The 53,037-nt window shown below is 47.0% G+C and overlaps 2 protein-coding genes and 1 non-coding gene across 5 annotated transcripts in view; 2 read left to right on the top strand and 1 right to left on the bottom strand.

Moving 5' to 3' along the window:
- Nucleotides 1–3,170: 3,170 nt before the first annotated feature.
- LOC127056485 (ras-related GTP-binding protein A) lies at nucleotides 3,171–24,225 on the bottom strand. Of its 3 annotated transcripts, XR_007775823.1 has the most exons (11): nucleotides 24,038–24,130; nucleotides 22,759–22,792; nucleotides 20,142–20,241; nucleotides 19,134–19,200; nucleotides 18,069–18,291; nucleotides 10,629–10,724; nucleotides 8,790–8,912; nucleotides 6,958–7,049; nucleotides 5,647–5,762; nucleotides 4,103–4,272; nucleotides 3,171–3,479 (listed from the first exon to the last, which is right to left on the bottom strand). XR_007775823.1 is itself a non-coding variant. In XM_050964379.1 (10 exons), the coding sequence occupies exons 2-10, from the start codon at nucleotides 22,783–22,785 to the stop codon at nucleotides 3,466–3,468; spliced, it is 858 nt and encodes a 285-aa protein (XP_050820336.1). In that variant the 5' UTR covers nucleotides 22,786–22,792; nucleotides 24,038–24,130; the 3' UTR covers nucleotides 3,171–3,465. The 3 variants fall into 3 exon arrangements, 2 of the variants coding, with proteins under 2 accessions (XP_050820336.1, XP_050820338.1); XM_050964379.1 differs by lacking the exon at nucleotides 4,103–4,272; XM_050964381.1 differs by lacking the exon at nucleotides 3,171–3,479 and having other exon boundaries at nucleotides 3,733–4,272; nucleotides 24,038–24,225.
- A 1,950-nt stretch (nucleotides 24,226–26,175) lies between these two features.
- Nucleotides 26,176–26,247, top strand: TRNAE-UUC (transfer RNA glutamic acid (anticodon UUC)). The gene has a single exon. It is a non-coding gene; the product is annotated as a tRNA-Glu (tRNA).
- Nucleotides 26,248–49,994: 23,747 nt separating this feature from the next.
- The window catches only part of LOC127056497 (regulator of cell cycle RGCC-like), a 13,716-nt gene continuing 10,673 nt past the window's right edge, over nucleotides 49,995–53,037 (top strand). Inside the window, exon 1 of the mRNA XM_050964404.1 lies at nucleotides 49,995–50,078. Within this exon, the coding sequence (XP_050820361.1) occupies nucleotides 50,057–50,078 (22 nt within the window). The 5' untranslated portion in view covers nucleotides 49,995–50,056. The remainder of the gene's footprint in view (nucleotides 50,079–53,037) is intronic.

Raw genomic sequence — 53,037 nt, 5'->3', positions numbered from 1 at the left:
CGATGCCAGTTCTAATGGCACAGTGAGAGGCCAACCCATACAGGACTTGCTAATCTTCAAGTACACAGTGGGGAAGAGGAGGAGATACCAACTGTTCAATAAGACCATGGTAACAGTGGCTTATATCAGGAAACAAGGCACTATCACCCAACCAGAGATGCTGCTTTCAGTATTTTGTACTTCTGATCATCACAGGAGGTAGGGAACAAGAACCAAGCTAGAATTTTAAGCACCCTACCTACTAATGAGAAAAAAATTGCAAACTATGTTTGCTGCATTTCAAGGACAATGACCAGCCTCTGACATCCATTAAATGCCCACAGCCCCATGCTATACAGGGACAAGGGACTGCAGGAGCAGTTTTATAAAATAAAAGGGGTTTTCTGAGAACCACCATACACACCTTTGTGATCATCAGATCAGTTGATCTTGCAAAATTCTTATAGAAAGTGAAGACTCATTTTTATAAAGCCACATTTAAAGAAGGGTAAGAGTTCTACTTTGGATAATAAGTCTTTTCCTCAATGCTGTAGCCTAATTCAGAGTGCAGGGGGAAGCAAGTGTTTACAGAACACAAAAAGTGATAGCTCTAAGACTTGTACCAAAAGACTATTATAACCTGTATTTTTAATTTAGAAGGCAACAGTGAGCCTACGATACCTGCCCCAGCCTCAGCCCTGGCAAAACTGTCTAGATTAAAGACAGGTTGCACAGGAGCATAGAGCTGAGATAATGTGGGAAGAAAGGGTCAGAAGGAGCAGCTGAGAAGGTAAAAGTTATTAGCTACCCAGGTACATTGGGTTTTACAGCGAGGATTAAGAGTGTTTTTATATAGCCAGTATCTGAGTGGTTAATCCAATGCAGCATGGTATCTATCTTTAACCTGTTCCCTTAGCATGCAGGCATCACAGAGTAATGTTAAATCCTGCATATACCTGAGACACAAAGGCAGCAGAGAGTAGGGTGACCAGATAGCAAGGCTGAAAAATCAGGACAGGGAGTGGGGGAATAGTAGGCACCTATATAAGACAAAGCCCCAAATATCGGGACTGACCCTATAAAATCGAGACATCTGGTCACCCTAGCAGAGAGCCCTGTAAAATTTAGTTCCTGCAACATGAGTTGCATTTACATCTTTCACCAAGACTTCTGTTCCATCCATGAGGTGGAGCCAGACTAGCCACAGAGGTACTGAAATGGTGATTTAAATGCTGTTAGAACAGCTGTGTGTGAGGAGCTGATCTGGGTCTGCGAAACACTGCTTCTGTAACAGCTGCTGTTTTGGAATTTCAGACATCATGTGGCAGGGCCTCACGGATGCCAAAGCTAAACACTGCCCCCTGCCAGCAGCACTCTAGCTCTGACTAAGAGTGCCAACAGATTGTAAACTAATGGCTGCTATTGGACTAAATGCAGAAATAAATACCATCCAACGTACTGACAGAGTAATCCAGTAGCAATTCAGCCTTTGGAGCCGCTGGGGGCTCCAAGAAAAGTAAGGAAAAACCAACACAGTTTAGTCCACTTTCATCACAATTCAGTGTGCAATTCGCACCTGTTAAACTGACATAAAAACCCTTCCAGCTGAAGGATCCATGTCCAGATGCTGCTGCTTTGGCATACTAGCATGAAAAGTGCGTGTGTCAGTAGCCTGGCAGCCACAGAATAGCAGCCTGTTTGAAAGGCCCCTTACTAAGCACAAGTGCACCTCACATGACTTACAGTGCCCAGTTAACATTATGGTGAGTTTCTATCGTAACACCTGCCCTGAGGAGTTTACAGTGTGCAAAGCTGAGCACTGGACTTCATTTCAGGCTCACACTGATCTGTACAGTAAACACAGGTATGTGGAATGAGGAACAGAACTTATATCACAGGACCACTTTCAGGGCAGATAACATTTTCAGTATTGTTCTGCTTTCACATGCTAGCCACAGCCTCATTAAGCTTTCCTGCCTGGGAACCAGAGATACATAGTTTTCAAACTCAGAACTACTTTTCCATTTTTTAGCATTCATTTTAGTAATCATGGAAAAGTAACTGTGGAACTTTCGACTCCCGCCACCATCTCATAATATTTCATCCTTAGAAGTCCAGCATTCAAACATTTTCCCCAACACACAGCTCCAACCTGCTCTAACCAGAAGAAAGTAATGTTTAGCTGCATCAGAGGATGGTGAGATTAAATCTAAGTCAGAATGACAGCTGCCTCAGCCTTCAGAGGAGAATGTTCAGAATTTGTAGCTACAGGCCATTTTCTGCTTCCTCAGCAATGTTTGAAGTTTGCAGAAGGAAGGCTCTCAAGTACAGGGTCAGAATCCTTCTTGCTAATTGTTTGGAGGTTTCACTAGTTGAAGTTCCCTGAACTGAGCCAGCATGTTAGCATAGCAAATAAGCACTGAGTCCATCTGCTTTATCAGAAGAGCACTGAGGATAGTTCTTGGGTGGAAAAAAAAAAAAAATCAGGAAGAACTCCACTGATTGAATTTATAACAGAGATAGTAGTCAATAAAGTGGAGGGAGGCATGGCAATTTCACTGCTTGCTGCTAGAAGTAGGGGCCAGATTGAGTTTGTAGTGGCTAGTATATGCCACACCAACACTTCACATTCCTCGTCCTGCCACTGTCCTCCATATCCTTCTTCCCAGAAGCATTACAGACAACTAAGAACCTTATTGTACTTTCATGTCCAGTCATAAGTCTCCCAGGTACTCAACTGCCTGACTCTTCAACATACACATGGGTAATACACAATTCCACTCTTGCTGGGATGCAGGCTTGACAGCTCTTTGGATTGAAGATAGCGCTAGTCACACAGGATCTTTATATAAACATGCCTGTTGAGTAGGCTGTTTGGGGCGCTAGTATAAAATAATGCAAAGATTTAGAGATGATAAAAATTTTGTGGCATCCTATTAGCTTGTCTTAAGCAAAGATACGCACTTCACATTTTAGTGCTCACATAAAAAACTTACCATCTACTAGCTTGACTTTGAGGCAACATGATAGAGTGAGGGATTCTACAAAACAAGTGCCACACCTCTTTTAGACTCAATACGTCCTCTTTTTCCTAGAGTAACATCACTGTGCATGCAAAAATAATTGCTCAAAGGAACATCAGCCCATTCAACAACTCTTAGAGGTTACAGATTTTCCCAGATGACAGTGCTTGTTTTCCTATGTTTAATGGAGAATCAAGCACAAGTCCAGTAAAACAAATTAGACCATAATGTAGAGTAACAATGGTGTCTAATATTGTCAGACTGCCTTTGAGATCACGGATGACTGAGTGCAACATTTTCAGCAGGGCAATGAGATCCGTTATCTCATCTGACTTCTATACACTTGTCCCTTGCCCTTCTCAGCATCTCCCTGCTCAGGAGGAGGAAGATCTGAATGCAAGGACTATGATCTTGTTAAGTGGGAGTATTACTTTCAGCTACTTCCATATAACAAGGATGATCTTCATTCTCGCAAGCCTAAAATCATAGAGAAAAAAGAAAAAAAAAGATTAAGATGACTAATGAACAGTCATTCTCACTATGACTCTTCTGGATTAAATGAATTTGTACACAGCAGAAACTCTCTCTCAAATGAGTATCTGGTTAAAAAAGGACCAGGTAATAAGAAAGGAGAAATGCAGCTATGTACCTGTTTGCCTGTCCAATGGCAAAGCTTCACAACACTTTAAAAGGAAAAAATAACCACTTCCAGAGCTCTGGGAATCAAAAGTCCCTGGTAGCAAAAATTTATTTTCATGACTGAAGACAAGGAGAAATTTATAAATGTATCCTAGCAACTTGCTGATAAAATAGTAATATTCCATCCGTGTGATTTATATTGATCATCTGGAATACAGGAAAACATCCACAAAGGCTTCAGTGTGCGTGACTATGGCAACTAGGCTTATCAGACCAAGTGCAAATCACCTGCCCTTGCATCTTCCCCAACCCCTAGTGTGCCAGGAAGTCTCTCTTAAAGGTCCACTGTGTATCCAGACATCATCCCAGTGACTAGTGTCCAATGTTAAAAGGAGAAAAAAAATAAAGAAGATTGCGGTGGTAAGCAGCACACTCATTTTAAAGCCCACAAAGACACCCACATTGTTAGATTCTCCTAAAAAAACTGCAGTTCCAACTTTTCTCCCCCAAAGACCATGTGGTTTGGCCAGTGTTCAACGCATGAGCAGACTGTGCTTTGGTCCATCCACTCTCTCCAGCTTCTCAAAGTGTTTCCTAGCGTTGCGGATGTTGATCAATGTAGCTGCAGAAGCTAGTGGGAAGAAGGGGCAAGAGAGGAAAAAACAAAGGATGTGAGTAATTAGATCACCAGGCGTTAAAAGCTGTCTGGAAAGGTTAGCTAGGAAGGTTCCCTGTAGTGTAAAACGCAGGAGTTTTGGTTTACAGCAACAGGACTGAAGCCACAAAGCTCTCTGTGGTTTTGGTTCGCGTTTCCCCTAAAGCTCCACAGCTATAGGTTTCACCAGGAGTGAAACAAACAAGGCAAGTTGTCACCTTGTTTAGCACTGACAAGGGAATATTTTACATTGACCAATGTCAGATTTCACTGATCAAATTCTAGAGAGGAAAACATATGAAAACAGGACCTTTCTTCCTAAAGGGCCTAGTGCTTATGAAAAAGTACCACTACTCTAAACAGTGAGCTTTACCAGATCTGTTCTGCTACTCCCAGGCCACTGAGGATGTAATGTAAGGGGTACAGCAGGCAAGATTGGGTTGCTGTGCTGGATGATCCCAGAGTGGTGCTGTCTGAGACCCAAAGGGAGGTATACTGTACCGATGCAAGGTTTGTTAATAGGAATTGTGATTATGGAAGGAAGTTGCTTTAGCTTTTTCTTAGCTTCCCATCTGTGGGCTTCCAAAAGGATGTCATAGCTGGTAGCAAGCCCCTAGTCTGGTAGGATTGAACGCATGAGGCTAACCAAATACAGAAAAGTAGTTTTTAAAAGGTATTTTCTGCTCAGGGAAACCATGTGCCATATGGCTGTCTCACTTAAAATCCTCAAATAGTGTAATACAAAAAGCAGTTTCATAGAGAGCAATAGGAAAACATGTTACCAAAGAAGGTACAAGGGCCTGCACTCTTCGGCTGTAAGCAATGTAATTTTACCCATAAATTGCTTCTTGAGTTAAAAAGGAAAATGCAGCCATAATTGGAGAACTAACAAAGCATAACAATTCACCTAGAAAATGCTCAAATTCAAAATTTAGGCCCAAAACTCATAGCCCAGCTGCCAGATTAGATCTGGCAAAGAATATTTACTGTGTTCAGCTCCACTAGAATAGACATGTTAACTGACATTGCCTGAAAAAACTCCCATCCGTACTAATTACCATGTTGAGAAACAGCAGAGAAGAACTTGATTTGCAAAGTCTGGTGCTGTTTGCACTACATGATCAAACCATCTTTTAACCCATGTTCCCAAACCATGGTGCAGCACAGTTAACACGTGTTAGTCCTATCCACAATTCCAGAATTAAACTGTTTCAATTGTCCTGGGGGCTTAGCTGATTATACAGTGTAGATGGGTGCTCATTTATGGTATCAAGAACCAAATGCAAGTTTAACTAGCTCTTGGTCCCTGTCAAAGCAACACAATAGATGCCTATGCTCTATTAAACTTACGTATGGAAGGATCAGACATGACCACCATCACATATGTATTTGATGTGAAGATGTCAATGAAAGCAGCAAAGTTAGAGTTCCTGACTTCCATGCTCTGGAAAGAAGCAGCCAGCTTACTGTAAGGAGGAAAGAAAAGTGAATTAACTCCTGTTATGTGACCATTTCAAAAGCAAGTGCTTTATTTACAAAGAACCTCATATCTAGAGATCACTTTAGTCACATCATGTATACATAACTGCACAGCTTTGTTTGTAAAATAAGAACTAAGCCAGTATGTGACACTAGGTTGTTTGTTTTTGACAGATACAAAAATCTGTGGCTTTATTTTTGATTTACTTCATGGTTACAAAACAAATACACTTTAAGCAAGGCCCTCTGTTCAGTACTGACTAGCCATGGTAGGGTTAGTGTTCTCTTTTTACATTTAACTCAATTAAAAAAAAAAAAAAAAAGCTTTTGCACCTCACAATAGCGACTGCCACCTGTTTGTTTGAGTTTGCTACACTCTAACAGTCAGTGTCTCCTGACCAGTGCACACTAGAACCATTCAGCACAGACAGAAAGTCAATAATAGCAGAATGACTCTGGGGACCAGCAACAGAAGAGAGTAGTAAACTGAAGACTCTGGAAACAGCCTACTAAAGCATGCATCTAGCTGTTCAGCTGCTCCTACCCTACAAGTGTTCTAAATCTTTTAAAGTATTAGGGATGGAAGGGCAACAGCGGAGCAGTTGGGGGGTGGGGGGAACTATTTCAAAGTTTAACTTTGTCTTAAGTCTTCTGCCTTCCTTTTGTGACTGTTGCTAAATTTGTTTGAGCAAGTGCTTCCTCTCTCAAACCAGCATTTTGGTTCTCGCGCCCAAAACTAAGTGTTTATCTTAGATTTGCAGTGCCACAAAGTGTTGTCATTAACTGCCAGTAGGTCACTATAACTTCTCTGCAGAACTCAAAAGAAAATGGATGGGAGGAAAAATGTTTCAGAACAAACCTCTTCCAATGAACACCAGGAAAAAAAAAAAAAAGATGAAGAAAGGCATGAAATACCGAGTCATGATTAAACAGGATACATTCTAATACCTCTTTGAATAAGAGAACTTCTCTGGTGGCCTATTGTCCATAAAACCATTACTCACTTCAAGGCCAGGATGCACTACAGAGAATTTACAAGGCATGTCTGGTTGACAGAGTTATCATTTATGCCTAGCCAGCGTAGATGGACATCAACACAGACAAGTCGGGCTGATGGCACTCATCCACAGTCTAAAGATTTCCATTTCTTAGTAACGTGACTACACAGATAATCCATCTCACCTGCAGCTCAGCTTGAACTGTTTGATAATATTGCTGATTTTCTCAAATCTGTGGATATCACGCTGTTCTTTGCACTGATAATGGGAAATAACCTGCAAGGAAAATCACTATAACTCAGCAATCAAAGCAGAAGTTCCCACCTACCACCACATCTCGTAATGAGTCCCGAGGATCTCCTCTTCCTCGCGTTGCAATTGCCCATGCTTCAACATGCCCCCACAAGAATAGACAGAATGTTTTTAGAAAGTTGTCAAGAACGCAATTTAAATAGTTTAAATTATTAAATTAAAAAAAAATCTGATTGCATATTCAAACAAACATGCATGTATCTGGACTCAGCAAACCCTCACACTGTATGCATGTGCAGTATGATTGCATAATGATGTTTTTGAACAGTTTCTTCAAATATTTCAAAAGAATTTCTCCTCGAGGAGGACTAAGTCCACGGGGATGTTATAAAGATATGAGTGCAGAAAAGAGAATCTAAAAATCCAGAAATTTATATTTTTTTTTGTAAAAATGTCACTTTTAAGTTGTGAGCATGAGAAGCTTCTGTCCCAAAAATAGCAGTTTTCAAGAGTTATGTGAAAATAGGGGCGTATTACAATGCTGTCAATCACGTCGATCATTAATGCCACACATTTACAAAACCCCTCAGAAACTAGTAGAGCATGTTGGAAGATGGGAAGTATTTACTAAGAAAATTTTTGAGACATATGTGGTTCCTTAAATTTTCCATTACAAAACCCCCCCCAAAAACCCCACAACAAAAAAACCACCCTCTCCCCCACCAACAACAACTTTGTCGAAAAGTTTCAAACAAAAACTTTTGTAGACATTTTCCTTTAAAAGTAAGACATTGTGTTAAGAAGAAAGTTTTGAGGAAAGTTTTCACCCAGCTCTCAGGATTAGGTTTACATTGGATCAGGTACTCAGCAAGACAGGGACCCTGAATGGTTAAAGTACCACCTGGGAGGAAGTGAAAATCTGCAGATTTTTCAAACCAGAATAAGGTTTTACCCTTGCATGGTACAGAAGGAAATTTTCTGAAAATTCCAAGAACAGACCAGGCATTGGGGATGTGAAACTTCCTTACAGACTGGAGGTGGTAAAGGTGAATCATGCATTTAACAATGCTCACAGCCTAATTGCTCTTAGAGGGTGTTTCAGGAATGTCACAGGAGTACCTGGTTCATGTCAAAAGCAACAGAATTAGGCCCCGTCTACACAGGGAATTTGCCCTGAATAGCTATTGCACCGTAACTCTCCATGGGGACACGGGTTTCACAGGTTTCAGAGTGGTAGCCATGCTAGTTTGTATCATCAAAAACATAGTCCTTGTGGCACCTTAGAGACTGACAAATGTATTTGGGCATAATCTTTTGTGGCTAAAATATACTTCACCCATGGGTTATAGCCCACAAAAGCTTTGGCCCAAATAAATTTGTTAGTCTCTAAGGTGTCACAAGGACGCCTCATTTTTTCACGTGGACACATTTATTCCACACTGAGTGCACCTTTGTTTGGTTTAGCTTAATCCACATAAATAGCTATTGTGCTTTAAATTCATATCCTACTTTATTTCAGAATAGCTTCCCTGTGTAAGCAAGCCCTTACTCCCTTTGTCATAAAGGCACTGAATGAAAAGTTCTGCAACCTGGAACTTCCACCTAGCATGCGTTATGGTCATCAACCCCACCTGAATGCTTTGCACTCTACAGTGCTTTTCACACAAGGAACCCTAAGCAATTTAGAATCATGAATCTGCCCCCTTAAGGGACAGGGCAGAGGAGCAAATGGACCCATAAAAGAGCAGGGATGGCAGTTCTCACCAGGAAAGTGGCTCTCTCAAACAGAAGAACTTCATCTGCTTCTATAATCTGAGCAAAGTTCCTCAGGTTCATTTCTAGTTGCTGGACATTAGGAATCAGCTGATAGACTATACTGGACCAAGCCTGTCAGAAAACAAAATGCACAGTGAGTGCTATGAAGATTGCATAAGGGCGTCCCCATCCTCCCTCTCTTGTTATGCAAAGTGCTTGTAAGAGTCAGCGAATTCAGGCTACAGTCAATGACAGCAGAGACATGAGTTATGCAAGCTTCTCCCATCTCTCTGTGCCCACACACTTCAATTATGGTTATGGCCCTCACTTGTGTTCCAGTCACACACTTTTTCTTGAACACTCTACCAGCCATATAAAATTATGACACGGGCAAAAATCTTGCAGAGACTAGTCTGATACCATCTAATTGCCAGGTGATCTCTCGGCTAAATTTGGACCCATGCTCCCAGCTAAAGACTCACAGTTTTCCATGTTCTTGCTTGTAAATAAGCAGATCTCTTCTGTGTACCCATAGAAGTAACAGCAGAAGACTCTGAACCACTGCCTTAACTCAGGGACTGATCCCAAGAGGTGCCAAGCACTCAATTACAGCTGGCTCCAGTGAAGTTCAGCACATCTCAGGATCAGGCCCTCAGTCTGTAGGGGCTTCACCTCACTGCCTATGCCAAGCACAGTATACAGATAGTGATTTGCTTGTGTATTAGAATTCCAACATACAAGCAAACTGGGCAAAACCAAAGCTTTTATACATTTAATAGGCATTTCTCTGGTGCTCAAGGGAACAGTTGAGGTTTCACTTTGTCTGAAGGCAGAAGGGCCAAAATATTCATTGTCAATACAAGCTCTTATGGGACTATATCTAGAATGATGCAGTCCTGCCTCTGGGCATGTCAATATGAAGCATAAACAAGAGTATCCACAATGACTGACTGGCTGCAGGGATCCATTTAAGAAGAAAGGTTAGCCAATCTGTACCTAGTTGGCTCTCAAATGGGAAATGTGCTAACTGCCTACAGCATGGGACCAGTGTACACACTAAAGACACAGAAAAATTATTTTCAGGAGGGTGTAGCCTGGACCAGCTTCATTCAGGCTGAAGCCACATACTGTATCCTGGGATATTCTCTGTACTCATGAATAGATTTTAAAAGGTGCCCAGCTTCACCTTCCATTGAAGTCAAAGGGATTGCCAGAAAATCAATGCCTATGAATGTCAGTCTAACAAGAAGGCTAATGGGCTCTTGCCACCTTTGCCCATTGAGATGGTTGTGGCACATTTGTGACACTTAGAACCGCAATTTGCTCTCAGTTTGACCCATTTAACATCCATCACCCCAATATCTGGAGAGAGATCTTAATAGGTAACTGGGTGCCATGAAGGTAAGGAAAGTTTAGGCTAGATATCAAGACAAACTTCCAGAGTATGAAGTAGTCTCCCAGGCAGATGTGGAAGCCCAATCACTTGAGTCACTGAATACTTGACAATGTCCTAGAAAATATAACATGGAAACAATTCTGCACTTGGCTGAACACATTACTGTGGTAAGTGAGGTGGAGGTTCCTTCTAAATGAATTGGGCAGAGAGTGTGGGCAATGTTAACAGGAAGATATAGGACTATGAACCATAATACTGATGGCAGAAGCCAGCAATTTAACTGCCATCAGCACCAGCCCTTGAACAGCCAGAATGGAACCACCTGTTTCAGAAAATATTTTGAAGTTAAAGCTATGGAACTCTGTAGCGACTGACAATGCAGTTTACACAACAGTAGAGCAGGAGGAAGACAAATGGAAATGTCATACATGAAGAAAAGCAACCATTCAAACCTTATAAAGTGTTTCATCCCAGATGGATGTTCTAAAGCACGCACACTCCAGGGGACGGGACAGTCGCCTCAGGTCTTCCTCCCTCTCTTTAAAAATCTGGAAGACAGAAGTTTGATATTTTTAGATCAACGATACTCAGACCTCAGTGGTTCAGGAGCCAAATCAGTGATTAACATTACCCGAAAGAGCAACAGTAGCGTGAATTCATTGTTTCATTTACTATTTTTATGTATATAATTTTTTTCTTGGTTATTCTGACCAAGTATTATTTTATCAACAATTGGTTAACAACACAGTGAAAGCATCCTGGCTAGTTAATAGCTTAGATTGGTTAATCATTAAAATCACTCAGTGTTTTAATATCATGCGCTGCAAAGAGCCACAAGAGAGACATTGAAGAGCCACTTGCAGCTCCCAAATCTCAGTCTGAGTACCACTGTTCTAGATGAACACACGTTTCTGTTTTTGGTGAATGCTTCTGCTGTGGTTATTTTACCGCATTTATAGTAAGAATTTTGCATTTCAAAACAGAACAAGGGTGCACAATGTTTTCCAATACCAAAGCAGCTGAGGATGCTGCAGGCCAGGATGAAAGTGCACTAGCAGAGCTGCCTGAGGGACCCACTGCAAGAACAAGGGGCTGCAGATCAAGACAGAGTTACATCAGCAGACCTGGGTGAGATCTCAGGACTGAAATTGTGGGTGCTACAGGTTAGGAACCAGGTGAATTGGCAGATCTGTGCAGAAGTGTGCACAATTGCTGCTTGTACATGACTAATGATCATTGCCAGAGCCAGGCATGTTATATTTCATGAGTTCTAAATTCACTCTTAGGCCTGGTCTACACTACGAGTTTCTCAAATTTAGCAGCATTAAACCAAATTAACCCTGTACCCGTCCACACAACGAAGCCCTCTATTTCAATATAAAGGGCTCTTAATATTGATATCTGTACTCCTCCTCGACAAGGGGAGTAGCGCTCAAATCGGTACTGCCATTTCAAATTAGGGTTAGTGTGGCCGCAATTCAACGGTATTGGCCTCCAGAAGCTATCCCACAGTGCACCATTGTGACCGCTCTGGACAGCAATCTGAACTCGGATGCACTGGCCAGGTAGGCAGGAAAAGCCCTGCAAACTTTTGAATTTCATTTCCTGTTTGCCCAGCGTGGAGAGCTGATCAGCATGGGTGATCATGCAGTCCCAGATTCAAAAAAAAAGCTCCAGCATGGACCGTATGGGAGTTACTGAATCTGTTCTATCAGAACTCCGTTCCAATAGACGAAATACCAAAACATTTGAAAAAATCTCCAAGGCCATGATGGACAGAAGCCACAACAGGGACTCAACACAGTGCTGCATGAAACTAAGGAGCTGAGACAAGCATACCAGAAAGCAAAGAATCAAATGGAGGGAGGGATGACTGACGACTGTAGCTATCCCACAGTTCTCGCACTCTCTGTAAACCATTTGAATTCTTGGCTGAGCTCCCAAAGCCTGAAGGGTCAAAAACATTGTCGCAGGTGGTTCAGGGTGTGTGTCATTGCCCCTCCCCCACCCCCCATGAAAGCAAAGGGGAAAAAATCCCCTCTCGCCTTTTTTCAACATCACCGTATGTCTACTGGATGCTGCTGGCAGAAGCAGTGCTGCAGCGCTACACAGCAGCATCCCCTTATCTTCCTTTGCCCTGCAGACGCAGATGGCACAGTAGGACTGATATCTGTCATCGCCGTCCTGTGAGCGCTCCTGGCTGGCCTCGGTAAGGTCAGCCGGGGGTGCCTGGGCAAAAATGGGAATGACTCCAGGTCTTTCTCTTCTATAAGTTTTGTCTAATGGAGATTCACTCCTGCCCGGAATATCATGGCAGCTGGAGGCTGCCCTCCCCTCCCCTCCCCTCCCCTCTTTGATCTCTGCTTGCAGAAGCAATAAAGTCAGTGTTGTTTCTTATTCATGCATTCTTTATTACTTCATCACACCAATGGGGGGGAAACTGCCACGGTAGCCCAGGAGGGGTGGGGGAGGACGGAAGCAACGGGTGGCGTTGTTGCAGGGACACCCCCTAGAATGGCATGCAGCTCATCATTCCTGTGGGATGTCTGGGGCTCTGACTCAGAACGGTCCTTTGCCTCTCTGGTTCTTTAGTAGCCTTACCTGATATTCTAGGCAGGACTGACTCTCCATTAGACAAAACTTAAAGAAGAGAATGACCTGGGGAGTCATTCCCATTTTTGTCCATGCGCCCTCGGCCGACCTCACCGAGGCCGGCCAGAAGCACCCATGCCAGCAGCAGATGGTACAGCATGACTGGTAACCGTCATTGTCAACTTGCAAAGCAGCAGATGGTACAGTATGGCTGGTAACCATCTTTGCTAACTTGCAAAAGGAAAGGGGACGCTGCTGTGTAGCGCTGCAGTACCGCGTCTGTTAGCAACATCCAGCAGACATACGGTGATAGTGAAAAAAGGCTGAACAGGCTCCATGATTGCTGTCCTATGGCATCTGCCCGGGTAATCCAGGGAAAAAGGCGCAAAATGACTGTCTGCCATTGCTCTCACGGAGGGAGGATTGACTGATGACATTTACCCATAGCCACCCATGTCATAAACAGATAGTTAAGGGTTAATGTCTCTCTTACCTGTAAAGGATTAACAGAGACCCCAAACACCTGACCAAAGGACCAATCAGAAGACAAGATACTTTCAAATCTCATGGGAGGGAAGCCTTTGTTTGTGGGTTTTGGGTTTGGCTTTGTTCTCTCTGGGTCCTGGACGGGACTAGAGGTGCAACCAGGTTTCTGCCAATCTCCCTGCTACAGTCTCTTATCTATTCAGAATTGTGAGTAAGAAAAGGCGGTCATAGTCTTTTAAGTTTCTTTTTTTTTTTATTTACATATGTGTACTTGCTGGAAGTAGCTTAAATTGTGTTTCTGCTGGAGAAAGTTTCTTTCTATTGTTTATAAGTTGAAAGACCCTGTAACTGTTTACTGTCTAAAGTGCAGAGATAAACCTTTTACTTTTTCTTTCTTATTAAAAGCTTTGCTTTTAAGACTGTTTAATTTTTTTTCTCCTAGTTAAGGTTCAAGGGAATTGGTGGGGAGAAGGGAAGGATAAATTTTCTCTTTGTGTTATATTCACGCAGCTTGTACTGCCTCTGGGTGACGGGGAAGGTAACACTCCTCTCGGTGTGGTGATTCAAAAAGTTGAATCAGGCGATCTCCTAGTGTTCCCAGGGTGGGAAGGAGCTGGGAGTGGGGAGGGAATGGCTTATTTCCCTTTGTTGTGAGACTCAAGGAATCTGGGTCTTGGGGTCCCCTGGGAAGGTTTTGGGGGGACCAGAGGGCATCAGGCCCTAAAAATTCCTGATTGGTGGCAGCCTATCAGATCTAAGCTGGTAATTAAGCTTAGAGGAATTCATGCTAGTACCCATATTTTGGACGCTAAGGTCCAGAATTGGGAATTATACTTGACAACCCGATACAAATTTTTGACCCCATCAGGCATTGGGATCTCAACCCAGAATTCCAATGGGCAGGGGAGACTGCGGGAACTATGGGATAGCTACCCACAGTGCAACGCTCCAGAAGTCAACGCTAGCCTTGGTACATGGACGCACACCGCTGAATTAATGTGCTTAGTGCGGCTGCATGCACTCGACTTTATACAATCTGTTTCCAAAAATCGGTTTCTGTGAAATCGGAATAATCCTGTAGTGTAGACATACCCATAGATAGGGCCCTACCCTAAGGTGAAAAAACACATCACGGACCATGAAATCTATGGTCCCCTGTGAAATCTGTTTTTTGTACACTTTTACCCTATACTATATAGATTTCACAGGGGAGACCAGCATTTCTCAAACTGAGGGTCCTGACCCAAAAAGGAGTCTCAAGCCTATCGTAGGAAGATCACATAATTGCCACCCTTACTTCTTCACTGCTTTCAGAGCTGGGTGGCTGCAGGCTGGGCACCCAGCTCTGAAAGCAGATCCACTTTTTCCCTGCGGCTGGCAGCAGTGCTGCCTTCAGAGCTGGGCACCCAGCCTGTAGCCACCACTCTACAGCCACCTAGCTCTGAAGGCAACACAGAAGTAAGGGTGGCAATGCTGCGACCTCCCCACAAAAGCCATGCGACTCTTCCCCCCACAACCGCTTTTTGGATCAGGCCCCCCAGTTTAAGAAATGCTGACTTAAGGACTTTACATATTTTTTTTTTGCTGTTTTTAAATACATATTCATGCTTTGTTCCAATACTGAAATTTAAGATTTAAATATCTGAAACCGTGAAATTCAAGGTTTTTAAAATGCTGTGATGGTGAAATTTGTGAAAATGGACCGTGAATTTGGAAGGGCCCTGCTCATAGACTTATCAATGTGAACAAGGACTTAATAGGCGTTCAGGTTAAAAGAGGATGAGAAAAAACCCTACAATCAGAGGCGGATTAATGATTTTGCCGCCCCAGGCCCTGAAATAATTGCCGCCCCGCCTGCCCCTAGCCCCTCCCTGACTCCACCCTTTCCCCACCCCCATTCCAACCCCTTCCCAAAGTCCCCGCCCCAACTCCGCCCCTTCCCTGCCCCTATTGGATCCCTTTCCCAAATTCCCGCCCTGGCCCCGCCTCTTCCCTCAGCGCATCGTGTTCCCCCTCCTCCCCGCCCCGTGAAACAGCAAGTGTTGGGAGGGAGGGGAGAGAAACAGGACGCAGCGGCGTGCTCGCGGAGGAGGCAGGAGCAAGCTGGAGTGGGGAGCCGGGGCGGGGAGGGGAGCTTCTCCATGGGTGCTCAAATCTGCTGTCCCTTCAAATTTGCTGCCCTAGGCCTAGGCCTTGGCCTTGTTGGCCTAGGCGACAATACGCCGCTGCCTACAATGAAGTGTGCTGCATTAACTAAGATGCTATGGATTAAGCAGTCACTGCATAACTGCACAGTCCCACTCCTTACTCTGCTCTTATAGGTATTGGTTTAAAAATAGCCGAGACGGGTCAAAATAAGACTTCCCAAAACATCAGAACTTAAGAAATCATTACAAAAGCAAGGTAAACAGCTAGCAGTGAGCCCTTGGTGTGGAAAAAGTAAATTATTCATAGTAAATTCACTAGCAAAATCCAGACTGTCTGTTCCACCCACATCTATGAGGCAGGAAGTCTCAGAAGCGGACATTAGGAATGAACAGGGATAGGGAAAAATAATTTCTGTCCCAGGCCACTGTGATAACATGCTGAAGATTAACAGCATTATGATTTCTTTGAGGTTTTTCCTCTCTTTCTCTGATATTCCAATCCATAAGAGACCCCAACCTTAAGAAGACATCTGAGATTCGTATGCTTAAAAAGGGCCCCATCATGAAAGCTGATCCATGTCACAGAGTTTATCTTCCCGATTTCCACAAGCTATTTTTAGTCTGTTTTCAGGAGCATGAAAGCAGGGAACATCCAGAAACCTCCTGACTGACTACGTAACCCAATACACACAAAAGATGCCAAGGTCCACAGTTTGGCACTACTTTCAAGTCAGGTCAACAGTTGGGCCAAGCAAGCAGACAGAACCCCTGACTCAAAGGAGATTAGCAGATACTTCAAAGCAGTTCCTGCTAGAGGGGGTTGCAATGCTTTCAAGTTGTGTCACTGCATGATTCCACTCCCCCATGCCCTTCCTCATTTCAGGGAATGCTTAGAATTTACACCCACCAACTGCATATGGATACTGATGTTAATAGTTACTGGACAGCAAACTGAAATACCAAGCATCACAGCCCTATGGAACTAGCTTTCATTTAACTTCTTCAGAGACCAGGACATTCCTGACCCCTTCCTGGGGAGGATGGAAGGTAATATTCAAACAAGTTCCAGAAGGAAAATGCTTTAAGTTACAGCCAGATCGAGCCAGAGTGACAAAATGAGGCTCAGAACACTAGCCAGTATCTGCTGAGTTATGAGCCCATTTGTTTCACTGAAGTTTGTCTACCCAGGAAAGACCAGCCTGTGGCTTCACCCACGTGACCTTCCTGCTCTTTTCTGAGTCCTTCGGTGCACATCTGGATACGGATATATCAAGCTGGAAGTGACAAGAAAGAGTTCAGTGTATTGAGTAGACTAGACCAGCGTTTCTCAAACTGGGGTCCATGGGCCCTGCTGATCAACTCCTCCTCCTCCCCTCCTAGTGTCTCCTGCATGCTGGGGAACAACTGTTCCCGATGTGCAGGCGGCACTGGGAGGGAGGGGGAGGAATCATGGCCGGGGCCACCGACCCCACTGATCAACTCTTCCCCCCTCTCTCCCAGTGTGCAGGAGGTGCTGGGAGGGAGGGTGGCACTTGGAGGGGGCAGAAAGAGGCAGGGAAGAGGAGGGGCAAGGGTGGAATGGGAGCAGGAAGAGGTGGGGTGGGGCTTTGGGGGATGGGGTCTGGGACTGAGCAGCAGGCTTGGGAGTCTGTGGCAAAAATTTTAAATCAAAATGGGGGTACTCGTGTTACTAAAGTTTGAGAACCACTGCACTAGACCAAAGAAGTAATCTCCAGGTCTGAACCAGGTTGATGATCAACCGCAGAGCTACGGGTGTGCATGTGTCATAAAGGAAAGTATCTAACCCACAAAGTTAATTTCTCATCTAACACCAGGAGCTGGGTATAGCTTTATAGCTGAAAGATTACCATGGCCGAGACTGAAGAGCGAGCTCAGCAGCCAGCAGCTCCCACTAAGGATATTGGGGAATCTCACTCATCCTAGGAACAACAGGAGCTGCTGAGCACTCTGAAACTCGAACCTTAAGTGTCGCTGCAGGTTTTGCACTGAGCATTGGAAATACTTGGCTGTACTTAAGCCAGCCCATAAAGAGACTCCATCTGAGCAAGAAAGTAGGTCAGACTTCACAGTCCATGGCCCCTTTGCTTACAACTGTCAGTCTCTGTGTTGGCTAGTGCCAACTGTGATGTGGACATCTGTGCACTAGGATTGGAATTGAGATTTCTCCAATTTAAAACACAGGCTAAACAGCTGACACATGGTAACTATTTTTATTCAATTCAGCTGAGCTGGATTTGAACCAGCAGCATAGTAGTGACAGAGTCTATCACCTAATCCTTTGAAGTACAACAGGGAGGTTAAACCTTTTGGGTTTTTCTTTGTCCCTCGTATCCCAAAAATTGATAACGATGCTAAAACTGACACCATAAAGGAGAAGATTACAGGTAATCTGGCATAGTGAGTCTCTCTTCTATGAAGGTCATTAGACAGGCATTATACAAAATGGGCCAGGAGTAGCATGGGGACTATAGGTTTGGAGGTTGGGAACAACTCAACTTTTCAGAGATTTTCCCCATATACAAACCTGAAAAAAGCTTTCTGGAGAACGAGCTGGTGTAGCTATGTTTAAAGTGAAAGATGGCAACATCATTATGCATGCTCTCTGTTACAGAATCCACACTGATAAGGCAATGCTCAGCTCCTTACCAGATCACGCTGGTCCTCCTGCACTAGATCCATCTTGTGCACTAGGCAGAAGATCTTGGCATCAGGAGAGTTCTGCAGGATAGCCTCCAGACAAGACTGGTAGTAGTGCATGTCCTTCTCCAACTCGCGACTCTCCACGTCGAAGACGTAGATCAGGACTTCCACATTGCGGAAGATGTTGTCCCGCTGGCTGGTGAAGTAGTTCTCCATGAAGGTGTCTTGTCTGAAAAGGGGCATAGCAGCAAGGCAAAGGGACTCCAGTTAGATCAATCAGACCAGCATGGTTTACCCATATGTCTGCATTGCTAAGAAAGTCTATTAGGCATGAGGACTGAGCTATTAATACAGCAACTGTAGAGACTGAAGTCCTCTCCTCAGCCACAGAACACGTACAGCATAGATGGTGTAAGCTTACTCTTCCAAATGAGCCTGATCTCTGCTCCACTTGAGTATATCAACTTTTTATATGAAAGTAAGTCCATTCATCAAAAGGCTGTTCCGCCTTTATGCCTTTCCTATCTCTGCTGAGTGTCAACGAGACGGCTTCTTCTACAGACAACTACCCACCAGAAATGATAGTACCACCCCCAACTCACTTAACAAAAACTAAATGGTCCAACACCACCACTTTGGTCCAATCTGAAGCAATGACCCCAAAACAAAAAGTTCTGTAATCCATTTCCAATAATAATTTCTGCAGCCCTAGAGGTAGCTCATCCATGCTGCAAGGCTCAGAGACATTGTCTTGACAGGAGAAAGCGGCAGTGAGGGAAAGTAGAGGCAGTCTACTCCCCCTGTCCCATGGAGAGGTAACTTTGGGCGCTATGATTATCAAGTCAGCCCCCTTCACCCCACCCCCATGTCTGAGTTTATGATGTGGGGTTTATTAATTATATGGTACCATCTACAGTTCTATAAGCCCTCATCAACAGTTCACTTGATGCACAGAAAGCATTCCTACCCCACTGTAGCTAAAAGGACAGCCTCCTAACGTATCACACCACCATCATAGTTGCCACAGCCACCTCCATGGGTTTCACAAGCAAAAGAACAGACAACACCTACCCTCCACAGTCCCACAGGTTCAGCACCAGGTTTCCCAAAAATCGAACATGGGAGTGCTCCACATCAACTGGAAAGAGACAAGAGAAGTCTAGTAACTGTACCACGTGTACATGAAACACAGAACAACTGATAAGGGAGACTACTGGGAAGTTACCATCCAACACGGCTGAAAACATGATTTGTGGTGACTCTTTAAAGCCCAGAGCTGTAAGTGTGGAATTCCAGCTACTCAGCTTTACTAGGTATATTCTGCCATGGATGAATATAGAATCATAGAAACGTAGGGCTGGAAGGGACCTCATGATGTCATTAAGTCCAGCCCCCTGTGCTGTAGCAGGACTAAGTAAACGTAGACCATCTCTGACAGGTGTTTGTCCAACATGCTTTTAAAAACTTCCACTTATGGAGTCTCCTTTGGAAACCTATTCCAGAGCTTAAATAGCCTTATATTTAGAAAACGTTTCCTAATATCTAACCTAAATCTCCCTTGCTGCAGATTAAGACTCCATGTCCTACCTTCAATGGATATGGAGTATTGCATATTGCAGAATTATCAATGCAGAGGTCTTTCTGCTAAGACCACTGAGCCCCACTCTCTAGCAAGCAGTTTATTACTGCCCCAAGTCATCTTGTTGGCATAGAGAAGTCAGGTCTTCTCTGGAGGGTTCATCAGCCATTCTGAACACCTTGTGAGCAGGCAGGGTCAGTGGAAAAGCATTAGCTTGCAAACTCTATTTGCATCAACATTTAGTCACCTTCTGGCCCACAGCTTAAAGGGAGAGGATCATTCCACCTCACCCACATCTGAGGTACTTTGGCACAGATTTTCAGCCAGACTCCTCATGGAGGGGCCTAGCAGACATAGGAGACACCCTATTACTCCATCCACAGAGGAAAGGTGAGAGTCTCAGTGGGTAACTGCCTTGCATCTCTGTGCAGATCGTCTTAAATGTTAACCCGAGTTCCAGAGCAGATGCTTTAGGAGTCAATAAGAGACCAAGCTCTTACTTGTGGCACCAAGGCGCCGTGTGTCTCTGGCGATGTAGTTTGCAAAGATAATGGATCTCATGCTGGTCTTTCCAGACCCACTTTTACCCATCAACAGCACCTGGTAAGGAAAGGCATGAGAAAAGAGTTAAACCACAATGAATACTGGCTTCTCCATGGCTCTTTAATGGCTAAATACTAATGGTGTAAAGACAAAAGGCTTCAGTAGCCCCATGCACAGAGGACATGTGCATATTGTGATCTAGCCCCCTCAGAAAAGGCTATCAAACAAAAGCCTGAATGACTGGAAGACATGTGTTCTTAATTCCTTGATATTCATGGTCAATGAACCAGCATTACACACTATAAAACTCTGTCACTTTACATGCTTTCCACACAAATGGATCACTCCTCTTTTCCTTGGCTTTTGCTTTTTTCCTTTCCCCCAGTCAGATCACACCATGGGAACTGCATACCCTGTCCCTAGTATTGACTGTGTAGTTGCCTAAAAATCCAGAAGAAAAGTAACTGTGCCTCTTGAAGCTTATTCATTCTCATCTTGACCCCCATGCCAATAAAAACCAATCACAACACATGAATGTGATACAGAGGAAGTCAACCCGAGCTCATTTCTGCTAGATACATTGAGAAGGCACTCTGCAGAGTTCACAGCTGGATTTCAGACATCCAGTGAAGAGCTATATTTATTTTTGAAGTAAGTTTTAATCTTTCACTTCCCCAGCCTCCACATATGTTCTCCAAACACACTAGCACTTCAAGATGAAAGCCTGCTCTTCCTGATTCATCAGAAGTACAAAGATTTGATGAGCCAAAAACATTTAAATCATAAACATTAAAAAACCACAAATACAAAAAAACCCACTTCACCAGACCATTCAATGTCCCCTGTCCTCCCCTCACCACTCATCTTAGGTTTTGTACTGTCCACCTCACAATACAAGAATAAGATTCTCCTCCCTGACTGTGAAATAAAATCCAAGTCTGGCTTTTACAGGTGAACATGCTGGAAGGCAGAAAAGTTTAAAAGCAGCCAGGCCAGTATAATTTGACTACCCAATACTGCTACGCAGGAGGCACAGATGCAATCCCAATCTCTTGCTTCCCAGGTCAGCAGGCCATGAAAGAGCAGGAGACACTGTGATTAGGTTTTTGTTTTTTGGGGGGCAGGGTGGGGAAATCATTTGAATGGCTCAATAGCAACCGTAAATGATTTGATAGCAGCAGGGATTGGCTCACACTATCAAAAGAATCGTTAGCCAAGTTCCATCCTAAGACAAAGTTCTGCCTTTGGCAACATCTCTAAATCCTATTATAGACAACAGAGTTTAAAAACAAAAACAAACAAACAGATGCAACTCTAGACTGAAGCTGTCCTACAGAATTTTTGACTGGCAATGGAGTATAAGTCAGCAAGACACCCGCTTGACTCTCAGATCCCAGAGTTTACAGATCTCAGAGCATGCTTTACAACCAGAAAACAAATCTCAGACAACCAATTGACATGGAATCCCACTTTGCCACTTTTAGTAGGCTAAAAAGCTCCCTTCCAAAAGCAGCTTACCACATGGTTAAGGCACAAACTAGTTGAAATGCTCCCACAGCATAACCCAGTCCAGGATAACAGGCTTTGGTGGACTTTGCAGTAGAAGAATGGCAACATACTCTTCTTCAAACAAAGAAGCAGACAGGCCCTGTAATGTGTCTCAGACTCTTTGAAGCTAAACTCTAAGTATAGTGTTTTCTGGTGACTCCATATAAGAGGCCAAAAGGAGAGATACCTGATCTCGTTTCACAACAAAATTGGTGAAGAAATGTCTGTATAAGCCGTCAGCCTGTTGTAATAATTGAAAATAGACTCTAAATTCAAAGGTGTGAGATTCCACCACCAATCCCCCTGGTGGCTTTTCAAAGGGACTAGACCCCAATATGTTCGGGAAGAAGACAAATCTGATCCAAGTAAAACATACAAGAGTAGTCAAGTTCTTTAGTTAACAACCTTAGGCATTTCTAATACAGTTATCACTGTAATATCTACACTCCTAATTCTGAGTAGAGGAGCTATATTTCCACCATTGGCTCCCAATCACTATCCAAGACAACCAAACTTCCCTCTCCAGGTAAGATACCACTTGAACCCCTCAATGCAAATATAACTTCCCAAAGCACATTTCTCTGATAGAGATCAGGAGTGTTTCATTACATACATATGAACTAGAGTATAACACATTTTTTCCCCTTAACACTAAATTTTTACCTGAGTATTTGCCATGAGTTAGGTGTTTCAATTAGTGATTACTGTGGAGGGTTCCACTTTGCCCAAGCCCAGCTGCACGGATTATCAAAATATTTGAGAAATACTCATTTTCAAGTTCTATCATGTTAACTGAAGGACACAGCAACCATCACTACCACAGGATGCAAAAGGGTCTTTGAATATTAATAGTCACTTGACAATCATGAAGATCATATCATGAGAATAGCGCAAGCACTCACACCAGAAGGTATCTGATGAGTACTTTGGGATCTCAAAGGTATTTTTATAGTTCAAAGGGGAACTTGATCAGCATTTGTCAACGTAGGCAGCAAAGAAGTAGAGGGTGTGTAATCCAATTCTTACCTTTTTCTTCATGGCTGTGCTTGGCATCACCCACCTACAGATTTAAGACAAAGACAAGCATCCCTGTTACACTGATGTACTTTCCTCTGTCCAGTTAACAACTTCATCCCAACGCAGATAACAGGGCCAGCTACAGAAGGCACTTTACAACTTTTGTCCCAGGCAAAAGAGCTGAAGGGATCTTTAGGAAAAAACATCCTATCGTAAAGAGATCTTTAAAACGTCCATGCTTACAAGTCTCTTAGTTAAGTATTAAAATTAAAGTGAAAATAGACATAAGCAAGATAAATTCAGTGTGTGGTGGAAAGTAGCCCCACAACACTGCCGGACACCCTCCACAAGCACATCAGACTCCTAATACACACACACACTGTCCTTCCATTCCCCTGCAGCACTGTCAATTAGCAACACTTCTATTCCCACATATAAATTAACCCCCACATTACTGTTCCATATATTACCCATTCTCGAAACCCCAATAGTTAGTAGCTCCAGCCAAACACACAAACCACCATGACCCTTCTCATTCACCATTAGCCACTCATGTACATACAACCCCCAAGAGAAACTGGTTACATGCTCCCACATACTCTAATATCCCCCATTATCCTCTAACCCACAAACTCTGACGTTACATCCTAAGCAAATTAATCTTTAGCCCTATACCACCCCCCGTTACACCCTAAACAATGTTCCCCCCACCCCAAGCTGTTACACAGCCACACACTGAACCCTGCTAACTCCCCCTTAATGTCAGTGATCCTGCTCTATCTCATGTTTTTTAAACTGTTACTCATACCCCCAGTGAGATCACATAACCCCAGCCACACTGACCCCCCCTCCTAGTCACTGCATCCCCACAGCAATCCCATACTCTACTCCCTTGCTCCCACTCCTCCTACGTCTGCATCCTCATACCTTACTCTCCCCCACGCCTTGTTCCCCCTCCACCCTGCTGCCCCTACACCTTGCCCCTCCTCCTCCTAGACCCTGCTGCCCCCCACGCCTTGCTCCCCCTCTCCCTCAACCCTGCTGCCCCCCATGCCTTGCCCCCCTCGACCTCACTGCCCCCACACCTCGCTCTTCCCCCAGGCCTTGCCCCCCTCAACCCCACTGCCCCCACGCGTGTCCCCCCATACCTCGCTCTCCCCCCACGCCTTGCCCCCTCGACCCCACTGTCCCCACCTTGCTCCTCCATACCTCGCTCCTCCATACCTCGCTCTCCCCCCACACCTTGCTCCCTCTCCCCCACTGCCCCCCGGCCCCTCGCCCCCGTTACCTCTGGCTCTGAGCGCGGCGCCTCCCGGGCCGACCCCGCGGTGGAGCGGGGGGTCCCTGCTCTGCGCCCCAGGCCGCGTTCCTGCCCGAGCGGGGGCTGTGCGAGCGCAGCGGGCCACGGGGGGGTCTCTCCCAGCCCGCGCCCAGCGGGGGGTCCTGGGGGCAGAGCTCGGCGCGCAGACAGAGCCAATCCCCCCGCTAGTGGCCTAGGCCTCGGCCTTGCCTGAGCCAGCCGCCTGGCGGGGTCTCCCCTCCTTCGGATGCGGCCCCCGGGACACCCCCTGCGCCCCTGACTCACGAGACTCGGGACTAGGCTGCCTCAGCCAGTCATGTGAACAACCACCCAGCCCTCTCCGCCCCCGCCCGTCAGGTGACTGAAGGCGGAAGGGCGAGAACTGCCGCAGGGCTGCCAAGGGTGGGGGAAGCCATAGCGGCCATCTTGCGTGGGGGCGAATTGCCCATAAGTGAGGCATTGCTTCAGTACTAGCCATGGTCGCTGGGGGGCAGCACCGAGCCCGCTGATGTCAACGGGTGTCATGGGTACTCGGCATCTTGCAAAACTGAAGTGTAGGACTGCAGAGAGCCTGGTGTGCATGTAGGGTACAGGCTCGGGCCTCGGCTGCATGACTGGGGCACTTGTGGTATTCAGTGTGTAGGATGTCAAGTATCAGAGGGGTAGCCCTGTTAGTCTGGATCTGTAAAAGCAGCAAAGAATCCTGTGGCACCTTATAGACTAACAGACGTTTTGGAGCATGAGCTTTCGTGGGTGAAGCAGACTCAAGCCCCATCTATATGACTGTGTATGTTGCAGGATTGGGCCCCCATATATTTGATTGGAGCATATCTGGGGTGTGGCATATGCAGTGCATATCGTGTCCTGTGTGTATGATGGATGCATGTATGGGGTGCAGTATCAGGTCGCATGTATGATTAGCATGTATCAGTTGTAGCTGATAGGGTACAAGATTGGGCCCCACGGGAATGATTGGAACATGCATGAAATAAATAGTGCATGGAGTGAAGGACTGGACGCTATGTGTATGATTGGTGCATGTACCAGGTGCTGTATGATCAGTTCTCAGGGGTATGATTGGTGCATTTGTGTGGGCACAGTGTGTGATGTGCAGGATCCAGTTCCATCTTCATGACTGACACCTGCTTAGCGTGTAGTAGAAACAAGCCCCACGTGTATAATTGGCACATGTACAAAGTGCAGAATTAGGCTCAGAGGGGAGGATTTACACATACATGGGACATCAGGCCTCAGATCATTGCAGGGAGGGGGGGGGGGGACAATTGCAGAATCAGGCCCCAAGTATACATATTAGAAATGAGCCTTAGCTGAAAAGTTTGGATCCAGATTTTCCCAAGATTTTGTTTGGATACAGAATTTGTCTCAGCCATTAAAAAGACATTTCCAAACATCAGCACCATTTGGTAGTGTTTGGCTCCAAGATTTTGATTCGGCCCATGATAGAGACTGGACCAGTCCAATTGCAAAATTTGGATCCAGGTGTATGGGTGACTCAATCCAGGACTTTAGTTCACGCCCAGCCTGGGAGCATATTTATTATTCCATCCAGTACCACAGATAATACAATGTAATTTATGTCTGGGGTGAGTACAGGTGTATGTAAAGCTATGCTTGTTATAATCCCATGTGGGCATGTCTAGATGGTGTGCATTAGGGCAAATCAAGCTGTTTAGACATGGCTTGTGCATACGCACGGCAGGAATGTTGCAGGTTTGCATTTACCAAAGACTCAGTATTATTCAAGAATCATCAATTTTTCCCCATATGATCACTTTTCTTCAGTTTAGACACGGAGGACAATTTTACCTCGGGTGATATGATTAGCCCTAATGCCTATCGCCACTATAAGGGAGTGCTACAGTCATTTCACAGGCTTCAGAGTAGCACCCGTGTTAGTCTGTACTTGTGGCACCTTAGAGATTAACAAATTTCTTTCAGCATAAGCTTTTGTGGGCTACAGCTCACTTCTTCAGATGCATAGGCTTGTTTGCTAGAGCCGAAGGCAAGTAGAAATGGACTTAACAGATCAATTACAGTATGAGAAAAACAGATGAAACAGCAAAGTACAACTATATGGAAGGCAGATCCAATAACTTCTCAACACCTCCCATATGGTCTAGCGGTTAGGATTCCTGGTTTTCACCCAGGCGGCCCGGGTTCGACTCCCGGTATGGGAAGTTTCACTTTTTACCCATATAATTACATTGATTCCAAAATTATATTTAATCAGGTACACTAACCCCCCCAAACAAATAATCTGCTTTTTAAAGGGCGAACCACGGTGCTTTAAGCAGGTAAAACCCGCGCAACATGGGCTTGGAAACAAGGCGCAAAGCCGAGACGCTGGCGGCACGTGGCCACTAGATGGCGATGATGCGTCGGTCCAGGCAAGGGTACATAGCCCGAGCCACGCAAGGGACCTTCTGGAGCCCAGCTGGGCACAGGATGTGTTACAGATCCCTGCTCTCTCTTATTTGCTGGAATAGGAAGGGACTCTTCAGAGCTCTGACTTTGCAACCTGAGATGCAGGTAATACCAAATACCTTCGCTGATTTCCTCTTAGTACCGGGTTTGGGATAAATGATTTTAGTTTATTTGGCAAACTGCCCATACTGGATTTAAGGAATCCTGCTCAGGTAGATCTGAGGTGCTTTCACCCTTCTTGGTACAGCTCCCCCAGGAGGGCTATTGGAAGAGATCAGGAGACCAGTTCCTAACTTCCCCGGCTGCAAAAATCCATCCCAGGTCCAGGTGCTGCATCTGGAAATGCTGGCTGCTTTCACCTGACCTCAGGCACAGATCATGTTTGAAAGCAAAAACAGTTTATCAGCCCTGTCTTCTTTGGATCCATGCAGAACCTGCATTATAGGTTTTTGCAGTGGTGCCCAGGAGGAGCCAAGGTCATGGAAGAGAACCTCGTTGTGCTAGGCGCTGTACAGATACAGAACCAAAAGGCGCCTCCCTCCCCCGGGGCTTAAAATCTACATACATGAAAAAGAATTCATAGTAAAATACATACATAAATAAAAAGGAAGAATAATCTTGGCCATCCCCGGGGCAGATGTTCTTCTGAGATGTGAACACTGCTCTACTGCCTGAGCTCCTGCATCACTGACAATGGAGAGAGAGCATTTTGGCCCTTTGTATTTCTTGACTTTTAAATGCAACAATACTAAGCACTTCTTTACATTTTCTGAGTGCTTCACTAACACTTAGGTCTGGTTTATACACAGTTTTTGTACTGATTTATCTGCATAGGCTGGATGTGTGTGATTTTATACCAGGAGAGTTATATTAGTACAACCCCTAGGGTAGATACAGTTAGACTGATAGAAAGTTGTGTGTTACTGTAAATATATGGTAACGAGCCCTGGTCCATAAATGGTTTTTGTACCTACTTAATTACTTCAATTAAGGGTATGATTTTCTACCCAAACAGTTAATCATTATAACCTGTAGACTAGGTCCTAGGAGAGTTTTGCCATCATAGCTATGCTGCTTTGCCACACCAGCAGAAGGGTCCTTGTGTGGACACAACTTGTCCCGGCAAAACTGCACTTTTGGTCATATAGCTTATTCCAGACCCCTCTAGCAAAATGAATAATACCAGTAAAAATGCCATTTTACCAGTATAACTGCTTCACCACTAGGGCTGCTGCTGACACAACTACATTGGGCACAAATCACACCTCTGACTGACAGAGCTATGCTAAGTATCAGAGGGGTAGCCATGTTAGTCTGGATCTGTAAAAGCAGCAAAGAATCCTGTGGCACCTTATAGACTAACAGACATTCTGGAGCATGAGCTTTCATGGGTGAATACCCACATGCATCCGACAAAGTGGGTATTCACTCACGAAAGCTCATGCTCCAAAACATCTGTTAGTCTATAAGGTGCCACAGGATTCTTTGCTGCTTTTACAGAGCTATGCTAGCAAAGCTAGTAATGTAGGTCAGGCCCTAGTGTGGCTGCTAGTATAAAGGTATTTAATACAAATTTATGGAAAAAAGCTAGTCTGGCATTAGCATCTTTATACTGGTATAACTGTGTCTACACTACACGGTTGTACCACTTTAACTATACTGGTGCCACTTTTGAGTGTAGCCATGTGTCACAGATCCACAGGATCAGTGCTCAGACTCAGAGGCTGTAAAGCTACAGTAGGGACCATCATGATCAGTCTGATCTCCTGCAATTGTAGGCCATAGAACTTCACCCACACATTCCTGTAATAGACCCATAACCACTGGTTGAGTTATTGAAGTCTGAAAATCATGATTTAAAGACTTCAAAGTTACAGAGAATTCCCCATTTACATTAGTTTAAACTTGCAACTGACCCATGCTGAATGCTGCAGAGCAATGCTAAAAACCCCTAGCTGCCAATCTGACCTGGAGGAAAATTCCTTCTCAACTCCAAATAGGCCAGTCAGTTAGACCCTGAACATGTGGGCAAGATCCACTAGACAGCCAGCCACCTGGGAAAGAATTCTCTATAGTAACTCAGAGCCATCGCTATCTAGTGTCCCATCATCAAGGTCATTGGTGCTATGGAATCGGTTTTGGAACAGTCTCTAGGACAGAGGTGGGCAAACTTTTTGGCCTGAGGGCCACATCTGGGTAGGGAAATTGCATGCAGAGCCATCAATGTAGGGCTGGGGCAGGGGGTTGGGATGCAGGAGGGAGTGCAGGATGTGGGAGGGGATGCAGTGTGCAGGAAGGGACTCAGGGCACAGGGTTGGGGCACAGGAGGAGTGCTAGGTGTATAAGGGGGCCCAGGGCAGGGGGTTGGGGTGCAGAAGGGTGTGGCAGGGGGTTGAGGTGCAGGAGGGGTGCAGCAGGAGGATTAGGACAGGGGGTTGGGGTGCAGGAGGGGTGGGGGGTGCAGGAGGGGTGCAGGGTGTGGGCTCCGCCCCAGCACCCATTACCTGGAGCGGCTCCGGAGTAGCAGCAGCATGCAGTGGGGCTAAGACAGGCTTCCCGTGGGCCCTGGCCCCGCGCCACACCACTCCTGGAAGCAGCCAGCACCACGTCCCTGTGGCCTCTGGCAGTGGGAGGTGGGCAAAGGGCTCCACGTGCTGCCCTTCCCTACGGGTACCTCCTCTGAAGATCCATTGGCCACGGTTCCCCATTCCCAGCCAATGGGAGCTGTGGGGGTCGGTGCCTGGAGGTGAGGGCAGCGCAAAGACCCCTCTTCCCCCCCTCCCCCAGGGGCTGCATGGACGTGCAGGGCCAGCCCACAACATTTTGGCACCTGAGGCAGAGGGCTCAAATGACACCCCCATGCCCCCTCGCTTGGGCCAAAACTTTTAAAGGTCTCAGTTCTGCCTTCTTCCTGTTCTACTTCTCTCTTGGCACTGCTCTGCTACCTACCCCAATAAAGGAGAACTAACTTAAAATGCCTTATTCAAAAATTTTAAGTAACACTTAACTTTCAAATGCCTGAACAGCAAATGTAACTTTTCTTGTCTGCATAGTAAACACTGGTATTTTTATCTGTTTGACTAATTAAAGAGGTGCTTTCCATGCCTTCTTGGTTGCAAAGATTTGAAGTGCTTCCTGAATGTCCACAGCCTGGGCCAGCTCATGCTCTGTTGAGATGGTTGCAAGGCCGACCAGCCTCTCCTGTGTCATTATGGAGCGTAGATGTGTTTTTATTAACTTCAGCTTGGAGAAGCTGTGTTCTCGACTAGCAACTGTTAAAGGAAGTGTTAGAAGTATGCACAGAGCAACAAAAGCATTTGGAAAGAGGGTGGTCATCTTATTTGTGCACTTATATTCTAGAACAGCCTTTGGAGTTGATCCTGCTGAAATGTATCTTGAAAGGGCTTTCAGTTCATCACCTAAATCACTCGCATCAATATTGCTCATGTCATCATGTGTCAACACTGTCTCTAGTGCCCTGCATTGCTGGTGTAGGTCTTCTTCAGGTATAGTGAGGAGTTTTGGAATATCACTCAACATCCCAAATATACTGCTGTGTTCCTTGAGCTGCATGAAATGTTCTTCAACTGACTGTATTGCACAATCTAGCACCTGGTTAAAGAATTCAACTTTGAATTGTTGTTTGGGGTTTCTTATGAGATTATCCTGTGCTTCGTAATCAAAATGTCTTCTTCTTCGGTGACTCTTGTATTCTTGAATGGATGGGACAATAGCTTTAGTGTGAAGTTCCTCTGCCAACTTCTGTGCACTCTTCAGTATATTTTGAAATCCCTCATCTGACCGGTAAGACTGTAGGTATGACTTTGCTTTGTCCAGTTGTTCCATTGCTCCAGATATATCAAGGTCAACACCTTGGAGTCTCTTGCTCACAACATTTATTTCTAACAGTGTGTCGTGCCACAACACTAAGCCACACAGAAATTTGAAGTTATGTATGTTTCTGGTGATTCCATTTCCCTCTGCCACTGTTCTCCCATGAACAGTTCCTGTCATAGCATTATCCTCCATAATGGCAACTATGGCATCATCTATCTTCCCAATTTGGTGTTTGATAGGCTTTATCGCCTCCACTCAACTTTCCCATCGTGTGGCACTCAGTGGCTTCAGTGTCAGAGAGGATGTTCCCAGATGTTGCTTCAAAATTTCCCATCGATGAGTTGATGCAGAGAAAAATACAAATGCTTTGAATTACTTTAAAAAATTCAGCAGTCTCACTAGAAGTTGATGCTGCATCACTGACCACCAAGTTCAATGAATGAGAACTCTATGGGACAAAAAAAGCTCAAGTGTTTAACTCTCAGATCCGTGTCTGCACTCCACTGTTCTTTCCTCTCATGTTGACACCATTATTGTAGCCCTGACTTCTAAAGTCAGCCACAGGTACCAACTTTCCTTGGCTCTGGAGGGTGCTTGCACCCTCCCGCCCACAGCCCCACACCACCTCTGCCCCCTCCCTGCCCCTATTGGACCCTTCCCCAAATCTCCAGCCCCACCTCTTCCCCGAGCACTCCGTGTGCGCCATGTTCCTCCTCCACCCCCTCCCTCCCAGGGCTTGCCATGCGAAACAGCTGTTTTGCGGTGCAAGCGCTGGGAGAGAGGGGGGAGAAGCAGGATGCAACGATGCGCTCAGGGGAGGAGGCAAAGGCAGAGCGGAGGTGGAGGTGAGCTGGGGCGGGAAGCTGCCAGTGGGTGCAGAGCACTCACTCATTTTTCCCCATGGGTGCTCCAGCACCAGAGCACCTACGGAGTCGGCGCCTATCATGTCAGCTATCGCAATTCCCATACCTTTCAGCTTCTTAAGAAGCACATTTGTCATACCAGCTCCTGTAGTATCATCAATGTCAATAAATTCTAGAAAATGCTCTCTGACAGTCACCATTGCAGGGACATTTTCACTCAGTTCTGTTGTTGTTACAAAATGCACCATTAAAGTCACTTGTTCTGTATGGCTGATGTCAGGTGTGCAGAATAACAGATTAATATCTGTTTGACTTTTGTTGCCAGTAAATGCATGATCTCATTTTGAATTGTTTTTCCAAGGTAGTGGTGTGTGCACATTTCTTGGGTGGTGACTCTTCTTAGATGCTCCTGGAGTACAGCATCAAACTCAGCCATCAGCTCCACAATTTTAAGGAAGTTTCCATTGTTTGGTACACACATCTGATCTGAAGTGCCATGCAGTGCCAGGTTTTGGGTAGCAAGCATTCTCACAATGGCAATGAGCCTTTTCAGAACATTTTGCCAGTAAAGAGACTCTGATGCAATCTTCTCTTGATGCTGATTATCTATGGTGGCCTTTAATCTTAGTCTCATCTCAAGCTCTTTCCACCTATGGAATGCTCTCTGGTGATTTGCTGCCTTCTCATGGCATGTCAGATTTCTAGCCAGATTTTTCCAGTTCTTTGTTCCTGTAGAACCCCATGTGGCTGGAACATTAGACTGGAAGAGTTTGCCACAAAAACAGTATGCAGCATTCTGGGGTTTTGAGTACATAAGCCATGGCCTCTCCACTTTGTCACCATTGGGAATTTCACGCCAGTAATGTGTTGGATGGAAACTTCTGTTTTCATTGTCTTTGGGGAACATGAAGTTTTTCACTTGCTGTGGCCCATGCAGTACAAGGAAATCCCTCAGGCTACTGCTCAAGTGGGTCCACAGTCCTGGATCATCTTGACTTAAGGAACTAACCTCAGCAGCAGCTGTTTCTTGCACTTCCACCACACTCTTCTCTGATCTACACTATTCTTCAGGAATGTGCATGGTTACATCCATTTGAGATGGAGATATGGATGCTGCTGCAGCTGCCAGGTCATCTGCACTCTGACTAACTGGAAGATCAGGCATCTCCTCACCACTCACATCCTCACTGGGGACAGAAGGTTCACCGTGAGCATTTGTGTCTATGTATCTCGGGAGAGCTCCTATTTGCTTAGATAGAAAAGCTTCCTTTGCTTTCTTTCTTTTTCTGAATGCTGCCCCAGAGGGGCATTTTCTTCTTTCACTCCTGACTGCCGTTCTTTGCCAGCTATAGTGGCTCTCAACACATAATTAAAGGGCACAAATAAGCAGGCTGGTAGCAGGGCCTGAATGAGGGACGATATCAGCGTCTTGAGGGCCTAACTGGCTCCTACTACTTCAGTTGACTGCCTGTTCTGCTCAGGTGGGTTCAGAGAAGCAGCAGAAATCAGGAAGCTCCCTGAGACGTGGGTGTTAATCAGTCCAGGCTCCTGGGGGTGCTTGAGAGGTAAATAAGATCCTTCTTCTCTCTCTCCCTGCAGCTCCTGCTACTTTCTTTTATTCCCTCTCACCTTTTCTCCTGCCTGCCTGTTATGTCTCTTGTGCTCAGGACCGGCTCTAGGCACCAGCCCTCCAAGCATGTGAGTCTATGAATCTATGTGCTTGGGGCGGCACTTTCTAGGGGGCGGCACTTTCTAAGGGGCAGCACTCCACCCCCTTTTTTATTTATTTATTTTTTTTTGCTTGGGGCGGCATTGCCGGGAGACGACCCTGGCGCAGCCACTTGCCCTGTCAGCGCGCGAGCCGGGATCCACGCCCCCAGCCCAGCCTGGCAGTGGGCTGCACAGCCCACTCAGGGAAACACCATGCGGCCCTGGGGAGACTCGGAGCGGCAGCGGCAGCAGGGCCCCTCCTCCCTCCCTGCAACCTGGGCCCCACCTCCCTCCCTCCCTGGCTCCTCACACATTCCGGGAGCCCCTCTCACCGCTGCCGCAGAGTGGGTGAGGAGCCGGGAGGGAGGAAGGGCCCCTGGAGCCGAGCCCAGGCTGCGGCAGCGGCGAGAAGGGCTTCCTGAGTCAGGGCTGCCGGGGGGAGTAGCAAGTGGGGCAATTTTCCCCTGGCCCCACAGGGGCCCCTATGAGTATGTCGGAGGCTCCCCCCCGCCTACGTCTTTCCCCATCTCCCGGTGTCTCAGCTGGTAAGGGGGCGGGGCTGCGAGCTGCAGCCGAGCGGCGGGAACTCAGACCCTGCTGGAGACACCACGGCACTGCAGCGCTGTCCGGGAGAGGGGGTAAGCGGCATGGTAAGGGACAGAGGCCAGAGCTGGGCACCCCCCCAAGCCCATCCCCCCCCAGCCCTGACCCCCAACTCCGAGCCCAGCCCCTCTGACCTGGGCACCCCCCCGGCCCCATCCCCCCCCCAGCCCTGACCCCCAGCTCCAAGCTCAGCCCCTCTGAGCCAACAGCCCCCGACCCCATCCCCATCACCCCCCCAGCCCTGACTCTCAGCTCTGAGCCCAGCCCCTCTGACCTGGGCACCCCCCCGGCCCCATCCCCCCCAGCCCTGACCCCCAGCTCCAAGCCCAGCCCCTCTGAGCCAGCATCCCCTGACCCCATCCCCATCCCCTCCCCAGCCCTGACTCTCAGCTCTGAGCCCAGCCCCTCTGAGCCAGCACCCCGACCCCATTCCCATCCTCTCCCTAGCCCTGACTCCCAGCTCCGAGTCCAGCCCCTCTGAGCCAGACACCCCCCAGCCCCATCCTCCCCACAGCCCTGACCCCCAGCTCTGAACCCAGCCACTTTGAGCTGGCCACCCCCCCAGCACCATCCCCCCACAGCCCTGACCCCCAGCTCTGAGTCCAGCCCCTGTGAGCTGGACACCCCCCAACCCCATCTCCCCACTGCCCTGAGTCCAGCCCCTGTGAGCCAGGCACCCCCCAACCCAGAGCCCAGCTCCCCACCCAGCCCTGGGCAACAGCAGCCCATTGGCACCAACCATCACCATCACCCAGGAACAGTCCATTATGTAATTGCAAATGTATACATACCAGTAAAGCATTTAATGTTTTTAAATAATATGTTTAGTGTATTTTCAAATTATTACAAATTAATTTTTGAATGTATTTCACTAGTTATTTTTTACATTTCCAAATACATGTTACTATAGTATTGCAACTTTTTTTTATGGAAGGGGCCCCCAAAATTGCTTTGCCCCAGGCCCCCTGCATCCTCTGGACGGCCCTGCCCAGAGTGTGTGAGGAGCCGGGGAGGGAGGGAAGTGGGGTCCCCTGGAGCTGAGCCCGGGCTGCGGTGGCGCTGAGAGGGGCTCCCGGAGTGTGTGAGGAGGTGAGCGCTGGCTGGGCTCGTCGGTGCTGAGCAGGTAGCCCCGCAGCCGGAGATCCTTGCTTTCCCACCTGCCGGGGCTGGGCCAGGGCACTGTGAGGCTGAAGAACAGCAGGTCCGGGGGGCTCTCTAGGTCCTCAACCGCCAGCATGTTGGGGGTGAGAGTGATGAGCACGAACTGATCAACTCAGCCACTAGCAGCGCCGTGAAGCCCAGAGAGGGGGCTATGTTCTCCGTGCCGCCCCGCAGCCGCACCGCCACCTGGAAGTACTCCCGCTCTGCACCACCCAGCAGCTCCACCCACATGGGGACAGAGTCGCAGCTAGGCCAGGGCTCGGCTGCCGTACGCTGGTAGCAGATTACATGTTTGTGGGGGAGCCCAGTGCTGGGGCGGCAGGGGTGGAGGGAGGGGAAGAGAGAGCCCAGTACTGGGGTGGCAGGGGGTGCAGATGGGGGGGCACTGGTGGGCTGGGGGGGAGCTCAGGGCTGGAGGGGGCAGCCAAAATTTTTTTTGCTTGAGGTGGCAAAAAACCTAGAGCCGGCCCTGCTTGTGCCCTCCTTCCTCCAGCACAGCATTCTACCATCTCTGTGCATCTAGAGCAGGGAGAATACACATGCACCAGCAGCAGACACAGTTTTCTACACCAAGGGTCGGCAACCAGACACAGCACGCAAGCTGATTTTGAGTGGCACGCTGCCGCAGTCCTGGCCCCCAGCCCCACTCAGCCCCCCCTCCCGTCCACCACTCTCCCCTGCAGGGGCAGGAGGCAGAAGTTCGGTCCTGCGGCAGCCAAGCTTACCCTTCCCCACTTCTCCCCCCAGCGTGGTGCTTTCCTGCCCCTCCCCCTCTCCTTCCCTGCACCAATCAGCTGATGGCCCTAGCGAGGGCGAGGGGGAGGAGCAGCAGCATGCACGCAGCTCCGTAGAGGATGCAGAGAGAGTTAGGGACGGGGCCATGGGAAAGGGGGTGGAACAGGGCGTATCCCTTCCAGCCCCCTGCCGTGAGCCGCGCAGGGTAGGGGGCTGGGAGCATCCCTATGAGCCGAGCACCCCAGCCCTCTGCCCTGATCCCCCCCACACACTCAGTCTTCTGCCCTGCACCCCCCCATACCTCCAGCCCTCTGTCCTGACCCCTACACCTGCATTGCCCTCTGCCATGACCCCTGCCACACTCCCGAGATCTCTGCCCTGCACCCCCCCACACCCTCAGACCTCTGCTCTGACCCTTGAAACCTCCCCACTCCCAGCCTTCTGCCCTGCACCCCCACACCCCCTCTGCCCTGACCCCCCCATCCCCATCCCTCTGCCCTGCACCCCCCACACCCCCACTGCTCTCTTCCCTGACCCCCCATCCCCATCCCTCTGCCCTGCACTCCCCACACCCCCACTGCTCTCTTCCCTGACCCCCCCCCAGCCTTCTGCACTGCACACTCCCACTGCCCAGTGCCCTGACCCTTGAACCCCCCCCACACCCAGCCTTCTGCCCTGAACCCTCCCCCCCAGGTCTGGGGTCCCAGCCACAGGCCCCGCTCAGCAGGCTAGCAGTGTAAGATCAGCATTTTAATTAAATTTTAAATTAAGCTTCTTAAACATTTTGAAAACCTTGTTTACTTTGAAAACAACAATAGTTTAGTTATATAATATAGACTTATAGAAAGAGACCTTCTAAAAATGTTAAAATGTATTATCGGCACGCAAAACCTTAAATTAGAGTGAATAAATGAAGACTCAGCACACCACTTCTGAAAGGTTGCCGACCCCTATTCTACACTCCAGGTCCTAGTGGTACCCCCCTGCACCCTTAACCCCCTCCAGTCTGGCACCTGAAGCGGCCGCCTCAGTTCACCTCATGGTAAGGCCAGCCCTGCGGATGTGGTGCTGGCCACTTCCAGCAGCGGCATGGGGCCCTCAGTACCACAAGAGTGGCAATCCTGCAGGCCGGATCCAAAGCCTTGATGGCCCGCAGGCTGTAGTTTGCCCACCCCTGCTCTAGGAGGAACCCCTTCCATATGCCAGATCCCCAGTGGGGTCTCACACTTCCTCCAAGGTAAGCCATGCATCTTCACTGCCTCCTTCAAGTGGAGCTCTGGGTCTGCAGCACTCTTGCTTCACACTGTGAGCACTAGTCAGCAAGTCCAACTGAGACAGACCCCCGATGGAGACTTGTTAACTGTCAAGGGACTATTGCATCTCGCCAAGCATTTGCAGTGACACTCGCTGTCATAAACATACAGCTAAGGGCAGCATAAAATCCTTTCTTTACCTGTAGAGGGTTAAGAAGCTCAGATAACATGGTTGGCACCTGACCAGAAGGACCAATGGGGAAAGAAGATACTTTCAAATTCGGTGGGGTAGGGGCTTTCTTTTGTGCTCTGTGGGTGTTCTCTTGGGAGACAGAGAGAAACCAAGCAAGTAATCCAGCTCCTAATGAAATGATACGTCTAATATTACAGAAATAGTAAGTAATAGCAAGGAAATGTGTTAGAGTATCTTTTGTTTTAGCTTGTGAATTTTCCCTGTGCTAAGAGGGAAGTTTATCCCTGTTTTTGTAACTTTAAAGTTTTTCCTAGAGGGGAAATCCTCTGTGTTTTGAATCTTTTTGTTACCCTGTAAAGTTATCTTCCATCCTGATTTTACAGAGGTGATTCTTTTATCTTTTTTTTTAAAATAAACTTCTTTTAAGAACCTGATTGTTTTTCAGTGTCCTAAAGACCCAGGGGGGTTGATCTGTGCTCCCTTTGTAACTAATTGGTTAGGATATTACTCTCAAGCCTCCCCAGGAAAGGGAGTGTAGGGACTTGAGCGGATATTTTGGGGGAGGTAGGGCTCAAAGTGGCCCTCCCTGAATGTTTGTTTAAATCACTTGGTGATGGCAGCGATACCCAGGGCAAGGAAGTAATTTGTGTCTTGGGGAAGTTTTAAACCTAAGCTGGGAGAAATAAGCTTAGGGATTTTTTCATGCGGGTCCCCACATCTGTACCCCAGAGTTCAGAGTGAGGAGGGAACCCTGACACTCACACAGCCCAGTTGGGTTTATTAGTCATCTGGAACACAGCATAGGAAGTCCTTAGGTTAGCACAGAGGAATGTAGGTTAAAGCAAAGTCCATCCTGGGGAGCCCAGCACCCAGCCAAGCTGTACGCCATTGTGCAAGCTCTGTGTGTCTATCAGTTTGATCTCTTTGGGCCGAACCCCAGGTCAGAGCCTCCCAACTGTCTCCAGCAGCCAGCACTTATCCCCCACCTCACCTCTCTCCAGTTCTTTGTTCCTGAGCTGGGGAGATGTGGCTCAGCCCCCCTCACCCTAGGTGGGGAAGTCTATATCTCTTTGGTTCATCGGTTGCTAGGTATCAGTGTTTGGGCAATTGGATTTGCCATTGTCTTCTCAGATGCTCCAATGATATGGGGATTAAGGCCCAGATAGCTAGGCAACACCCGTATCTATGTCTCTTAGGCCTGGTCTACACTACGTGTTTAAACCGAATTTAGCAGCATTAAACCGATTTAACCCTGCACCTGTCCACACAACGAGGCCCTTTATATCGATATAAAGGGCTCTTTAAACCGGTTTCTGTACTTCTCCCCGACGAGAGGAGCAGCGCTGAAATCGGTATTGCCATGTCGGATTAGGGTTAGTGTGGCCGCAAATCAACGGTACTGGCCTCTGGGGGGTATCCCACAGTGCACCATTGTGACCGCTCTGGAAAGCACTCTGAACTCGGATGCACTGGCCAGGTAGACAGGAAAAGCCCCGCGAACTTTTGAATTTCATTTCCTGCTTGTCCAGCATGGACCTCTGATCAGCACGGGTGGCCGTGCAGTCCCAAATCCAAAAAGTGCTCCAGCATGGACCATACGGGAGATACTCGATCTAATCGCTGTATGGGGAGACAGATCTGTTCTATCAGAGCTCTGTTACAGAAAACGAAATGCCAAAGCATTTGAAAAAATCTCCAGGCTATGACAGACAGAGGCCACAGCAGGGACTCAGCACAGTGCTGCGTGACAAGCGTAACGGAAAGCCAAAGAATCAAATGGACGCTCATGGAGGGAGGGAGGGAGGGGGGACTGAGGACTCCAGCTATCCCACAGTCCCCGCAGTCTCCGAAAAGTATTTGCATTCTTGGCTGAGCTCCCAATGTAGGGTCAAAAACCCCTGTAGGGTCAAAAACATTGTCCGGGGTGGTTCAGGTTATATCTCGTCAATGTACACCCCCTCCCCTCCCATGAAAGAAAAGGGAAAAAAATCATTTCTTGCCATTTTTCAATGTCACCGTATGTCTACTGCATGCTGCTGGTAGACGCGGTGCTGCAGCTCTGAACAGCAGCATCCCCTCCCCTTCCTTTCCTGATGGCAGATGGTACAAAATGGTGGAAAACCATCATCATCCCGTGAGTGCTCCTGGCTGGCCTTGGTGAGGTTGGCCAGGGGCGCCTGGGTAAAAATGGGAATGACTCCTTGTCATTCCTGGCAGACGGTACAAAAATGCTTGGTAACCATTCTCATCATAGCAGCTGGAGCTTGAGCTCCATCAACTCCCCCCCCCCCCCGCCTTTTGTATCTAAAGAAAGGATTCTGTACTCCCTGGACTATCATAGCAGCAGGAGGCTGCGCTCCCCCCCCCTTTAATGTCCTGCCAGGACTATCATAGCAGCTGGAGGCTGCCTCCCCCTCATTTTATCTCGCTAAAAAGTCAGTGTTTCTTATTCCTGCATTCTTTATTACTTCATCACACAAATGGGGGGACATTGCAATGGTAGCCCAGGAGGGTAGGGGGAGGAGGAAAGCAAGGGTGGGGTTGTTGCAGGGGCACCCTCTAGAATGGCATGCAGCTCATCATTTCTGCAGGATCTCTGGGGCTCTGACCCAGAGCGGCTGTGCTCTCTGGCTCTCTAGTAGACTTGCTCCATATTCTAGGCAGGACTGACTCTATTTTTAGACAAAACATAAAGAAGGGAATGACCCAGGGAGTCATTCCCATTTTTGTCCATGCACCCCCGGCCGAACTCAGCTAGGCCGGCCAGGAGCACCCATGACAGCAGCAGACGGTACAAAATGATTGATAACCATCATTGCCAATTTCCAATTGCAAACAGTGCAAAATGACTGATAACAATCATTGCCAATTTCCAATTGCAAACAGTGCAAAATGACTGATAACCATCATCTCATCGCCAATTTACAATGGCAGATGGTGCAATAGGGATGGTAACCATCTCTGCTATCTTGCAAAGGCAAATGAATGCTGCTGTGTAGCACTGCAGTACTGCCTCTGTCAGCAGCATCCAGTACACATACAGTGACAGTGACAAAAGGCAAAACAGGCTCCACGGTTGCCATGCTATGGCGTCTGCCAGGGCAATCCAGGGAAAAAGGGCGCGAAATGATTGTCTGCCGTTGCTTTCACGGAGGAAGGATTGAGTGATGACATTTACCCAGAATCACCCACGACACTGTTTTTGCACTATCAAATAAATAAATGTGTTAGTCTCTAAGGTGCCACAAGGACTCCTCAATTTTTTTGTTTTTTGTTTTTTTGGCTGATACAGACTAACACGGCTACCATTGAAAGCTAAAACAAGTGTTTAAGTCAAAAAGAAAATATCAAAAGTGTCAAAAGGATTGAAGAGAAGAATGAGAGGGGATTTGATAGCTGCTTTGAACTACCTGAAAGGGGGTTCCAAAGAGGATGGATCTAGACTGTGCTCAGTGGTACCAGATGACAGAACAAGGAGTAATGGTCTCAAGTTGCAGTGGGGGAAGTTTAGGTTGGATATTAGGAAAAACTTTTTCACTAGGAGGGTGGTGAAGCACTGGAATGGGTTACCTAAGGAGATGGTGGAATCTCCTTCCTTAGAGGTTTTTAAGGTCAGGCTTGACAAAGCCCTGGCTGGGATGATTTAGTTGGGAATTGGTCCTGCTTTGAGCAGGGGGTTGGACTAGATGACCTCCTGAGTCCCTTCCAACCCTGATATTCTATGATTCTAAGTTGGAATCACAGGCATTTTCATTGTTCAAAAGCACTGAAGTCAGCAGTGTGGCATCTAGGAAGTCCTCGTGATAAACTAGCCTGACCACTACACCTCTGACATGGTTGAGCTTGCACCAGAGGTAGGGTGGCAGCTCAAAGCCAGGCAGTCTCTCATCATGCTGAATGATAAGGAAGGAATTTCTTACAGAGAGAGCTGCTGGTTCCCATCTGCTTGTCGCAGTGTGGCCGCATCCACTGTGGAGATGGTTGGTAACATAGTGCAGATTGGTCTTCTGCTGGTCAGTCAATCGCAAGGTGCCTCCTATATATCTTTGAAAAGTAACAGTTACATCTTAATATCCCTACAGCTGTACCTACACTGGGGGGTTGTACTCGGTGTCTTCAACCATTACAGAAGCCCAAATTATATTAGAAAGAAAGAAATAGAAGAGAAGGTTGTTAATTTGACTTATTTCTGACATTGTGAATTATGGCTGAAGAGCCCTCATAAATTTCGCCTTCTGGCTAGATCTGAATTAGAGGAGTCACTGTTATTTTCTTCCCTCCTTCCTGCTGCTGGACATGGGGCTGTCACAACTTCTTTCAAGCAGAGTGTTTAGCCTGGGACCACATCCAGACAAAATTTCTCTGTTTACAACTCCCATTGTGAACAGGTGAGTTCCATGTCTGGAAGGTTTGAGGGACTGGGCCTGTAGGCCTACTCTAGGTTAAGATTTAAAGGAGTGATGTCAGAACATGTTCTAACATTTGAAAAGTCTAGTGTAGACAAAGCAGTGTAGACTTTAACACATGTTAAACTGATCCAGTGAAAGCCTAGGCTCCTTTCTAGGCTTCAATTTGACCAGTTTAGCACATGTTAAAGGCAATCTACACCAGATCTTTCAAATGTGTTAGCTAAGGTTCTACCATCATACCTTCAAACCCTAACCTAGACAAGTCCTTTCTAAAGACTAAACTCTATTAGATTTGAAATATTTGGATGGTCACTGCATCTGTGTTCTCTTGTATGCAACAAAGTTTGTGTTTTGTTTGACGGATGTAGGGTTGTGTGAAATAGTCACCTCGAAATCTGAACCTCTCTGAACTGGAGGTGTTGGCATTTCATTGCCATTTCATCCCCAGAAAGTCAGCGTTTGAGGGAGTGTATCAGAATGGTCTGCCCCTTTAAGGGCCAGGGAGCTTGGGGCCAGCCAGCCTTGTTCAATGATGAGACTCATCTGGGAAGGGATCAGCTGATGCCTATAAAGGGAGCTCAGCTGGAAGGGAGGCTTTGTTGTGTGATTCACCGCTGCAGCAGAGAGCATTCCAAAAGGCCTCTGGGTCCTGGGGTCCAGTAAACCGTGCCCTGAGGGAAGGGCCTGAAAGAAACCTGAACATGGAGTTGGTCCTTCCTGGGCTGGGGGAGACAAACCAACAGCGTTAGATGGGACTTTACTCAAACTTCAGGTTATCTGGGAATGAAGAGCTCAGTATTCTTAAAACACCCCAAATCTCCTTCAGACTAATGTCAGTTTCTGCCTAAGATGTACAAACACATTTGTGAGGAGAGTGTTAGCTGGAGGCTGGGCAGTTGCATCTCCCCTGAGGCACATCCAGTCTGGGGCAGTTCTTGTTCTGGCCTGCAGCTCGCAATCAACTAAAGCAGAGGTGGCCAAACTGAGCCTGAGAAGGAGCCAGAATTTACCAATGTACACTTCCAAAGAGCCACAGTAATATGTCAGCAACCCTGCCTCACCATCCGCTCCCAGGACCTCCCACCCACCCACAGCCCCGCTGATCAGTGCCTCCCCCTCCCTCCCTGCACCTCCTGATCAGCTGTTTTATGGTGTACAGGAGACCTGGGTTGGGGAGGGGAAGGAGTGAGGGCACGGTGGCTCAGGGGAGGGGGCGAGAAAGGGTGGAGTGGGGGGCAGGGCCTGTGGCAGAGCCAGGGGTTAAGCAGTGAGCAGCCCCTGGCACATTGGAAAGTTGGTGCTTGTAGCTCCAGCCCCGGAGTCCGTGCCTATACAAGGCGACTCATATGGCTCCGGAGCCACAGGCTGGCCACCCCTGCACTAAAGTAAGGGGGTAGGAATAATGACACTCCATTCACCTGTGCTCCGCATTGTCCCAGGGCTCTTCAAAACTTACCAGGATGTATTGGGGAAACCCTCACTCCCCTCTACCTCCCAGCAACATGATTTTTCAGACCCCTGGCTGTAAATGGAGTCTACATGTATGTAGATTTCTAATATAGCATCAATCAACAAGCTAAGAGTAAGGATGTGCTTGGAGCAGAGAGGTTAGAGACCTTTGCCTGCAGTGGGAAAGGTTACCCCTGAAAATGTTAGGGTGCAGCCTCATACAGTTTCATGTATAGACCCTGAAGCAGTCCACTAAAAATGAAACCATCCTAAGGATGGATTGTGTGGTGCTAAGCTCTGGAAGGCACTGGGAGCCTTTCTTTCATACACTGATTCTGTATTAAAGAACAAGTTAGTATATAGATCACACCAAGCATGGCCAATTACCTATGTGAAATTAACCAATCCCTTCCAAAGTGCCCTGTCTCAGAATGCAGTGGATCTGGTGTAAAACCCAGGCTGGATTCTTCATTCTTCTTTGGTTATTTTAAAGTCCTAGTCTGTGGCGTGGAAGGGAGATCATTGTGGTCCCATAATCCCCTGGGACAGCTGATACAAAAGCGGGTTAAAGGCATGTGGTTTGAGCATCTAGAACTGATTTCATAGTCTGTCTCTGAGCCTGTGCTAATCCTGTTTCTTAATGGGAGTTCTTTGTTTGGCTCCTGTAATAGGTTTTGTGTTTCATACCCATGGTCTCCCAAAAGCTCTTAATTCAGTAATGAGCTACATGCTGAGAGTGCAATCATTGTTCAGGCAAACGTAGCCACCAGCCCACGCTCAGCCATGGCTTCCACGTGGCCTTAGACCTTGAATCCTTGTTAGTGAGAGAGTCCGAGACACTAAGGTTAACTCCTGCTCTCTTCTCAGAGCCCTGGGGACTTTAATTGACACCATAAAGGACCGTGATGCAATGTCTGCTCTGAGAGATGGTGCCTCTAAGAGTCCATTACATAGACTTTTAGCAGTGATGAATTAACCCTTTTTGTCACTAAAAATATCCCCTGTACACTCCAGCCCACACCAGCCGTATGAAAACCAAATAAATGGACACCTTTTCCTCTCTTTCCCCCTTCATTTCTGTTTGTCTTTAGCCTTGGCCCATCCAGCCCATAGTTAAATCAACCAATCCAGCTGAAAATATGGGTTGGAAGTGAGATGAACAACTCTCCCCTAAACATAGGGGGCCAAATCCTCTGCTAAACTCCATTGAGATCAATGGAGCTGTCTCCACTTAGGGCAACAGAGAATTTAGCGAAGTGGTTCTGTTGTAGCGCTTTAATATCCCAACCCCCAGAGGTGAAATGTGGATCCTGCAGGCAACACTGGATGAGACAGGAGTTGTTTAGTGACACTTCACACTGAGCTGGAAACTCTTGTGTTTGCGGGAGAATGGCACCTGCTCTCTTGATATTTCTCAACCACAGGCTGCTTTAGAGCCCCAGAGGAAACTCAGTCACAGAGAGCAGTAATACACTCCTCCTGCCACAGGGTGTCAGAGTTGGACAGAGTTGGGGTAGGCAGCTGAGGAGTCAGGGATTTAAGAGTTTCATTTAAAAGGAAAGAGATATTATCACATTGTCACCTTGTGTTAGGGCCTCAGTGGTGTCAGGTCATGCTGCAGGTAGGGGATTTTCCACAATCCAACCTACATTCAGGATGTTTTGTTTTTGCCTCTGGCACAGGAGAGAGCAGCGAGCATCTGGAGCATCCAGCAATACTCAGGAGGGGTGTGAACCAAATGATTTAATGAAGCAATCTGTGTACACAGGCCTTGCTTCTGAACATGCTAATGCTCTGGACAGCTTGTCCTGCCTTGAGGGAAAGGTTGCTTCCTTCATAAATAACAGCTGAGCTGCTAGTATTCCAAGGCATAGCTCCAATTGGCAAAAGAGTGATAATTCACATCTGTCTTTCAGATGAGATGTAAAATCAAGGCTCTGACCTTGTGAAAGTTAAAAAGCCCAGGATCATTTAAAGGGGGCATCAACCCCAATTCTGTCTTGTGGAACATGTCTGTGTGGACATCCCCATGTCATTTCAATCAGAGATCTAATCATAGAACTGGAAGCGACCTTGAGAGGTCATTTAGTCCAAGCCCCTGCACTCAAGGCAGGACTAAGTATTATCTAGACCATCCCTGACAGGTGTTTGTCCAACCTGCTTTTAAAAATCCACAATGATGGAGATTCCACAATGTCCCTAGGTAATTTATTCCAGTGCTTAACCATCCTGACAGTTAGGAAGTTTTTCCTAGTGTCCAAATTCGTCTCTTCCCTTCCTGAAAACTGTTGCATAGTGCTTCTGGCAAATCACTGTGAAAACACTGCCAGTGGTACTGCATGGAAAGTAATGGAGTTATGTCAGCTGCTGCACTGCATCCCAGAGGGTGCTGCACTTAAGAGCTGAGTGAGTGATCCCTACATATACAGCCAGGGACGGCTCTACAGTTTTCGCCGCCCCAAGCAGCGCACCGAATTGCTGCCGCAGATGGCAGGGGCAGTTCGTGTGCCCTTAGGGCGGCAGGTGCGTTTCCGCGGCAGCAGCAATTCGGCGGCAGCTTCTATGTTTAGCTGAAGCCGCCCCGGACAGCTAAACACAGAAGCAGCCGCTGAATTGCCCTCACCGCGGAAACGCGCCTGCCACCCTAACGGCGCACGGACTGTCCCTGCCATCCGCGGTGGCAGTTTGGCGCGCTGCTTGGGGGCAAAACAACAGGGATGCCACCCCTTGCAGAATGCCGCCCCAAGCACCAGCTTGGAATGCTTGTGCCTGGAGCTGGCCCTGTATACAGCATGTAAATCACTTTGGGATCCTTCCAAATGAAAAGTGCTCTATAAATATTACAATTAATAGGCTTGTAAAGGGTGCAAACAACCCCTTTCACTTCTTTCCTGGGTCTTTATAAAACTCAGTCTCTACAGTCAGGATTTTATGCACCAAATATCCAATGAGGGGGGACCAGGGCCAGCGCTTCCATTAGGCGACCCTAGACGGTCGCCTAGGGTGCCAGGATTCGGGGGGTGGCATTTTGTGTGTTCCCCACGGGGCGCGCAGGAGCTTCCAGTTCCTCTCCTGTCGCGTCGCTGAAGAAGGACCTTCTGCTGACATGCCGCGGAAAACAGCGGTAGGCAATTGAGCAGCTCAATGACTGCCACTGTCGCCTGCGGCATTTTGGCGGAGAGTCCTTCTTCAGCAGCGTGACGGGAGTGGAACTGGAAGCTCCCGCGCGCCCCATGAGGAGCACACAAAATGCCACCCCCCAAATTCTGCCTAGGGTGGCAGAAACTCTGGTGCCGCTCCTGGGGGGGAACAGGCCCCAGGCCTTTGTGCCAGTCACCATTTGTGTCATTCAGCTGGTCCCAGGCCCCTGTGCCAGTCATCACACATGCCCCTTGGCTGGCCTCAGGCCGCTATTCGAGTCACCTGTCATGCCAATTATCCTCCCTGAACCTCTTCTATTTGTTGTATCTCAATCCCACCTCCTTCATCTCTTCCCACTGTAAAGTTGGTGGGCAGGGGCTCCGCCCAGCACATTGTAGACACTGCTGCAGTTTAAACACCAAACAGGGTCAGCAGACAGACAAGCTTCCCCCACACCAATGTGCCTCAGCAGCAATGTGGGGCCTGTTGATTTGAGACAAGAGTTCAGTGGTCTCCATGGCCCATTCTGTCCTTGGTCTCTCTGCTGAGGCTGCCAATCTGGGTGCACTCTGTATTGTCAATGTCCCATGATCCACTAGGACCTGCACACAATCTGGAGGGGATTGAATTGCTACAATGGCTCTTCTGACTGAGCCTAGGACTAACTCGAGCTCATCTTCTTCCTCTCCCAGTGAGGTCAGCATGGGCTTGTCTCTCTGGATGGGAGCCAAAGAGCTGTGTGAAGGCAGCTGTGAGGCTGCACAGCAAAATTACAGATAGCCAGGAACTACAAAAGCCCTAAGCCAGCAGCACCTGGTGCTCACCTGCATTGCACATGCTCTGTGCATTCTGCAGCAACAAGAGTAACCAGCAGGAATAGAAAAGAGCATATGTGAAACATCCGCATGTTGGGAGCTTGCATTTTCCATCTCTTGGCATCTCATCATGCTGCTCTACATTACACCAGAGCAGGAAGGCCAACCCCAAATATTCAAAAAATGAAGAGTCAGCCCTCCCCCCATAATAAAACAGGCTTAAAAATCACAAGATTTCTTTTTTAAAAAATTAATTTTTTGGTTCTTTTTCTTTGCTTTCTGGCTTTTGAGTCTTCAGAGTGCATTCAGGTCACATTTTCAAGCTTTTCGCCACAACTACAGCTTTTTAAATGGGAGCTGAGATTCTTCTGCCATCACATGACTCCAGCTGCTGGGGTGTGAAGCAAAACACTAGGTATCAGGAGAGTTGAGATCAAATCATCGCAGCTGGCAACATTGCCAGTGGTACTGCACTGAAAGTAACGGAGTTATGTCAGCATAAAAGTGAAGCAATGGAGAATCAGGTGCCTTCATTGTGTGATTTTAACTCTGGAACCCAGTGCTGCATAAACACTAGCTTGTTTTATTAGGTTTTTTTGTTTCTTTAAAGAAGAAATATATGGAGCTCCCAGTCTTGCGGACATACATACCTACAGACTCCCATCTCTGTAGCTGTTCAGCTCACGGAGCTAATAAATTCTCTGGTTTCATCAGCACAACTTTAGGGCTCTATTTGACTTGCAGAGCTTACAGGCTTTCTCCACTTTGCCAACAGAGTTTTAAAATTTTTTGAACCAGCCGGTGTGTTCTTAGGACTAAGTTCTGCTCAGTGCTGAGCACTGGGAGTGTTGAGGTCACTCACTCAACACCCATATGGTTAAGACCTCGATCCTGAATTCAGATCTATGTTGCAATCACTTGCGCATACATAGAGCTCTGTGTGGGCACAAACATCTACTCATGTGTAACTGATTGCAGGAGCAGGGTAGATTTCAGGACATGTTCCACCATTTATGTTAAGGGCTTGTCTACACAGGGAAATAGCCTGGAATAGCTAATGTGGAAAAGTTATTGCTCTTTAAATTCATACCCTTGCTTATTTTGCAATAGCTTCCCCATGTAGACAAGCCCATCGTGTGTGGGTTTCAGACTTTCTTGTCTTTGCTAAATACAAACCAGGGTCTATATTTTCAAAAATCACTAGTGATTTTTGGGTTCCCAATTGGAGGGACTTTAAAGACCCTGATTTGCAGACAGAGCTGGGCACTCATCTTCTGAAAATCCAAGTGCTGAGACGGGCCATCTTAAAACCAGGGCACACTGAGCATGAGTCATTTTAAAATGCAGGCTCCTTTTTTGCCAGACCCTTAGTCCTCAGTGACATTAATGGCAAGTTTCCACTTAGAAACTGAGTGATTTTGTTTTTCTTTGCACCTCCTCCCACTCCCATTTGTCCTGAATTTTTGAGTTTGATTTAATTAGAAGAAATACATAGCATTGTACCAGCAGTAGTTACAGCTCATGTAATCAGATTATTAATTTATCCTAAATACTCTGATCTGTGTTTTAATTGTGAACTAACACTCTCAAGGAACAGACATGGAAGGAAGCAGGGCCGGCTCCAGGCATCAGCCGACCAAGCATGTGCTTGGGGCAGCACCTTGTAAGGGGTGGCGGGGGGTGCTCAGGTTTTTGTTTGGTTGGTTGGTTTGGCAGGGCGGTGCTCGATGGGTTTTGTTGTTTTTGTTTCAGCAGCGTGGCATGGACTCTTGGGGGGGGGGTGTTTCAGCAGGACAGCACTCTGGGGGGGTGGGTGTTTCGGCAGGGTGGTGCTCCAGGGGGCGTGTGTGTTTCGGCACGGCAGTGCTCAGGAAGGGGGGTGTTTTGGCAGGGCGGTGCTTGGGGGGGTGTTGCAGTGGGGAGTCAGGGTGGTGCAGCGCTCAGGGGAGGTGTCACGGCAGGGCGATGCTCTTTTTTTTTTGCTTGGGGCGGCAAAAAAGTTAGAGCTGACCCTGGAAGGAAGCCAGTGTTTTCAAACAGAACAATTTGGGATTTACTGGTAGAAATAAGAACTATGGGAAACATGAAACCTACTGAAGTAAGCTTTTTAGCAGGTGGTTTTGTTTTTTAGTTTGTTTTTGACATTATGAATTGGAGTCTTGGGAAGGAAGAAGGCACTGAGAAAAGGGTATTTTACTGACTGGTGAAGTCCCCCACCTCCTCACCTCTCTGAATAGTGTGAAATCATTTCTGCCCAGAACACTTTAAGCCCTCTTTACAAGGGCTCTCAACTGTAGGAGGATGTAACACATTTTGGATACTTTTCAAGACTTGTCCACGCTGTGTAATGCTGACAAGGGCCCATCTCCCAGCTCCTGCCCTCAGATGCCTCCACATACTATTAAGCGGTGTATCCATCCCCTCCGCTAGCACCCCGACCAAGCACTCTTTCTCTTGCGTGCACACGTGCATGCACACATTTTATTCTCCTATCCCTTGCAAACAGTCCTGAACACCTTTCTGTCCCTTCCTCCCTCCCGTAAATGCTTCATCCTCGCTCTGTCTATATTCCCTGCGAATCACGGCCAACAATGGCTCTGCCTTTTCCTAATACCGCCCCAGACACAGCACCGCCTCACCAAGGTATTATTACACCCAGGTCCGCCTCCAGGCCCCAGCGCGCCAAGCGCGTGCTTGGGGCGGGATGCCGCGAGGGGCGCTCTGCGGGTTGCTGGGAGGGCGGTTGGCGGCTCCGGTGGACCTCCCGCAGCCCTCCGCAGGGACGTCTGCGGGAGGTCCACCGGAGCCCCGGGACCGGCGAGCGGCAGAGCGCCCCCCCGCGGCGTGCCGCCGTGCTTGGGGCAGCGAAATCGCTGGAGCCCGCCCTGATTACACCCAGACACCTGCCCTGATTTTAGCCCTTTCTGCAACCCCCACTATCGAGTCACCAAGGTTTTCATCCTTTCTGCCACACCCCACGCCCTCCCGGACTTTATTCTCTTCTGCAAATTCCTCCACACACATCCCCGGGTTAAATACTCCTAGGCCTCCGATTTATAACGCCCACGGTGCCGTCTGCAGGATCCTAAGCGATCGCTCGGTGCCGCGGAGTGTACGGTTTTTCAGCCGGACGTACGGCGTTCTTTCCGGGAAGCACGTTCCACTCCATTCACAGAAACCCCCTTTCTTTCAGCCGCCGCTTCTTGACAGCCTGCTGGGGCTTGCTAGGCTTGCCCCGCGAGCGGCCCCCTGATTGGCTTAGAGCGAAGGAGGGGGCGTGGCCGAAAGAACAAAACTTGCCGCGCCCGTGTGAAAATAGCTTTTAGAATTTAGTCAGTTTCATATTGTGACCTATTGCCTTTCTGAGCAAAGCAGAGCGGTTTTCAGCTGATCATGGAGAACATGAACAATGCAGGTTAGTGCTGCCTTCTTCTGTATTAACTTCCCCCTTCTACTGTGAGTTATTACAATTATATTTGATCACTGAAATGCAAATGTTTCTGTTCATTAATGTATTTGAAAACTCTTATTGACCTTTTCTGGCTGTTTGTTAAAAACCTCGTAGCGCTTTATATATTTAACCTTGCACGTCATCCTTAGAAAATCCGATTTTTAAAAAGGGATCATATCGAAGAGGTTGGTGCATCGGTTTGAATGCTATAGTATGAATTGGCGGCATCACTACCTCTGATCTTAGTGGGGAGAAATAATTGTTTAGTGTATTTGTAAAAGATCTCCCTTCATCCTCGTTTATAGAACTTTTCTCTATTCAATATAATTTGTTGCTATAGATTTTTTTAAAAAAATCACAATAAAGCATCATAAATAGTGTTAAATAACTGAAAAAAGGTTTTCTTGAAAACAACTCATATCACAAGAATTATTTGCACATGCTATATTACAAAATCCAACATGCTGTGTGTATTTTTGATTATTTGCCCTTAATCTAAAACCTGATCAGAGATAAAATGCCAGAAACTTGCTGCTTTATTTTTAAACCAATTACAGTGAGCTTGTTTTTTCAGCTCTTCATTCATACTAAAGAAGGAAAGATGTTACCTTAGATATACATATTGTATGTGTATTTACTTTTAGTTTTTGTGCACAGTCAATGAAAAAGGCCTACCCTTTGCCTTAAGTAATCCTTGACATATTTTAAAAATGAAGTTACACAAATAGACTCTTCTCCCAATAATTCATGTAAATCATCACACAGCAACTAAAATCTATCTCTCTGATCTTTATGATCTTGCAACAGTATCCTCCCAGCATCTCTCAGCCCCAGAAAACAAATGTACTTCAGACCAAATTTCAAAAGAAAAGAAGAAAGAAATAGATGTGTTCCTAAATGTCCAGGTCACAGTTTGTCATGAAGAGACATTCCTTTTCTCATATTGAAATAGTAACAATGTGAACAAAAAATCAACTGAAATAATGAGGAGTCCTTGTGACACCTTAGACTAACATTTATTTGGGCATGAGCTTTCATGGTCTAAAACCCACTTCATCAGATGCATGGAGTGGAAAATACAACCTGCCTACTGTATTTTCCACTCCATGCATCTGATGAAGTGGGTTTTAGACCACAAAAGCTTATGCCCAAATAAATGTTAGTCTCTAAGGTGCCACAAGGACTCCTCGTTGTTATGCTGTTCCACGAAGCTAGTGTGAGCTATTTTCTGGATTATAACTCACTGTAGCTTAATGTTTCATAAGAGTAAACTTCTATGTGGAACTGTTTTCACCCTTTGGATAGAATTTTGTGGCCTGATCCTCAGCTTATTGACTGGCTTCAATGGATTAAGGGTTTCAGGATTGGACTGTTACATTTCTTCCTTCTCCTTCTCATGAATGTTAAAGGATGGGTAGTAGCTCTTGTGGATTTGTGTCCCTGCATGCAGGGAGCAGTATCCATACACAGCCACGTTTTGATAAAAATCCCCCCTCCCCCAATCTTTTTTTTTTTTTCTTGATAGTGTACTGATAGTGAGGGGCAGCTCCAGCTCCCAGACTTAAAGGGTACAGAGCGGCGGCTGCAGCATTGAACCACAAAGCCTGTAGTTCCTCTCTCATGGGCAGGCAAGTCAGCTGTTAACCCTGATTCCTTCCACGACTGTGTGGGGAAAACCCCATCTTGGGATCACACTCCTGTAAACTGTTTACTAGCCATTAATTATTCCAAGCAGCAACTTCTGTTCGGCGGCTTTCTCCCCATGAAGCCTATCTGCATTGCATTTCTGCCCAGAAGAGTGAATACATGTTGTACAATGGAAGGGGAAAAAAGTAGACTGCTTTACTGAAGACTAGGAAAATATTCTAAAGGTTCCCCCCTCTAAACCTTGGGGAGAACCACAAAACAAGTTTATTTATTAGGGACTCTCAGAGAGCCAAGGTCTTGTCACTCAGCAGGCGCTCTTGCAGCACAATTCTACCTCCTCTTGCCATACTCTAACTAAAAACAGTTGCTGGTCTATAGAAGTTGCATTGTGTGTACCGTTAGCCTCATTCTTGAAACGGCTCGAGGATCAGGGCAGTAACCGTTATCTCTCACTCATGTGCACACACGCGCACATGCCCGAGCACACCCACACACAAGTCAGGCTTCATTACATTCTCGATTATCTTGTCTGTGCTTGTGTTTTTTGTAAGTGGTTTTAATTTTAAGCTGTAAATGCAGGAGGAGAATTTTTTTATCTTTCTGAAAACTGTTATTTGTGGGTGACCGTTGAGAGCTTCTTCTGAGAGTGGTACTCCAAATAAATAGCCATGAATTTACAAAGATTGGGCTGGATCTCAGCTAAACTAAATCCAGAGTAGCTCAGTGGAATTAAACCTAATTTACCCCAACATAGATGAAATCAGAACCCAGCTTGTAGATCTCAGTAGCTCACCAGGATCCATTTCAGTTGAGAATGTCTGTCAGTTCTCATACAGTTCAGAAGGGTGTCTATATTTATATATATTTAAAAAAAAAGTCTCTCAAGAAAACCTCAGAGGAAGTGAGCACACAGACAATAGGCTCTTGTATGTGATGCTAAGGATGTGATTTGAACTTGAAGCAGCGACGGCTCCAGGCACCAGCGCTCCAAGCACATGCCTGGGGCAGCCAGTCGCCGGGGGGGCACTCTGCCAGTCGCTGTGAGGGTGGCAGTCAAGCAGCCTTCGGTGGCTTGCCTGTGGGAGGTCCACCAGTCCTGAAGGCAGCCTGCTTGCTGTGCTTGCGGAGGCAAAAAAAGCTGGAACTGCCCCTGACTTGAAGCCAGCAAAGCAAGAAGGTTGATGGATAAAGGAGCAGGATGGCTTTCCATCTTAAACTTGCCCTAACCTTCTTGAGTATTGCAGAGGGTCTCCAGCTCACACAGGAGAGTGTATTC

The sequence above is a fragment of the Gopherus flavomarginatus genome, chromosome 8 (assembly GCF_025201925.1).
Source record: "Gopherus flavomarginatus isolate rGopFla2 chromosome 8, rGopFla2.mat.asm, whole genome shotgun sequence".
In the NCBI taxonomy this organism is placed as follows: domain Eukaryota; kingdom Metazoa; phylum Chordata; order Testudines; family Testudinidae; genus Gopherus; species Gopherus flavomarginatus.
Note: the sequence above shows the minus strand (reverse complement) of the source record. Positions and strands in the feature narration are given on the sequence as shown.

Excerpts from the sequence above, each read along its gene's own strand:
- LOC127056485 (XM_050964381.1), bottom strand. The coding sequence starts at position 22,785 with ATGCCAAGCACAGCCATGAAGAAAAAG. Across the intron at positions 20,242-22,758 it reads GCACAGCCATGAAGAAAAAG|GTGCTGTTGATGGGTAAAAG; the intron begins GTAAGAATTGGA and ends TTTCCTTACCAG. Across the intron at positions 4,273-5,646 it reads CATGTCTGATCCTTCCATAC|CTTCTGCAGCTACATTGATC; the intron begins GTAAGTTTAATA and ends TCTTCCCACTAG.